This window comes from Medicago truncatula, chromosome 7 (genome assembly GCF_003473485.1).
Source record: "Medicago truncatula cultivar Jemalong A17 chromosome 7, MtrunA17r5.0-ANR, whole genome shotgun sequence".
Lineage (NCBI taxonomy): Eukaryota > Viridiplantae > Streptophyta > Magnoliopsida > Fabales > Fabaceae > Medicago > Medicago truncatula.
The window spans coordinates 24,796,413-24,868,501 of NC_053048.1; the positions used below are offsets into that span (position 1 = coordinate 24,796,413).

Consider the following 72,089-nt stretch of genomic DNA (forward strand, 5'->3'; position numbering starts at 1 on the left):
CGAAATTGTGTTAACTTATTTCTCAAAAGTTAAATATTTTATGTGAATTATTTTTTTTCAATAAATAGTTGCTATTATTTAAATCCTTAACATATGCCCTTAGGGCACAAGTTAATAAGACCCTTTAAATATTTGAAGAGAAAATAAAATAAATTGTTAGTTTTGGGACTAAAACTAAATTTTTTTGGTTAAATACCGAAATTGGAACTAAAATTTATTCAACATGTGAAAATAGGGATACAAAAATTAAATTTTAAAATGAGAAGACCAAAATCATGTTCAAGTAAAATAAGGAGATCAAAAGTGCATTTAAGGCATTAATCAAATTTCATATTGGAAATTTTTATAATGAAATAATAATAGTTATTGGTTTAAATTTATAATTGTTAAATTTAACCTAATCATTACTAGAGGGTTTGCGTTAAGGCGATCCTCTCTCTCTCCGTTTCTTTTTCTTTTGGCGGCAGAGGGATTAAATGTTTTAATGAATGCAACTGTGTTGATGCTGGTCTTTATACTGGTTTTGGTATAGGAAGTCAAGGAACAATTTCCATCTCTCATCTTCAATTCGCAGATGATACTTTACTCTTGGGCAAAAAAAGTTGGGCAAATGTCAGGAGTTTAAAAGCAATCCTTATGTTATTTGAAACATTATTTGGACTTAAAATAAATTATCATAAGAGTATGTTGGTGGGGGTTAATGTTAATGATTCTTGGCTCCATCACTACAAGAAACACTGCCTTTTGCCAGGGGCAAAATCCCTGTCAAAAGGACAAAATCCCTGGCAAACGGGACATTTGTGAGGGAAAAAACGAGGGGCAGTTGGCCTGGCAAAGGCGCTCATCGCAAACACTTTGCCAGGGGCTACACCCCTGGCAGAAAAACGAGGGGCTGAACCCCTGGGAAAAAGCCACGCTTTCCCCCTGGCAGAACCCCTGGCATGTTCCCTCACTTTCGTCCTGCACCTCTGACTACGACTGACCTCTGATTGCGGCGGCTCTGTCTGAAGAGACAACAGCAAAAAACGAGGGACATGCGAGGGGTTTAACCCCTGGCAAATGTCCTTATTTTTTTTAAAAAAATATTATTTTTATGAAAACGAATTTTTTTTATTAATTAATAAAATATATTTAAATTAATTTAAAAATCAATTTTTTTTAAAAAAATTGTTAAAAAATCAATTTAATTAAAAAATATATATTTAAAAAAATTAATTTTTTTTTTAAAACACAATTAAATGCATATAAATAAAGTTTAATCACACAAACACTATATAAGTCTAATTAAAATGCATGAAATAGAAAGTGTACTTAATAATATTACAAACCGTGCAGGAAAATAAATATTGTGCCGGGAAGCATGGAAAACCTCCCATAATCATACAAACCATAACATAATAGTAAAGAAAACACACAACAAGCATAATAAGCATCAATCATCCATCTCGAGTCGTCATCATCATCCTCTTCGCCCTCACCATACACTTCATAGGGGTCGTCCGCATCATCATCACACACTGGAGGAGCCCTCACACTCTCTCGGCTTCCACTCTGCTGCCCAACACCTTGCTCATTCATATTCCAGCCTTGATCTTGCCTAAATGTGTCCAACTGAGAGTCTAGGAATTCTCGTTGCTTCCTAACCACCTCATGGATCAGGTCCTGTTGGGTTTGCATATGGGCAGCAAGCTGTTCTTGAGTCAACCTAGTGATCAGATCCCGCATTTCTGGAGTGAGCTCAGGTTGCCGAGAAGAGCCCTCCCCAGCATTAAGGGTCAACTTTAGAGTGGTAGCAACACCCTTGCGGTAGTTTCCAGCTAAGTTTCCTGCACCGTACAATCGCCCCTTCTTCTTCTCACCAGCAACTTTCGTCCATGCACGAAGTGTGAGAGCTTCATCAACAGAGCATCCACGGGAGAGCGCCTCCGATAGCTGACGATCATACTCCTCCTAAAATAAATAAGAATAAAATAGTTAAAGATAAATAAACATTAACAAAAAATTATAACCACTAATAAAATTAATTAAAATACACTTATGTAACAATTACCTGGCATATCTTGGAGCGATCATCAACATACTGGCCTGATCGATATGTGTGGGTCTTCTTGTGGAGCTCATTTATGTATGGCTCCCTACCCAGCTTCTTTGCCTAATTGACAAGAAACACGATTATTAAGTAGTTAGTAAAACATTAAACTATTTTAACCACAAAATATTTAAAAACATACATTCTATAAAATTAATTAACAGAGTTATTATTTTTAATTACCAGTCGACGGGCATGCTCTGCTTTGCTTATGCAGCCTCCCGTGTGGATGCATCCCCCTTTCTCTGATGCTCTGTTCTTCTTTGCCTTCTCTGATTTCGTCTTAAACTCTGGACTCCCCCAATAGTCCACCAACTGCCTCATAAGTGGCTTCCCGATCCAGTAGGGCCTCTTTCCAGCAGTCTCGTGACGAAGTCGGACATGTCGCAACATGTCGGAGAGGCGGGCAGAAGCTCTAATGTGAAAGTTCCTCCTTATTTGAGCATAGTACCTAGGGTTCCAGGTACACTTCATCTGCATATTTGTTAACATATTTTAGGAAATTAGTAAATTATAACATATGTGCAGATAAGTTAAAATATATTATGATAAGTATTAATGTAACCTCAAAAAGACCAAACCATGCATCCTTTTCATCATCTGGGATATCACCATAAGTCTTCCAAAATCCATGAAACCTTCCCTGGATGATGTCTCTAATGGCACTGGCGGCTGGCTTGCAGGGCATGAAACTACAAACAATGAAAACTCATATAGTTAAACATTACATAAATTTATAACAATATACATATTGAACAAAAATACATAAAGACTTACGAGTTCCCGCTAGGCACAATGATGTAACACTCTTGTTCATCTTGCGGATAATCTGCCATCTCCTCATCATCATCATCAGCACCCTGTTGGGGTTGGGGTTGGGGTTGGGGCGGGGGTTGTTGATGTTGGGGTGGTGGGGGTTGTTGATGTTGAGGGATCATAAAGCCGGTCTGCCCATGAGGAAATGTTGGTGGAGGAGGCAACTGGTAACCTGTAGGGAGGATAAAACCAACAGGTGCAACAACACCAGACCCTCCACCGGGTGCAGCAGCACTAGCTTGGGATGACCCAGTCGATCCCTGGCTAGAAGAAGAGGGTGGTCTGGGAAAGGGAGTCAATGTGGCAAGTGTGGCTGGATCCGCAATGTGTGTTCTGAACCGCCTCCTGGGGTCCTTACTCTTGCCTTTCTCTTTTTCTTTCGGAGGCATTGTGAATCTGTTAAATAACAAAAAAAAACGATATTGTAAAGGACTCAAATATATATACATCATTAAACAAGCGATATCTTCATTCAAACTCAAATGTATTCAAGATTACAATAAATTCAAATTCAATCATTACAAGGGTGGATAACAATATACTTCAAGTGTTGTTATCAGACGCATAGTTATATTCATCTACATCACCATCATCAACTTGATTGTCTTGCTGGTCCCCTTCATTATTATCATCAACAACGTCTTCATTCTCATCTTCAACTTCATCACGCATCTCCAAAATAGAAGGATCAACCTGATCCCCTTCAACTTGAGAGTCTTGCCAACTTGTAACTTGATCTACTTCAATTATCTCATTTACATGTGTCATATCATCGGCTTGGTAAGCAACTTCTTCGTTTGTTTCTTCAGTCTCGATGCGGCCCCTCGGTTTTGTTTTGATTGCAACAGACCAACCTCGTTTGCGTGGTAGAGTTGGGGGATAAGGAACACAGTACACTTGCCTAACATTGTGTGCCATGATAAACGGGTCATATTCTTTATATTTTTTGTCGACTCGAATGTCAACAGTGTTGCATAATTTATTAATTTTAGTCCATCTAGGCGAGGGATCAAACCAGTCACAATAAAACAACATCACTTTATTGTCATTATATGAAAGCTCATAAATGTGTTTGATCACGCCATAGAAATCATCTTCACCTCCATCTGTAACTCCTTTTACATAAACACCACTATTAATAGTCTTTTTGCCTTCCGTCCAAGAGTGGGTATGAAATTTATATCCATTCACGAAGTAGGTGTGAAATTCATTGGCACATTGTAAAGGACCCTGAGATAATTGCCGTAAACGGATGACCTCATCAGTTGGCTCGGCATTATACACTCTTTGTTTAAACCAAGCTGGAAAATATTCATGTATCGAACCAACTGTCGATCCTTCACCAAACTCCGCATAAAAAGCAATAAATTCCCTAAAAAGCAATAAATTCAATACGAAGTTGTTAATCGCGTTAAAACTTATTGTTATATGGACTAGTAAAAATGGGTAGGAATATATTTACTTACTCAAGGTATGGTTTAACTTCCGCACAATTAATCAAAACATGAACATGAGCAGACCGCATCTCTTTCTGATCTACCATCCAATATTGAAGCACCTTGCCCGCGTGTCGACCATGAAGATTGAATACGGATAAGGTTGACGGATCCCGAAAATCGTTAACCTCAACTTCATTTCTTGTATTTGATGGAGTAAGTAGACGATCAACGAAATAATGGCCGATAAAGTATGTGGTTTCCTTGGCTGTGTAAATAGCAACAATTGATCCTTCCACTTTGGCCAGATTTTTAGCTGCTCGTTTTGAGTCACCCATGAATCTTTTAAAAGGGTACATCCACCTATATTGAACAGGTCCGCCAAGTATAGCTTCATATGCCAGATGCACAGGAAGATGTTCCATAGAGTCAAAGAAACCTGGTGGAAAAATTTGCTCCAACTGACAGATAATGATTGGCATATTCTTCTCCATTTTCTCAAGTTCATCAACTCTCAAGGTTGAAGCGCACAAATTTTTAAAAAATTGACTAATCTCAATAAGTGGATCTAGCACATGTTTGGGCAATGAACTAAATGCAATTGGGATAAAGTTCTCCAAGAAAATGTGAGAGTCATGACTTTTCATCCCATGCAACCTTCCCGTGTTGACATCGGCACACCTGCCTATGTTAGAAGAATATCCATCGGGCATTCTCAAATCCTTCAACCATTGACACACTAATTTCGCTTCTTGGGCAGATAGGCTGGAGTTGGCTTTCGGTTTCAATAACTTCCCATTCGGTTGAGGTTTCAACTCCAAATCCTTTCGTTTGCAATATATTTGTAAGTCTTTTCTAGCCTTCTCATTGTCTTTTGTTTTGCCTTTGACATCCATCACTGTGTTAAATATGTTGTCAAAGACATTCTTCTCAATGTGCATTACATCAAGATTATGTCTGAGCAAGTTATCTTTCCAATATGGGAGGTCCCAAAATATACTCCTTTTAGTCCAGTGGTGGTCTACTCCGTATCTTGGTATTGGGACAGCTCGACCATAATCAGTGACTTTTGGATAATCACAAACTCTTGTCCACACTTCTTCTGATGTAATCTTAGGTGGAGGACCAACAAAAACTCTCTCATCCTTCTTGAAACCATTCTTAAGTCTTCTAAACGGGTGATTATGAGGCAAGAACGGACGATGACAGTCAAACCACGAACTCTTCCCTCCACTTTCCAAAGTAAATGCCTTTGTATTTTCTATACAATGTGGACATGCAAATCTACCATGGGTACTCCAACCGGACAACATGCCATAAGCGGGAAAATCATTAATGGTCCACATCAAAGCTGCTCTCAACTTGAAATTTTGTTTTCTAGAAATATCATATGTCAATTCTCCAGCCCACAACCTCTTCAAATCATCAATTAACGGTTGTAGAAACACGTCTATGCCTGCTTTAGGGTTATCTGGTCCTGGTACAATACAACTCAAAAACAAGTATGGTTTTGTCATGCACATTTCAGGAGGGAGATTATACGGGGTTACAATGATTGGCCAACAAGAATATGGTTTTGCCGAGGATTGGACATATGGCTGAAAACCGTCAGAGCATAATCCAAGTCTCACATTCCGTGGATCTGCTGCAAAATCAGGATGTACTCGATCAAAGTGTTTCCACGCTTCACCGTCAGAAGGATGTCGCATCACTCCGGGAATTCCATTTGAATGATGCCACGTCATTTGACTAGCAGTTTTCATCGATGCAAACAGTCTTTGTAATCTTGGTATAATTGGCAAGTAAAACATTGACTTAACCGCAACTCGTTTCTGCTTGCTAATACCGTACCTCGGGCTTTGACAAAATTTACATTCCTCCAATGCTCCATCATTTATCCCAAACTCATTGTCATAAAACAACATGCATCCATTTCTACAACAATCAATCTTTTTAACTGATAATCCCAACTTCATCACCAACCTCTTCGCAGCATGATAATTCATTGGCAGATTATCTTTGAACGGAGTCACGGCCTTCAACATCTTCGTAATATCATCCATACCATCATCAGGATTAAGATAATTCGACTTATGAGATAAAAGCCACACACACATAGATAGCTTAGAGTGCGAAGACCCTTCATACAAAGGTGTATTACTTTCACTCAACAATCGGTAAAATCTTTGCGCCTTCTCATTCGGGGGTTGTTCCTCTTCATCATCTTCAACATCTTCACCATAAGACAATTCCACCCCTAAAGCGTCCGCAACCATATCATCCATCATGTTGAATTGTTCTGTGTTGACATCTTCATTGTATTCCACATTTGTTTCCACATTTGTTCCACCATGGCTAGTAGAAGCTTGTGCATTGACCCCTACCCCAAAATTCTGAAACATTTCACCATTATATGTCCAAACCCAATAATTAGGCATAAAACCAACTTTTTTTAGGTGTTTCTTCACATCCCCAGGATCGGTAATTATATGTCTGCACCTACATTTTAGACACGGACATCTAATTCCTCCCTCATCTCTACAGATTTCTTGCTCCCATGCCCATGAAATAAATCCGTCAACTCCTTCGACAAATTGCGGTTTTAGTCCAGTTCTTCCCGAAAACGTCCTATCGTACATCCAACGACGATAATATTCATAATACTCCATCTTCTACACGTTCCGCAACTTCATTGACATATTCCACGTCAAAAATAAATTTTTACTTAACGGAGATAAAATATAAGTTTACGCGCAACTTCATTGACATATTCCGTAACTAACATTACGCGCAAAAAAAAATCCCGCTCAAACAATAAAATATAAGTTTACGCGCAAACAAATTAAATTTTTAACTCGCAAACATATAATAATTAATTAGTAAATAATTGTAACATAGTTTTAATTTTGATCGATAAACAACTTTCTTGTACTATACTATTTTTTAGTCCCTCCTTTTTAAACAATATGCATTATTATATTATATTATTTTATTTTATAAAAATAATAATTATAAAATTTTAGACACGAAAATGAAACATATTTTAACTTATTAAAAAAAAACAGATGTTAACAAAGTTTTAATTTAAAAAAAAAAAACTGATTTTTAACACTATTTTAATAAATTGTTTTCCAACAATAGAACTTTTTAGTATAGTATTTTTTATTAAGCATTTTTATTTTCCTACGCTTTCATTAATTTTAATTTATAAAAATAATAATTATAACATAATTATAATTTAAATATAAAAACAGATTTTTAAATATAAAAACAGATTTTAATTTATTAAAAAACAGCATTAGGTTTAATAATCTATTTTTATATTTAAATTATAATTATGTTATAATTTAAAAACTGGTTTTAATATGGCATGAACTAAACTAAAATATCTTTATAAAAACTAGGTATTAAAAATTTAAAAAAAATAAATTTTTAATAACAGATTTAGTTTAACTAACAATTTAACTTTTAAAACAATATTCCCTAATTTTGTTATTTTAAAACAGTACCGAAATGTACACTTGCCTAAAATTAATTAAACTAGTCCTATTTTCTTTCCTATTTTTCTTTAAAACAATTAAAGTTTATTATTAAAAAAAACAGAATATATATAAGCAATTATTGTTTGACCATATTTCTTTTAACATTCTACTACAACATGCATATATTTCATTTTATCACAAAAAAAAAAAAAAAAAAAAAAACAGCATGCAAATATTTCATTTCATCACAATAAATTAAAACAACATACATATATATTTCATATGATCACAAAAAAAAAACATGCATATATATAATTCATTTTATCACAACAAAAACATGCATTTCATCATTTTATCACAAAAAAAACATGGATATATTTAGCAAATTCGAATAAAAAATTACTAACAATATTCATACATAATAATATGAGGAAAAAAATTATCATCATTACATTTAATTTATTTACATTTTCGGACAAAAAAAATTACCCAACAATCAACATATATTTTTATAACATATCAACATGCATGAATATCAGTTATAGTGTTATGAGGAAAGAAACAAAAAAACTAACTTGTTCAAGCTTTACAAAAAAATATCTGCAATTCAATCCAAAAACAACAAGAGCTGGGGCAATAGCTGACCACAGGAGGCGACAAATAACACAACTGCAAATAGTATAGAAAATAAATAACATTAGTAACCACTAAAAATTAATATCATGATAAAAACTGATAAGAAATGAAGATTTTTTTACCAAATAAATGAAGTTTGATGAAGGTTTTGTGTTTTAAGTGAAGAAATTTTGTGAAGAAAATTTTGGTTAAGAGTTGCTGGCTCAAATAACCGGTGCATCTCTTATATAGGGAGGGAACAGAAGCCACGGCCTTTGCGAGGGGCACCTCCCTGGCACAGTTGGTCAAATCCTACTATAGGGTAGGCACAGACGAGGCGCAGAACGGCAGGAAAAAGCGACGGAAATATGCCATTTCCGAGGGGTTTAGCCCCTGGCACGCCTGCAACAGACACGCTTTCCCAGCGCCTTGTCAACTCAACCGGAAAAAGCCTGCAATTTGCGCATCCGAGGGGCAAAGCCCTGGCATAAGTCGTCGGTTTTCTCTGACACAGCAGAGATTCCTTCAGCTTTTGGATTTTCAAACTCCCGCCTAAACAAAAGCCAGGGCATTTTACAAAAAACGAGGGGCAAAGTCCCTGTCTTTTTTGCCAGCGGTTGTCCCTGGCAAATTTGCCAGGGGTTTCAAACCTTGACAAAATCCCTGGCAAAAGGCTATTATTCTTGTAGTGCATGAGGCAGCTAGAGTGTTGAACTATAAACATGACCACCTTCCTTTTATGTACTTGGGATTACCTATTTGTGGTGATGCTCATAAGCTCCGTTTTTGGTATCCTCTTGTGGATCCTATCAAAAGTCAGTTGTCAGGTTGGAAAATTCGCAATTTATCTACGGGGGGTCGGCTTGTGCTTCTGAAATATGTCTTGTCCTCTATTCTGGTTTACTTTATTTCCTTCTTCAAGGCTCCCTCATGTATCATTTCTATCCTTGAATCTATATTTAATGTGTTCTTTTCGAGGGGGTGGGAAGTGAAGATAATGGAAAAATTTCATGGATTAAATGAGATGTTATTTGTTTGAAAAAAGAAGATGGTGGGGTGGGGGTGCGGAGGTTGAAGGAATTTAATTTAGCACTATTTGGTAAATGGTATTGGAGGTTGTTGGAGGACAGGAGGAGTCTTTGGCATCGGGTTTTATGTGCTAGATATGAGGAGTCTTTGGCATCGGGTTTTATGTGCTAGATATGGGCAAGATGGAAGGTTGCGGGTAGGGGTGGTGGAGGTTCGATTTGGTGGATGCAGTTGAATAAGGTTGTTGAGGGTGTTGGGTTGGTGGATGGAGGGTGGTTGGTTAACAACATTGTTAGGGTGGTGGGTCTTCTACTCTTTTTTGGAAGGACCTGTGGCTAGAAAGAGTCTCGTTGTCGATTAGGTTCCATAGATTGTTTGATTTGGCAGAGAATAAATTGGTTTCAGTTGCTGACATGTTCCACTTAGGTTAGGGGTGAATGGGGAAGCTTGGAAGTGGAGACGTAGGATGTTTGCATAGGAGGAGTTGGTGAGAGAGTGTGTCGAATTTTTATTTGTTGTTGCATTATAGATTGATGCGGAGGATAGGTTGAGTTGGAGATATCATTCATCTACTAGTTACTCTGTGAGTAGCGCCTATCAATTGCTGACTGAGGTTTTAGTTCATGATGCGGTGGACAATGGTTACAACGATTTCCATCATATCCTTTGGCTAAAGGAGGTATCGTTGTTTGCTTGGCGTTAGCTACAGAATTGTATTCCTACCAAATACAACTTAATGAGACGACATGTGCTTTCCAATAATGATCAATTTTGCACAGGCAGATGTGGGTGTAATGAGGATAGAGATCATTTGTTTGTCTCTTGTGTTTTTATGGTAATATATGGTATTTAATTTGTGGCTGACTAGGGATTTAGTCGGCATCCTCTCACAACATATTATCGCATCTTCATCATTTATGCGGTTTGGGAGGTTTTTCGAAAAACATATGTTTAGCTTTCATGATGATTTAGTTAGTAGTTGTTTATGTTATCTGGAAATAGAGAAACAAACCTATTTTCAACATAAGGAGGAGCTTGTTCATTCCATTTGCAAGCAAGTTAAACGTCTAGTTTTTTGGTGGTTTAAATCGAAGTTTGTTTCATTCGATTTTCACTATAATGTTTGGAGGCAAAACCCTTTGATGTGCCTCCATGCTGTAATTTAATTTTTCTTCTTCTCCTTGTTGGTCCTTGTTTTTTCTCTCACGAGAATTGTATTTTTTTTTGGATATTTTGATGTTTTCCTAAGCACTTATTGTGCTGGTTGACACTTTTGGTGGTAATATATTTCATTTTAGTCTCTTCAAAAAAGTTACTAGAATACTGGACAATTGATTTAATTTAATAAATTCGAATAAAAAATTAAATTAGATGAGTGCTAGCAACGTTTATATTTGTATAATTTTCAAATAACATTCTCTTCCTATATGTAAACTCTTTCATAAAATTTTATTTTCTCTTTTTATAATATCATTTCAAAGGAACATAATAACAAGCCGTCTTAGCTCAGCTGGTAGAGCGCATGGCTTTTAACCATGTGGTCGTGGGTTCGATTCCCACAGACGGCGAAGAAATCATTTTAGTAACAAAATAAATAGAGAACATGATAAATTCATGATTTTATCGGAAAATTACATATAACTTTTTTTAAGGGAATTACCTCTAATTAAATGTTAACTAGATCAAACCACCTAACTTGTTTGAGATTTGATTCAATCTTCACCAAAATTTTATCGCAACATATTATCGCATCTTCATCATTTATGCGGTTTGGGAGGTTTTTCGAAAAACATATCGCATCCTCTCGCAACATCTTATCGCATCTTCATCATTTATGCGGTTTGGGAGGTTTTTCGAAAAACATATGTTTAGCTTTTATGATGATTTGGTTAGCAGTTGTTTATGTTATCTGGAAATAGAGAAACAAACCTATTTTTCAACATAAGGAGGAGCCTGTTCATTCCATTTGCGAGCAAGTTAAACATCTAGTTTTTTGGTGGTTTAAATCGAAGTTTGTTTCATTCGATTTTCACTACAATGTTTGAAGGCAAAACCATTTGATGTGCCTCCATGCTGTAATTTAATTTTTCTTCTTCTCCTTGTTTGGTCCTTGTTTTTTCTCTCTTCAGAATTATTTTGATGTCTTCCTAAGCACTTTTTGTGCTGGTTGACACTTTTGGTGGTAATATATTTCATTTTAGTCTCTTTAAAAAAGTTACTAGAATACTGGACAATTGATTTAATTTAATAAATTCGAATAAAAAATTAAATTAGATGAGTGCTAGCAACGTTTATATTTGTATATTTTTCAAATAGCATTCTCTTCCTATATGTAAACTCTTTCATAAAATTTTATTTTCTCTTTTTATAATATCATTTCAAAGGAACTTAATAACAAGTCGTCTTAGCTCAGCTGGTAGAGCGCATGGCTTTTAACCATGTGGTCGTGGGTTCGATTGCCACAGACGGCGAATAAATCATTTTAGTAACAAAATAAATAGAGAACATGATACATTCATGATTTTATCAGAAAATTACACATAATTTTTTTTAAGGGAATTACCTTTAATTAAATGTTAACTAGATCAAACCACCTGTAATTTCATTTGGTTTGATGGAATATAATTTTCCGCCCTATGCATAAAGGCGGTTTAGGAATTAGAACAAATAGGGAATAACTTGTTTGAGATTTGATTCAATCTTTACCAAAATTTTGGGTAAATCTTCTCTCCATTAGGTAAGTTGTTGGTCCCAATATCCTCCATGCCAATTCACCGAGTTGGCCTTCCATTATGCATGTTAAAAATGCGTTCAAAGAGTGTTGTAGTATGACTCAAAATTTGATGGATGGAGAATATTGTTGCTAAAAATATAAAAGATTTGTTTCAAATATATTTTGTGCTAAAAATATATTTATTGACAATAAATATATTTTTGTACCGTATGAAGAACGATTTGATGCAAATATATTTTGAAATGGAATATTATATTTTTGATGCAAATATTCTTTCACTGAAGGAGAAAAAAAAAACGTATCTTCAGTGTGGTATTTGTTCCAAATTTATGAGTTATACTTTTACTATAAATATAGACCTTGTATCAGGCTGAACTTTGAGGGAGATAGAGGGGGTTGAAACAAGGGTTTAGAAAGGCAACAACAAAACTAGGGTTTGTATAGAGTTTGTCTCTTTGCAACAAATACTAGGTTTTGAGGGTTGATTCACCTTGGGAAACACTATTAGGATTGAGTCTCTTGGTTACGTGAAGAGGCTGAGACTTTGGGTAGAATTAGGCGGGAGACTTATTCTTGTAACCCATTGATTTCTCTTTTGTAACGATACTCATCATATAGTGGATCGGAGGGCTGTTCTCTCCCCCAGACTAGGTCAATTTGGACCGAGCTGGGTCAACAAATTCTTTTGTGTTCTTCTCTTCTTTGTGTTCTTCTCGCCGTTGTTTTCTACTTTTGGCTTGTATTTAATTGTTCCATACACTTTGTTTTGGTTGCTTGACTATCCCTTGCTCCACACATCAAGTTGTTGTTGGTGTGTTTTCACAACGAATTCACAACAAAGAGGGTTTATCTTGGTGAGTGGGATCAGGTAGTTCTTCTTTTTGGTCTTGTCCTTGGAGCTCCCTTTGATTCATTGGATCAATTGTCCCTTCATAGACATCCATGAGTTGCACTTGACAATCAAAGATATGCTATCCACCAGTAACGCTCATTCTCAAATCTTGTATTCTCATCTCCCTCTTACAACTTCTGAATTTATCAATGACATGCACATCAAGTTCAACCCCTCCATTGAAGATGTTTTCACTAGCACGTCGAACAAAAATGGTGCATATACTATTAAGAGTGGTTATACTTGGTTGTTGTCCCACACAAACACAGTTTCTCACGTTTCAACCCTCTTGGTCTTGGATTTCGAAATTAAAACTTCCAGAAAAGCATAAATTTCTTTTTTGTTTGGCTTACCACAATTTTGTCGCTATTTTCCTATTGCTAAACCATAGGAATATTGCTCTATCGTCTATTTGCTCTCATTGTGGTCTTGAAGATGAGACTTTCCTTCATTGTGTTTGTGACTGTAACTTCTCTTAAATTATTTGGCATCAAGTTAGCTTCCACATGCATTTTTTCCCACAAATATGCATGTGAGTGATTCGTTGAAGGTGGGTTACATGGGCACCAAATCTTTCATTTTTACGGCTAGTGGTTGGTGGGCTTTAGCATCACTGTAATCTTATGTGTTTAAGCAACAAGATTTTGTCTCTTAGTCGCCTTCTCTACAACATCCACATTTTGGTAGATTACTTTCAATGTTGAGCTTGTTGATAAATTTTAAGTGGAACAATGATAATCACTCTTGTGTCATTCTCAATGTTGATGGTGGTTGTGTGGGCAACCCCGTGAGACTAGATTTGGTGGAATCAATTGGAATAATATAGGCTTTTATTTATTGGGTTATTTTGGTTATATTCATGGCTCATCTGACATTTTGTATGATGAGGTTTACTCTATCTACCAGGGTCTAATTTTTGCAAAAAATTCGGATATAATTAAGCTCGTTTGCTACTCCGACTCCTTGCATATATGAACGTCCTCAAAGGTCCAACAATGAGGTATAATATTTATACGGTCTTGTTCCAAGATGTGAAGGATTTGATTAAGCAGAGTAATGTAATTGTTTGCCATGTTCTTAGAGAGGGTAATCATTGTGCGGATTTCATGACCAAGCTTGGAGCATCTTCCGATACCGAGCTTCTTTACCATGCCTACCCTCCAGAAGATTTCTTGTATCTCCTTAGGATGGACGCAACTGGAACTTACTATTCTAGAGAGTAGTTTTATTGTGTTCGTATTACCTTTATTTTTTTTCCTTTTATATGTTTACCTTTGCCTTGTAACAAAAAAAACTAGTATGGATACTTGTGTGAAGCACGAATTTTGTAATACTTAAAATATTAGGTGAAGATGTGGTATCATTTTCATTTGTATGGTTGTGGATTCATAGTAACAAGCCGTCTTAGCTCAGCTGGTAGAGCGCATGGCTTTTAACCATGTGGTCGTGGGTTCGATTCCCACAGATGGCGAAGAAATCATTTTTGTAACAAACATGATACATTAATCATTTTATCATAAAATTACCTATAATTATTTTTTTAAAGGAATTACCTCTAATTGTTAACTAGTAAATATACATTGAATTTTTCATTTGCGTGGTTCCTCTCGGTGGGTCGATCCTCAACCGGTTGATTTGGTTTCTAATGGTAGATGTTAATTTGAAGTAAAGTTCCACATTTTATGCAAAAGTAACTGGTGAAAAAAATATAAGTGAGATAAGCCATACACATAATACCATAAGATTTTGAGTGAAGATGTTGTGTGAATTTCACTTATCTGATTGATCTTAATCTAATATGATTATCCAACCAAATTTAGACACCCCTAGAAGTCATAACATTGTGATAACCACTTTTGTTAGTTTGGGATATAATTTATTTAATTTTTTTATCTTAAATTTTAGTTTTTAGATGTCATTCGCTTTGATGTTATTTTTTTATTTAACATGTATTATTTAAAATTACTTCACTTTTGGTATTTGGTGGGAGTTTACAATGAAAAATAGTACATGTGTTAAGATGAGTTGACAAAGTACATGTTTATTGTACATTTTAAGTGAATATGTGGTATCCATCTCACTTGTGTGATTACTCTTAGCCTAATATGATAATCCAACCAAGGTAGGCTCCTTTTTTCGTCCAACATGATGAGATCTAATTTGTTAGTTTTTGGATGTTGTTGGAACAAAATGAGTTTAACAAACTTCCATTTTGTTGTTGGATGTTTGTATCACTTTCTCACGAAAACTTTCAAACTTCCATTTTGTAAAATCTTGATTATATTTTCATATCCATAAAGGTTTTTGAGCATTAAGTTATATTCATTTGAAAAATGATATTGATTTGATTCAACCATACAAAAGTTCTTCAACATTTGTTTGTAACATTTCATCAAGTGTTTGGTGAAAATTCTTGTTAAAGATAGTGAAGTGTGATCTTGCTTGTGACAAAGATTTTATCATACTGAAATTCCTTCACGAGGTGTGGAGGGAGTGAATGCACCCTTGGATTAGAAGAGAAAGCACTATAATTTCTTGTGTCCCTTTCTCTCTTTCCTACTCTCTTTATTTTTCCCGCATTTGTTTCACACCTTTATCAGCATTTTCATGAAAAAAAACATCGTGTCAAATTTACTCTAAACAAAAAAAAAACCATACATTAACGATTTTAACACAAAATCACCTCTAATCAAATTTCAATAACTATTTTACTTTCATCCATCTATAAATAAAGATCAGCCATCATCGTGTATGACATAAGACTATCTCTTAATACCCAAAGAATTAATTGTTTGGATTAACCCAAATGATTATAGTAGTATTATTATTGTCAATTAAACTATAACCAACCAGTCAACTTTTGACCCTTATTTTTATCATTTTTTTTTTTATTTCTACATTATTATTAATACAATATTAATGATTTCCTTTTTTTTTTTTATTGAGGGGTAAAATCATTTCCTTTTTATTTTGTCAACTTTATTGTTCTTAATATTATTATATTATTAGAAGAACCTTCATTTCACTTTTTCCCTCTTGTTTTTCTTCACTCTCTTCTGTGTCCTTTTGGTTCTCTCTCTCTCTCTCTCTCTCTCTCTCTTCAAGATGGCTGGTGTTCCCGAAGGAGACTCTGTAACCATTGGCAAGCTGAAGCAGATACAGGCTCAGTTTGCAAAAGAAAGAGATTGGGATCAATATCACTCCCCAAGGAACCTTCTCTTAGCTATGGTATATTTCTTCTCTAAAAAATTTCATAATTTATTTATTTTCTTCTTTTTGTTCTTGTTCTTTTAGGTATACCCATTTGATTATTATTTTGTGGCTATTCTTTTGATCAGAGTTTTGTAGTGTTCTCTTATAATGGGTTAGGAGAAGAAGAATCATTTTATTATTATTTTAGTTTAATCCATTTTTTTGTAATGGGTTTTGAAGATTTATCTGACCCATCACTGATTTGTTCAGATTCTGTTTGGTGTTTTTATAAAGCTTATTCTTTTACAAGTTGTGTCTTTTTTTAATGTTTTAGAGAAAAGGTTAATCAATTTTAATGTCTTATTTTTTAAGGTTTTGTCTTTGTTAATCCCAAGTCAAATTCAACTTGTTGCAATACAAACATATTCCATTTTATTGTTACGACAAAGCATGCATTTTTATGCGTTTTTTATAGGTGTAAAATTGATTTTGATATGTTTGGATGTTTTTTAGTATAATAGGATTTTGACTCCATAATTGATTTTAATTTGAAGTTAGGGTTTGTAGCTTTTGACTTCAAACGTGATTTTTACACTCAAATTTATTGTTCAACTCAATTTTGCATATCATGTTACTTCAAACATAAACCATTTTTCAGTCAAGTTACTTTTAAATGAAATCAATTCATTCAAAATTAATTTTTTCCGACAGAACCAAACACACCTAAACGTCCTTTGCAATATTTCTTCAACGTCTCAATCGATACTACTTGGCTACACTCTTGAGGACACTTATGCAATTCGTTTCTTTGCCTTATGTTTGTTAACATATAACTTACAAAATGCATAACTGGGTCAATTATTTTGTAAAGTTGAATTTGCTCAAAAGTGAGTTGAATGTAAAATGATTTATGTTTACATACATTCACGAAAAAGTGATGTTTAATCTATTCATGTTTGGATCAAAATTCCTTTTGAGTGTGTATATGCATGCATTTGCTACTTGTAATAAACTTGAGAATTGATCATATGCCACTGTGAAAGCTAAACATCTAAGCTTTTGTATGTAATTGTGTTTGGTGCTGGAATCAATTTTTGACAGAAGCCAAATATAACAAACTTGTAGTCAAACCATGATTGACCGGTTTGACTAACCCAGACCTGATTGTGGAGTGTCCTGCCGTCGAACCAAACATAGGCTAAAACTATTTGATGCCTTATATTACATGTTTTGTCCTTGTTAATCCAGATCCAATTCAACTTGTTGCGATGCAAACATATCTCATTTTATTGTTCCCAGTTACCACACATCATATGCAATAAGTTTAACATGCATTATGTTCTTTAACTTTGCATATAGAATGCATAACTGAGTCAAAATAGTTTAAAATGAATGCTCATGCTAACATTGGTTTGTTTGAGCTTATTTACTGGTATAAGTATAACCATTTATGCAGTTATGAAACTGTTTTGGAGAACTTATGAAAATAGCTTAAAACATGTTCATAAGCTCTCCATGATAGCTTATGAAAACAGCTTATAACTTATACGAAAACAATTTAGCTTAATTTCGTCTTTTGCTATAATCTGTAAATTAAGTTGTTTATCCAAATAGGGTCTATATAAGATTTGGGGCATCTTAATATTTTTTTGATGTGATTTTGAAGATTGGTGAAGTGGGAGAATTATCTGAGATATTTCAGTGGAAAGGTGAAGTTCAAAGGGGACTACCAGATTTTAAAGAGGAAGAAAAAGTTCATCTTGGAGAAGAGCTTTCCGATGTATTGCTTTACCTTGTGAGGCTCTCTGACATCTGTGGTGTTGATCTTGGCAAAGCTGCTTTGAGAAAAGTTGAACTCAATGCTATCAAATATCCGGCAAAAGCTAGCAAAGAGGTCGCAAACAAGGAAGATGGAATTGAAAACTCTACCTCTGCCGATAATGGTACTGATTGAAAGGGTTTGATAATATGTAGTTAAACTTAAAGGGTGTAGCTGAATTAAATGTTGGTATAATGGTTTGTATGCCATTGCATTGAAACTGGTATTAGGTACTTTTATTTTTGCCACAAATTTTGTTACTGTTACCCCTTTTACAAATGTGAGATGTGGTGACTCTCTTTATTCCATTTTAATGATATTTAAATTTTCAGGAAATGGTAGATGAATAATTAGAAATGAGGATTTTCTTTCATTCATATATATATGTTACAGGTGGACATGGGTCTCAGTCAGTTGATCTGTGAAACCGATCAACTCGAACCAAACCAAATATTTAGATTGGTTTGGGTAGTTGGTTTAGTGTTCTAGTCTACTCGATGTGATAGATTTGCATATATTGAGTTGTAGAAGTTAGAACTTAGTCAACTTGAATGAATTTTATAAGAAACAGTTGCAGAAGGCGATGAAATGAATAGCAACTGTGATTGCCGAGAAGGAGAAGGGGGAGAAGAAGTGTGTCCAATGGGATTAACTGCAGAACATGGTTCGATGCTACAATATTTAACATCGTTGTCCATTTGTTTTTTATGTCAATTTTGCTGGTCATGAAACTCCATTTCAACTCCGGCCCTTCCCTTCCCATTATTTGTTGATTTGAGTGTTCTCTAGATTTATGGCTAATCAACTTAGGTGGATTTACCATTTTACTCTCACCACTGGAGGACTTGGGCAGCATGTTTGGCATTGATAGCAGAAAAGGTTGTCTGCCAAAGACCCTTCCTTTCCTTTGGAATTGGATGAGATACTAGTGAGTAGAACTTCAATTTGGTCATTTTCTAAAATGTGTTTTTTTTAATGACATTTTCTAAAAACTATTGAATTTACAAACAATTTATTAAATCAGAATGCCTGAATCAATCCAAATGTGTGATAAGTTGGTTCACTCAAAAGTTATACACTATACGATGGGTCCGTTTGTAATTCAAATATACATATACATATACATATATATATATATATATATATATATATATATATATATATATATATATATATATATATATATATATATATATATATATATAGGTTTGCTAGGATACACCCACTAGTTTTTATTAAGGTGTGTTTTAGTGAAGATATAACTAAAAAGTTGTTAAATACACCTTAAGATGAATGTTGCTAAAACACACCTTCTTAAAAAATAAGTGGGTGTATGTTAGCAACTCCTATAGGCATTTGCTAGAATACACCCACTTATTTTTTAGAATGTGTGTTTTAGCAAGTTATAACTAAAAAGTAGTTAAATGCACCTTAAGGTGTAGCTTGTTAAAACACTCCCACATAAAAACTAGTGGGTGTTCTAGCAAATCCCATATATATGTATATGTTCAATTAGTTAGCCAAATAGGTTTTATTTGGTTTACTAAAATGAAAACATTGTTAGCAACATGTGTTTGGGAGAGTTGACTATATAACTCTCTTATAAAAAGAAAAGAAAAAAAAACTTTGATTTGATTTCATAAGTCGTTTATCTGAGAGATAGTCCAATCCCAATAAAGAAAAATATATATGTGTTCGTTGACTAAGATATTAGTCTAATAATTTATTAACATAGATATCTTAGTGTATCTATTGCCGAAATGTGAAGGATCCTAATTATGGTGGTTAGAAAGAACTATGAACATTTTGTTCATACTATTTTGGAAAATAAACCTTTTGTATATTTGTGCATGTGTAATCTTACGAGTAATGCCAGTTAATGACACTCATTTTAATATAATTTAGGTTAAATGCATCTAAAAGTCCTTTAAATTTTTTGTTTTTTCCAAAGTGGTCATTTAAGTTTCGAAAGTCTCAAACAAGTCCTTTAAGTTTCAAAAGTCCCAAACAAGTTCTTTTAGTTTTTGAATCGTTTCAAACAAGTCCTTTTAGAGGATGATGGTGATGATTCAGATGATAGCAACAAAGAACATTATCCACCATTTATCATGTCTAAAAAGATGACTAATTTTAATTAGGTGTTAGGAGTCAGATTTGGTATCAAAGATGAGTTCAAGAAAACAATTACCAACTATGCTATCTACCTTAGGACTTGTTTGAAACGATTCAAAAACTAAAAGGACTTGTTTGGGACTCATTTGAAACTTAAAGACCACTTTAGAAAAAACGAAAAACTTAAAGAACTTTTAGATGCATTTGACTTATAATCTAACACTCACTCTCTTATAGTCTTATTACGTAAAATACATAGAAATCCCACCACTTTAAAAATGGATCCTACATCGAAAATAACATGAGATTAACATAACATATTAACAATTACCTCCATTGGTTACTAAAAACTAACATTAGTCTATTAAAAAAAATATCAACCCCCATAATCAAAGGGCAGCAAAGAGGAGGAGCCTCACAAAAAAGTAATTACTTTAACTCTAACTCAAAAGCTCATTTATATGATATACTAACTAGCAAGCCTACTTCCCTTAATGATGACAGCCACAACCCTAAACTAATAAAAAAATTACAAAGGAATTTCTTTCGGCCATTATTAATTTGCACACTAGGATTATTCCTAAAGCATTAAGATTGTAATAATTGTTGCCATGATGATAACTATGATGATGATGAATAACATACCTTTTCCACATGCTATTTAAGAGTTTAGTATCATGTTATGTTACACAACATTATAGAAAACTACAGTGCCTTCTAAAATGCTCAAGAGAGGTTCTATACACATATCAATGTTCTCAAATTCTAACCTATTGGTTGGATTGTACCGTCCGAGGAGACGACTCCGGCGACGGAGAGGAAGCAGCGTTCGGCTAGGGAACAAGCAGCGACGATGTTTCTGCCTTGGATCGCGTCGTGTTGTACAATGGGGTGTTATAGTTCCTTTTAGGATGTTGAAGAAAATCATCATGGAAATTGTACCAAAGGGAAATTGGATTGAGGCTTATTGTTGGTCTCTACCACTTCTACGTCCTCAACTGTTTCCTCTTTGTTAATCACAAATAATGGATTTCATTCCCCATGCACTATCTATCAAAATTGTGAAACCATAAAAAATATAGAACCACATGAATGAGTGTGTAAGTTCTTAAGTTGTAATTCAGAACTTCCCATGTTTTATCGATCTGCTTGGAGAAATAACCCTATATACATTTTCTTTTGTAATCCATCATGTATAATTTACAAGAAAATCAAATTTCTCTATACATTTGTGACTATGTTTTATTTCTTTCGTTTTCCTAACTTATAGTGTGTTCGGATGCACCTCGGACTTACATAGTAATATCACCGGTTTTCATATCTTGCATCTCCATTAAACACAAAGTAAAAACCTCTTAAAAACATTTACATTGATCATAGAAGGTTCTACCTTCTTTTTTTGGTAGATAAAAGAAATGACAATAGCCACTGAAAACTCACATACACAAGTGGAGGACCTTGGTCACAAATCACAACGTCTAGCCTAACAATATCGGCATTTTTTGTCAGTTGAGTAAGAACTTGTGGATGAAGGTTCTGCCTTTAAAGACCAATTTAGCTCCTAATGGTCGGACAAATTTTTAAACACAAATAAAATCATTACTATAAATAGTTTTATTTTGTCGGGAATAACTATTAACTGTGGTTACTGATTTTTTTTATTTACATAGTACATTCACAGTGCTGGTCCTCTTTTTATTTCACATCTCTATGTCCTTTCTATTCCTCTTTGTTGTACACCACTCCCACACTAACAAGTATTGTTCTTTAGTTTAGACCCACCTATAATTTATGTTTATATTTATTTCATTCTAATGAATTAATTCAGACTTGAATTTAATTTGAGAAAATTGAATTACCATAAACATGAATTTGACATCAGTAAATTGAGATGACAATTTGAAACAAGAAAAACCATACAATACCACTAACAAAAAACATTGACATATTAAGTTGTTCATGAACATTGGATACAGAGGGAGACCTTCCTAGCTACAAGACTAGACAATGTAACTGCAGGATATGAATCTGGTCTATATGGGTCATGCAAGAGCTACAACAAAATGGTTCTACATAATTTACACAAAATACTGAAATACAGAACGTTTTAAATTAGCAACTCTAAGTTCATGCAGACCAAAATCTAGTCAGCGATTACCTTTTTCCAAAGTAGGAAAATAAGGTTGGTTGTTTATCATCAGCAGTCTTGGCCTTTTCCTTTTTCTTTGCCGGGTTTGCACTCACCTGATCATTATTTGCTAAAGATGGCTTGGAATCAGATGAAATAGCATCATATTCGCGCTTGATGGCGAACCTATTAACATTTTGAGAAGGGGAAATGCCACTGGATTTTAAGTCGGTGTCGCCCTCCTCTGTCTTAGCTTCTTCACTGACGTCTTTCGTTTGTTCAGTCTTGACAGGTTCGTGACTTAGTATTTTATGCTCTGGCTTTGTGTCTTCAACTTCAGCTTCCTTTTTTGAAAAGAACTTAGAGATTGGAATGTACCCTTCTGTCTTTATTTGAATCTGTCAAACATGAGATGATGCCAAGTAAAGGTTTTCAATATTAAGGGCAAAGTTCGGCATGATTCATTCATAAACATGTAAACATGTTGAGCAACTGCAAAGATAGATTTGATCTTCTCGATACCAACATTTAATTTAATGGCTATATGGTGAATTTAGTGTATAAGGTGAGTTATTGAACAGAGTAAATCTGTGAAGAGTTATTCATCGAGTAACTTGATCCCTCCAGACCATAAAATGTGACACTATCCCATCCGTATTTTTATGGCATGGGGTCAAATGCAACCTAACTAGCTTGGACTTGGTTGGACTGGGTCTTAAGACTTCCCTAGTCAAAAATCTTATTTAAGATTGGAAGGGGGCGTGGGTGAAAGAACGTAGCACAAACTATCATAATATGAATAGTAAGATCCTACCAAAACAGCAAAATTATGTTTAAACATAAACGTGCATGCAAGTGCACACATGCACATACAACTAGGAATTAGGTTGTCAGTCAAAATAATATCCTGTATAAGATCAGGGGAGGTGAAAAAATCATAACACGTAGAAACGTAGCACGGATCAGAAGATAATACAAAAATGCTAAGGGATGGGCAGCAACTATCATACCTCCTTTATACACTCAGGTCCGTCGAATGACGGCTTGCCCATAGCAGGTGTTACAGGGTACCACACCTGAGATTAAAATATTGGCAAAAACTATGAACACAGAATCATACTAGTAAAGTTTTAATTTCAAAGCATTTAAAAAAACAAGGAAGTTCCACCCTAATGAAGAAAATAGAAATTCAGTCTTAAGTTATTATTACTACAAAGCTTATACCAAATCAGATTCTTCGTATGGCTTCATCACACTCTTAAAACTGGAAGCACTGCTTAACCAGGTATCAGTTGTATCCTTGTCTCCCAAAATAACCGGCATCCTGTCTAAAGACACACATTTGAAGTACAAATTTAGATACTTTAACACATGGTCATTCTTAATTGGCAAAAGCCAAAGAGGGCTACACAACTCCCCTAGGTAGGTAGGTTTATATTCCAACAGATCACGAGAATCTCATGCATGTAAACATCAAACTCATTAACCAAAGAAAAAAAACTTGATTCCACTTTCCACAGAGGTCATTATTTAGTTATATATCAATGTACATATTCAGGACAGTTTAATGTTAAAATTCAAACAAGTAAACTTCAATATTGTTTTCAGAGTTAATAATATCAACCTGAAAATTAGTTGACATGTCAACATTTAGGAATGCATGACTCACCATGAAGCCACTTAAATGCTGAAGAGGACGAGGTTGTAACAATAGTAAATGTGTAGAGAATTTCACCTGCAGTTAAGAATATTTTTCATTAAAATTAAGAATTGTATAGATTAGCATGACCTTTCATTCTGAATAAAATCCATTCTCAAAATCTTTCTGTAGAAATTCTTACCTTCAGAATTTTGCCACGAGTCATAAAGAGCAGCAAAGACAAGAGGTCTTCCATCTTTGAAGTGAATATAGTAAGGCTGTTTCTTTGAACCGTCTTTTTTCCACTCATAAAATCTTAAACACATACTTAAAATAATTAATTCAAAAAACAGAACTTAAAGCCACTAATAAGAATACAACGGACGTATATAGGCAAAACATTAGGAAGCTTAGACACCCTAGAAAAGGAAAAAATCTTGCTAAAAGGAATATGTTAAACCATAATTGACAGAAATATTGTCATAATATTGATAAGAATAACAAACTGAATATGAAAAGGTTTACTCCCAGAATAATGGTTGTCATGTTAGCATGGAATTTTCCTATTCTCAATGAAGAATCCACCCTAACTCAGACAAACGACTATGTACATAACAGAAAAATGACACACAAATTGCATTGTTAAAAGCGATCAGAACTAATTTTGAAGATGAATGACAAAAACAGCTCTAACATAGACCCAGCCAAATCTTCAACCGCGCATGCAAGCATTTTCATGTATATAAATTCAGCACGAATATCCAAACATAAGTGGAATGCACTCCTATACCATAATTAGTGAAGTCTAATTAATCATTTGGAAATAGAAATGCATTGCAATACCATAATAATGGAGAAAACATTAGTGGATTAGAGACAAACTCAATCAACAAGAAGACATTTTCAATGCTAAAGCAAAACCATGAGAGAAGAAGAAGAGTGAAAATATTAAAATTAATGCAATACATACCCTTCTACTGCAACAAGACACCGGTTTTTAGGAAGCAGGCGACGAAATGAAGCCTTTTCATCTATGGATTCAGATCGAGCATTAAACTGCAGAACATAACTGACATCATATCAGACTAAATATTTCATAAGAAAGGGCTAAATTTAAATACAGTAGAAACATTGCAGACAAAATATGTAATCTGGTTTAAATACGTTTTTAGTCCACAATTTTCTACTTGGTCCTCCATTTTCAATTGTTTCCACATAACCGTACCTCCATTCGTGCTCCACCAAATTTCATGGTTAAGTGGAGATGTGACATACAATCCGAGATACAATTTGCCAACAAAAACATAATCAAGGGGCCTTGGGCTGTTGGTCAATGTAAAAATGCATCTAGTTAACTTCTTATTTCAGCTTCTTACTAAGATAAAAAAATTAACCATAAAGTAATTACGTATTACCAAGATTACCTATTCGAACACTATCATATACTGTATTCATGTATCTAATCAGAAATTTTAGTTAAGTTATGCCACTGGTTTTCATTCTTCAAGCTCACCATCACCAAAGGAAAATGATGGTAACAACAAAATCTATCACTAAGACCTGTTTTCACTAGGTGAGTGAGGTTATATAGATAAACGGATGCAATAGTATTATACGAAAATTGCACATGCACGGTCAGTAAAAACTAGTTTTACACAATTAAAAAGTGCACTTATGCGTGTAATGTAATTAGTTCTCATTGAATGTCGATGTAAAACTAATAATTTACACCGACAATACATCCCTGTTAAACTCTAGAGAAAATGGGATAGGTATTGTTGATGTAAACTAGTTTTACCCTGATGTCTAATGATAATACAATATGAGTGTAATTAGTATGTTTTGTCAATGTACCATTATTTTGCACATGCATCAAATGATGTGTTGTCATGTCAATTAATGAATATGACAAGTCATGTGTTTTCATGTTCATTAATTAATGTGGTAACACATCATTGGATGCATGTGTAATGTGTAAAATAATTATACACTGACAGAGTATACTAATTAAATTCATACAATATTTTACGGTTATTTTAAAATGTGGTCACATCACACAGTGAATTTATGTGGTAAAATAATTAGTTCTTGCTAAAAAAAACATAATTAGTTCTTATTGGTTTCCTAACATGTATCAAATCATAAGTTATAGTTAAGTTCTGTTGCTGGTCTTCATTCTTTAAGCTATCATCACCAAAGAAAAAGGACAGTAACAACAAAAGCTATCGCTAACTCTTTTTTTTTCAACAACAGGTGAGTAAGGGCTTCATGAATAAAAGGATGCGATAATATTATAAAAAAAATGCAACTTGCTGCGATTTCGGCGTAAACCAGTTTTACACAGACGTCCAATGAGAATCCAATATTTTGCAAATACTTTTAAATTGTGGTTACATAGTGAACTTCTCAGGATAATATGATGAGTTCTCATTGAATGTCGGTGTAAAACTAATTTAAACTGATAATACATCTCCATTAAACTCTCAAGAAAATGGGATGTGTTGTTGATGTAAACTAGTTTTACATTAACGTCTAATGACAATCCAATATTATACAGTTATTTTTAAAAGGAAGTTATAAAGTGAACTTATATGGTCATATAAGTTCTCTTGAATGTTAGTATAAAACTAAACTAAATCGATAGTGCATCTAATTAAACTCTAATATTTTTTTGAAGAAACCAAACTATCCCACATAAATTGAAACCGCGGGAATTGAACGTGAGACCTTGACAGGAGTACACCCTAAGGTCCCAAACCATAACCATCCATCAGGTCAAAACCAAATGGGTTATTATAAAACTAAAGTATAGTGCATCTAATTAAACTCTAATATTTTTGTGAAGAAACCAAACTAGCCCACATAGATTGATACCGTGGAAATCGAACGTGAGACTTGACAGGAGTACACTCTAAGGTCCCAAACCAATGCCATCAGGTGAAAACCAAATGGGTTATTAAACTTTAATATTATATCATGAATCATGTCTATTGAGTATTGACACCAAAGAAGAGAGAAAAGGAAAAAGAATGGAATGAATCAAGTTTACCATCTTGTAGTGATCAGGTTTGTCTGTTTTTTTAGTGAAACTAGGGATTAAACCCCATTTCATACAATGAACAACATGGCCATCACTCTCAGCAGATGCATTATCTTCTCTACGAACAACAGGAATATTGAATCCCGGCGACACATTATTCGACGGTCTATACCTTTACACAAAATCAAATTCACACATTCTATCAGTTTCCACATTCAACAATGAAGATAAAATTGAAGATTGAAGAATATAGTAATTTACCGGTCGATATGGAGAAGACGAGAAGGGGCGGTGGTGCGGTGGCAGGCCCTTGGGACGTCGTCGGCTCTAAGACTGCAACGAGTTCTACCACACATTTCTTCTTCCTCTCTCTCTCTCCGATTTTGATGGGTTTTTTAGTTTCCCGAGGCGGGAAGGGAAAATATTTCACAGAAAAGGAAAGAAAGGAAACTAGTACAAAAAAGGACTTCAAGACCCAAAATAGTCACTTAAAAAAATAAAAACACTAATAACATTTCTCTAAGAAAAGCAAAGCCAACGTGATGAGGGGTGTATCCAAAAAAAATGGTTGTTTTCATTGAGGATGAGAGGTGTATCCAAATTAAAACCATAAACCGTAAAAAAAATCGAAAAATTGCACAAAATCGAATAATATTGAATGACATTTTATAAAAATTGTTAGGATTGGATCAAATTTTGGATTAAATTTTCAAAATCAAACCGCATACATATATTTTAATATATATTTCCATTTTTATAAGTATAATACTACATATATTATAATACCTTTATTTTCTTTTTAATTCTTTTAATACTACATATAAGTTTAATTTAATCAATTTTATTTCTATTTCATATGTTTCAAAGATAATCAATCATTTTTATTTTATACTATTAATTTTTTTTATAAATCATATGTTATATTCCGTATCAAACCTATTATTTTATCCATCTTTTTTTTTTCTTTTTATTTCTCTCTTTTATTTATTTTTTAGTCTTTTTGTTGATGACAAAAGGGGAGTAAGATATAGTACATTTAGGCTCTAAGTCCACTAAATTAAAATTAAAACTAATTTAGGGAGAACTTTCTTCTCATCTCTTAGTCTCTGGATTTCATGTGAAGTATTTCTGAGTGACGTTTTTAATGATTAAAATGAATTTAATTAACTTGGATAGAACTCAGGGGGAACTTACAAACCTCACCTTAAGAACTATCAAACTCAGGGGGAGCTTACAAACCTCAGACCCTAAAGTCAACTTGTTAATTAGATTAACAACAATTGACTATTAATACTAGTGTTTGTCATCATAAAAAAGGAGGAGATTGTTGGAACAAAATGTGTTTAACATTGCCACCTTAAGTTTTGATGATAACAAGGTATTAAAAAAGTCAATTGGATATGCTAATATTTGTTCAAGTGTTCAGGACCATAGACTAAAATTTATAAGTCTTGAAACAAAGTATTGGTTCTAAAAGAACAAAAGAGAGCAATGGAAATATAGAAATGAAGCTTATGTTGCAACTCTGAAGACCATCAGAGTCTGACGTCATCCAGAGTCTGAAGTTCATCAGAGTCTGAAGTCAAGAAGCTGGAGTTAGTTACAGTTGGTTATCTTGAAGACACATGATTGTAGAAGGAATAGAAGCTTGAAGCAACAACTATTTCAGAGGAATTAGAAGGCATTAGATGCTTATCCACTAAAAAGCGCAGGAAAGGACAATAGTACAATTGTACAACCACTATTCCACTATCATGGTTGCACGTAGTACTACTACATTTGTGTCTACGCTGGTCAATTCTCCAAACAAGGAATGGATTTCAAATTATTCCCTCCTAGGACATTAACCAAATCAAGCAACAGATCACTAGTGATTTGATCAAGCTTCAGTAACGACTCTTTTATATGCTGGCATCCTCTCAACGTCTCTTTCATACTTCTATATAAAGGAGTAAAGACTTATAGAATCTAAGAGACTCAACAACGTTTTGATAGTGCCAAAACCCTGCTGAAATTGTTGTGCATCATAAACTTAGAATTTCTTATAAACTTTCATATCTTAGAAATTCTAGAGTCTTAAGTGTTTTATCTGATTTGTATTGTGAACACCACTGATTGTATATCAAGTGTTCAAATCAAACATCTTTCTGTGTAATTTTGTTTGTTTAGAAGCCTCTAGATTTTGTGGTTGAGCATCGAAAATATCTTGCTTGTGTGCTTGAGTAATTTAAGTCTTTTACTTGTGTGCTTGAGAATTTGTAATCAGATATTAATTTTAGTGAACTCTCCTTGGAAGGGCAAGGGGGACAGGACCACTTCCGAATTGGGAAAGGAACATGTATAATTGCTTTCTCTCTCTCTCTCTCTCTCTCTCTCTCTCTCTCTCTCTCTCTCTCTCTCTCTCTCTATTATCCGCTACATTAGACTCAGAACGTTGTTCTAGAATCTAAACTCTATCAGACTCTGGATTTGGACCTAGTTTGAAAAGAAGAAAAAGTTAACACAATTCAACCCATCTCCTTGTGTTTTTCTCACCTTCAGTGCATGCATAATTTTATTCATTTTTCTGGGTTTAGCCCAAACTCAATTATAAATCTCCACTATAAATACTAGCATTCCTCATTCAAAATTTCTCGTTCAGAACTGTGGCAGTTCAAGAGAAAGGCTACTTTGGACCTTCGGGAGAGAATTTATCTTCTATTTGATTTTATAGGGTATGTTTTTATCTTTAGTAATTTGTTTTTAGTTACCATGTGTAACTAATTATTTTTAGGTTAGAGTTCTAAGATAAACCTCTGTTTATATTTGTTGGATATTTATTTAATTTAATGTCGTTTATATTTTATTTATTCTTTTGTTCGCTATTAAGTTTTATTAGGAAGTAGTTTATTTCTGTGATAGGTGCAACCCTAAATTATGTACTTAGGTTGTGACATGGCCTATTATTGCTATCATTAACTAGATGCTTATATCTTGACAATTATACCCTTTTACTGATAACTATCTGTCTAGGAAATAAGTGATTATTAACTACCCAAAGATACTATAGGAATTGTTGACCCGACGTAGGTGCTTAGTGGCTAAAAGCTATTAAGACTGGGTGGTGTAACAACCCGATTTTTGCTATATTTATTTTATTTTTTTATTATATATGTTTATATGTGCTTGTATGTGATTATTTGCCTATGTGTGTATTTTGGTTGGGATTGGTAGATTTTGGCGTTAGAAGGGTATTTTAGTCATTTTGTGAGCAAGGGTAAATTAGTAATTTTACTGTGAGGATTAATTGTAGTGTTTTAGTGGCCGGAATTATTTTTAGGCTTAATTGCACTTTTGGACCCCTATGTTTCCAAAAGTTGCGATTATGGACCCCTAACTAATTTAAATACAAAACAGTCCCATATGTTTTGATTCTTTGGCAGTTTTGGACCCTCAGTCCATTGTTGACTCGGTCAACGCTGATGTGGCACCCTAAGTAAGGTGCCACGTGTCAATTTTTTTTTTTTTTTTGCCTTGGGGGTCTAAAACTGGCAAAGAATCAAAACATAGGGGGCTGTTTTGTATTTAAATTAGTTAGGGATCCATAACCGCAACTTTTGCAAAGATAGGGGTCCAAAAGTGCAATTAAGCCTTATTTTTACTAAGTTACCAATGAGTGAGGTAATTAATTAAGAGCCAGTAACTATTCGTTATTTTTATCCTTTAAGTGAGTAGAAAATAACCCACTTGGGTTGGCCTAGTGGTATAGGCTTGAGATTTGGGAGTGTGCTCCTCCTCAAGGTCTCAGGTTTGATTCTCTCTAGTACCAATTTGAGGGGTTAGTTTAGCTTCTTCAAAAAAAAAGTGAGTAGAAAACTTGGTGAATTAGTTATTGTGTGCTTTGAGCCCATTAAGACAATTGAGGGTTGAGCCCATTTATTGAGAGCCTCTATAAACTCTAGACTTTAGAGAAATTAGGTCATTCACACATTTCACAAACTTTTGTGGGAGGTAGAGAGAGAAAGAGCAAGAACAAGGGTTAGAGAGTAGAAGCTTGAGAGAAGAAGAAAAGGGTAGAGATTCAAGAGGTTGGAGCAAAAGTGAAGCCAAGGCTAGGATTATGCTCAATTGAGGTAAAGGGGATAGTGTACGTTCATAACTTAAGCTAAAAACCTTTTTTCTACTTAATTCTATAAATGCTTATTTCATTAATTGTGTTTTTTGTGAATTTAAGTGGTGAATTTCGTGTTCCTACTTTGACACTACTTTTGGGTATGTGAAATTGATGCTAAACATGTTGTTGTTGATTTTACATCTTTGAATTGTGATTATATGAAACTTTGTTGATTTTTGCTCAAATTGGTGTAAAATGGTGTTGTTGTGTTAATTGTTGATGAATCTATGCTTAAATGATGTTGTGGTGTTATTTTGAATTATCAATGGGCGTTCTAATTTGGGAAGTTGTGGGTTGAATTGTGGAGTTGTGTTAAGTTTGTGTGTGATGGGCTAAAATGAACTTTTGATTAATGAATTTCTGTTTTTATACTAAGGTTATGTTAGTCGATTCGTTTGGGAGAAAACGGGAATTTCGTGTGACTAATCGACGTTTAAGCGTTTTTGAAATTAAGTGATTATGTTAGGTTTTGGAAATATGTTTTGGGATGGTTGAAACTTGAATTTCTCTGTAGAATATGATAAAGCTAAGTGAGCGCGTAGGCGAAAACGGATTAACGATTTGAATTTTACGCGCGAAATGGCGAACGTCGAAAAATCGGATTTTATGTCTACATAACGAGCACAACCGTGCGTGCTAGGGGCACAGACTGTGCGTATGGCTCGACATTGAGCCGCACGATCGTGCCTGCTGTACAGGTGTCCGAAAACTCGATTTTTAGCGTTTTGACGACTTTTAAATCATGCCTATGAGTTCGTAACACCTGACCCTATTCAATCAAAGTACAATTAAGCTTATAAGAATGTTATAGCGTGGTTCTATCTTGATTTACATTTGGTTTTCTTTTATAAGTGAATTAACTTTGTTTTTGGGCCGAAAATTGTCCAGTTGGCGTTTTAAATCACAATTGGCCGATAAGACGAACATGTATATGCAACTGCACATTAAAGTGATTATTGTATATGCATAGTTGAGGCAAATGAGTTGGTCTTCCTTGTTTCTTTAGAGTTAACCGAAAAATTGGGATTTTTACCGAAATATACACACCTTGTCGGAAATGATTTTTAAGACCGAATAACTTGCAAGTCTCTTTGCGAATACGTTAATATGACTTTATGAGGATGAATGAATGATTGATAGTTTTTGAACATGATGTTTACCATGGTGTGTTATATAATTCTTTTACTTGAATTATGAGAAAATAGGCGAAGTCGTTGTTTTATGATGATGATTGTTAAATAATGATTTGATAATGATAATGTTGATGTTGATTAATGAATATGCCAAATGTTGATTGTTGATGGTGATTTTATACATTCTAATTTTGATGTGATTGGTGATTGATGCATGTATACATGTATATAGCCGTTGACTTGTTGTGAATGTACATATGCATGGTTGATTGAGTCATATGTTCATTCATCATATGTCGTGTCAGATGTTTACATCCATATTGCCGTTGACCGGATACATGTATCCATATAGCCGTTGATTATAGCCGTTGATTGTGATGTGATGTTTGCATCATGAGGTGACGACCTTGGAGGAAAATCGTACGACATGCATATAGGAGTCGTGTCTAGGCGCATTGTATGATTGACATGAGTCTTAATTGCTTATGTGCTTGGTGATTGATGAATTGTATACTTGTGATAACATGATTTTATATGTGATGATGAATGATGTGGATGTTGAACTATTATTTTTTTTATTCATTTGGAAGTTTAAAATGATGAAAACATTTTCAATTGATTATGTTTATTTATGAAATGTGAACTAACTCCCCTAGTGGTCGTTTGGTTGACCGCCTTACTATATTTAAATATGGTGTAGACGGCGTGTATGATTAACTTATCTTTGCTTGGTGAATTGATGGAGGCTAAATTTGGAGCTACCTCGTTTATCTGCTTTGGAGTCTTAGATTAGGGCTCTGATTAGGATGTCGGTTTCCTTTTATTTTGATGTTGACTCTGTGGTTGAGATTTATATGACGATGTATTTATGATGCTTATGACATGGCTATTTGGAGATGTATGCTATTTATCCCTACGACGTTTTTGAGAAATATTTCATGCATGTTGTTTGAGTTTTATTGAAGACGTGACGTCTATTTCTTGAATATTTGTATTATTCGCGTGTTTTATCGCTTTGATAGAAGTAGGGCGTTACAGGTGGTACCCTACCGAACCTAGGAATTAACTGGTTAGTAATTAGGGAAACAAGTGCCTAACTGAAGGAAATATGTTGTAACCTAATAGAACCATACTCTTGAAACCCTTAGTAAGGTGGACGTAGAATAGAGCTGTCCGTTTGTAGAACTATATACTAAGTGTAACGCCCCGAATTTTGATCCAAGACATTACGCCTAAATCATTCTCATTTTCGAAAATTACTACTATTTTCTTTTATCATTAATAATAAATTCTTAGCAAAATCTATACAAAATTCTTAACATAATTTAATTAAACTTCTCAAACTAAATATCCTTCAAAGTTATTTCTAAAATTACAATTCAATTAAAATCAATTTCTTCCCTGCACGCGCTTCAAGCAAAACCAAAGTGTACACATGTCTTCTTTGGTACCTAAAATGTTAGTGTAAGGGTCAATTTCCTTATCCAAATTGGTTCATACCCAAAGCACAAGAAACAATGTCATAAAATAGATAGTATCAAAACTTCTCAATTAAAAAGAAATAAGGAAAATACATTCAAGTTATATGCTTTAAATAAGCTTCACACAATTTCTTTTGCTTTATAATAGTTTAATCACTTATCCACACACAAATGTATAACAGACCCAATGCAATGCAATTATGTGTAAAATGCATGCTCTTAGATTCTACATGATCCGGATATAACCCGCCACACATGCACCACACAGAAATAACCCACCACCCATGCACCACACAAATACATATGCTAATGCGTGATCATGAACAATGAAGATTAAATCCAGCCACTTAGGGACAACAATGCAATATGATATTATCCTGCCACTAAGGCACCACACAGAAATCTATTATTAACCCGCCCCTAAGACAAATGCATAGTCAATTAAAATACCCGCCACTAAGGCAACCTCATAACCAAACACAATCAGGTATTAACACATCATCATCCATATGAACCAAAATGAAATATTTTTATAAATCTCATATTTCTATATTTTCATTTCTTTAGTTTATCAACAAAATCCAACACTTCTTTCCCAATACCACAAAAAAACATATATGCATATCAAAATAAAATAAATGTCATTCTACGTAACATTTTAATATAATTAAAATATAATTAAACTAATAACTTTTATAAAAGGTTAAATTTTACCATATAAATTCATATTTTAATTTGGTTTTCTTTCTTTTCAACAAACAAGAATCTCTACCTTTAATTCATAACATCGTCCTAGTTCTTATTATGGACGTATAGGGAAAAAGCCCTTACCTCTAAGACTTATTTTTCGAACACGGAAACTCAACAGCCTCACGGACAATTTGCAAGAGAAAGAGTTCAAAGCTTCAAAAGCATAAATCCTAAAATTAGAGACAAAATAGAAATAGGAAGAATATATAGGAATGGTTGGAAAGGGGTTACCTTTGCATCACACGAAACATGGAACAGAAGCAACTATACGTGAAAAAACTATTTGATGAATGATAGTTACAAGAATAAGCATGAGAGAAATTAATGGCCATGGATCTTGTTTGGAGCCGTAAGGTAAATCAAGAGGATGGTGTGGGATATATCAAAAGAGGGTCATGTAATTAAAGAGAAAAGTGAGAGAGATTGAATTACATGGCCAAAGAAGAAAACGTGAGGTACATCATGTACCAACATAATTTAGGATGAATAATTAGGATGAAGAGGCATGAAAATGAGTTATAATATTTTGATGATGTGAGACTGGCAAGTAGCACGATTATGAGAGTTAGAGAAACATATAAGGGATTTTGCAATATGAATTGAGATAGACTAAAATAACTACTTAAGAGAATGATACTCCACTCAATCAATCCTAAACGTGGGTTATGGTTATGGAGGAACCGTAAATGCCACTAACTACCCTAATTACTAATTAGTCAAAGTTATGAACTATTCATAGCATAACTATAGGAAGTATTTGATACGTGGAGTGTGAATTCCTAATATTTAGCAAGACATGCTCTTAAGCTAATTAACAAGAGTGAATAATGAGGGAAACATATCCTTTGACTCAGCAAACAAAAGAGAAGCTCATGGTCAAATGATTAGTAGTATAAATTGAGTAAAAATATTATATTCCACCAATAAAATAAATAGGCTCCAAAGTCATAAGAGTTTCCTTACCCTCCTAACGCATCATTAGTAAATTATAAATCTATAAAAAAATATTTTGAAGGCCATAAATAATATTAAAAATATCGGGATGTTACACTAAGCAAGTGTAGAGAGAGTGTGCTATGAGTGTCATAAGATTCATAGATGGGAAGACCTAAGGGAACCTTAACCTTCATTGCCTTGGGAAATACTGGAAAGCCAAATTAGGTTTACGTTTCAATTACCTTTGAATTAGCAAGACCCTGCACGTAAGGATCACCATGCGATCAGGAGGTGAAGTTAACCATCGGAGGGATATACCAAAGTAGGTTAGTAACATACCAACGACCTCATCACTTGTATAGTCTATCTAAGAAAAATAAACGCGACATTATTGTTATTTAATATATCCAACAATATAGACAGGGGGATTCAAGGAATCCTAACCGTTTCTTACTTTTCTACAACCAAAAGCAGGTAACTTGCTTTGTTGCAAACAGATAAAAATTGCACGACTTTCTAACCCTTTATCTTTTATATTTGTCAACTTATAAAAATAAGTAACTAGAATTGTTTGGACGAAACGACAATCCCTATGGATACAATACTCTACTTATCACTTTATTACTTGGTAAACTATTTAGTACACTTGCCAGAACCGAAACTGTGCATCAATAATCACTTGCAGCACACATAAGTTCAAATGAAATGTCCGAATTGGGTGCAATGATTTCCGGTGCAGTGAACAACTTGGTAAGTCCTTTCTATAACCATAAAGTGACATTTTTCCAGTTTAAAACAAGATTAGTTTTGTTGCATCTCTTGAGAACATCATCTAGGTGATATAAACAATGATCAAAGGACTTACCCAAAATAGAAAAGTCCTCCATAAATACCTATATGTTCTTCTCAAGCATGTCAGAGAAGATGACAAGCATGCACCTTTTGAAAGTAGCAGGCGCATTACACAAACTGAAAGGCATCCTCCGAAATGCGAACACACCAAATGGGAAAATGAAAGTTGTCTTCTCTTGATCCTCTATAAACACCGCAATTTGGTTGTACCCAAAATACCCATCCAAAAAGCAATAAAAGGCTTGTCTCGCTAACCTCTCAAGCATCTGGTCCATGAAGGGCAAGGGAAAATAATCCATCCTTCTGGTCTGATCAACCTTCTATAGTCAATACACATCCTTTAGCTAGTGACTGTTTGGGTTAGGATCAACTCATTTTTGTCATTTTCTTCCACAGTCATTCCACCATTCTTGGGAACCACATGCACCAGACTTACGTACAAACTATCTAAAATGGGATAAATCATACCTACGTCCAACAACTTAAGAACCTCTTTCTTTACAACTTCCTTCATTGTGGGGTTAAGTCGTCTCTAGGGTTGGACCACCGTCTTGTATTCTACTTTCAAATGAATTTTATGCATACAGTAACCTGGACTTATTCCTTTTAAATCTAAGATGTTCCACCCAAGAGCACCCAGGTTGTCTTTCAAGACCCGCATGAGTTTTTCTTCCTCAAGACTGGATAAAAAGCTACTAATGATGGATGGTTTGATGACCTCTTCACTCAAAAAACATATTTCAAATGGACTGGAGTTTTTTCAATTCAGGTGGAGCTGGTTTTTCAGTTTTTATTACTTCATCACCCTTCGAATTTTCGACCCCCTTTGCTACAACTACGTCCAAAGCTTCAACTTTTCTGGTTACCAACTCAACTTTTGACACATTGAGTTGTTGTACACATTCATCAACCTCATCATTCTTGTCTTTGTCACAACACTAAATTGAATTAGCCATCACTTTTTCCAATGGTTGTGCTGTAATTTCTTCTTGAGTAGTTTCCTCGACCAGTCCAAGCTATCAATTACATCAACCCAGTAACATTGAGGGTTCTCATTCCTATGTTTCCTAGCTTCAAAGATATTAAATACCACTTGCTCATTCTGAAACCTCATAATCAATCTCCCATCTCAACATCTATCAATGCTCTCCCAATTCCTAGGAAAGGTCTCCCTAACAACACTGGAGTCTCGTCATCTTCTTTCATGTCTAAAATCACAAAGTTAGTAGGGAACAACGAATCATTAATCTTCACTAGTACATCTTTTAATACACCATAAGGCTAAGAAACATTGATTTGCTAATATGAGATTGATTTTTGTTAGCTTAGGTTCCCCACATCCTAACTTTTTCATCATGGATAAGGGCATCAGATTTATGTTAGCCCTTAAGTCACTCAATGCTCTTCAAACACTCACCTTCCCAATAGTACAAGGGATAGTAAATGCACCATGATCCTTTAACTTAGGAGGAAGTTTCTTTAATTAGAAGAATGACACTACAATTTTCTGATAATGCAATGTTTTCATCATCTCTGGGCTTCCTTCTTCCAGTTAACAGATCCGTCATAAATTTGCATACACCAACATTTGATCAAGAGCTTTGCTGAATGGAATGTTCACTTGTAACTGAGTAAACAACTCCATAAACTTCTTGAACTGACCTTCTTGCTTTTCCTTCTTTTTTGACAAATGAGGGTATGGCAGTTTGACATATGATGACACTTCATGCTTCTTATCTCGTCCCTCCAAAATTTGATTCTTTATTCTCCGCAGAATAGTGTCTACAACAATCAATTTCTTCTTTTTTCTCCCTAATCTTTCTTTTTTTTCATTTTTTTCTCTCTCTGAATTTTTCTCTTCCTTTTCATTTTCAACTCCACCATTTCTATTTTCAACTTCACCATTTTTATTTTCAACTACTAATTCATCCTCCCCAACATTTTCAACCTCCCTTCTTTTGATAACCTTAGGAACTACCGATGTCAAAACCTTCTTACTCCTCAACTCAATGTCCTTGCAACTTTCATTCCTGGGATTATCTTGTGTATTTCCAGAAAATATGCCATTTGATTGGTTGGCGATTTGTTTTGCTATCCGCCCAATGTGATTTTCACGATTCTTCATCGAAGCTTTATTGTTTTGGCTAAAGTGCACTTTTCCCCTCCTAACTTTCAAAAACTTGCAATTTTGGCCCCTTAAGTACAAAAACTACAATTTTGGCCCCCTAAGATTTAGCACATTTGCATCTTTGATCCTTTTGGTCAATTTTGACTTATTCAACGCCTACGTGGCAGGCCACGTGTATAATTAATTAATTTAAAAAAAATTAAAAAACCATATAATATTTTTAAATTAAATAAATGAAATTATAAAAATAAAAAAATTCATAAAATTGAAAAAGAAAAGGAAGAGGCGTGATCTTGATGAACCCATCACAACACCTTCATCTTCTTCTCCTTCTCCTTCATCCTTTTCACCCAACACTCATTCAGAAATCACAACACTCAAAAATTAAACCCAAAATAGTTTCATCATCATCATCATCCAACATTAACACAAATTTAAACCCAAAAATTCATCATTTACAAAAGTTCATTATTTACATTTAAACCCATAAACTACCCCATTAATGAAACCCAGAAATTAAAAATTAATCACAATGAACATAAATTAAAACAGTTTTATCATTAATCATTACAATCCACAACTAGAGAAGACCTTGAGGACTAGAATCTCTCGGAGCAGGAGTATCAATCCGATGTGGAATGAGGATTTGATGTTTGTGGCTGCAAAACCATTTGAAGAGCCGCTAATTTTGAAGAGCCGTTAATTTTGAGTGTGGAAGATAGGGTTGTGCCGAACAAAGAGGAACTGCTAGGGAAATGTGTAATTCCCTTACAGATGATTGAAAAACATGTTGTTATTATGGAAGGGGACAAGAAGAAAGAAATCAAGTTTGCAAGCAATGAGGGTATGTCTAGAAGGTGGTTATCATGTTTTGGATGAATCACGTCCCTTCACTTTTTATTTTTAATTTTTTCTGATTTTTTAATTTATTTAATTAAAAAAATGGTTTTTTTTTTGTTTTTTTATTTTTTTAATTAATTAATTACACACGTGGCAGGCCACATAGACGTTGAATAAGTCAAAATTGACCAAAAGGACCAAAGATACAAAGGGGCTAAATCTTAGGGGGCCAAAATTGTAGTTTTTGTACTTAGGGGGCCAAAATTGCAAGTTTTTGAAAATTAGGGGGGAAAACCTGCCTTGATCTCCTGTGGATTAGCTTGGGTCATCATAACAAAGCTTGTCACGACCTCTTCAAAGTCTGATGGCTTTCTTTGTTGTTGATGTTGAGGGTTAGGTAGCAATGGGTTCAAGGTACTGTTATTTGATGTTAGGATGTTGTGCCCATGAAGGATTGTACGTGTGTGAGTAAGGGTTATTTTTTTCAGCATAGATAATAACTGTATCTACGTTTTGTCCATTAATTTTCAAGACCTTTTTTTTCTTTTTTTTGTTAAAAAGATTTGTTCTGTTTATATTCCCATGAAAAAAGATCTGTTCGGTTTATATAAAAAAAATATCTTTTCTCTTTATCCATTAAGTAACAGCTATAAATAAATATAAAAAATATTTATTCTATTCCTCATAAACAAAACCCTTACGTCTCTTGTACCCACGAAGTTTGATTTTTGCATCTCTCTCTGAACTCTTCTCATCGATCAACAATGTCAACCCAAGTGAACTGCTCTCACTCCAACAACCTTTCCAACAACGCTTCTCTTCTGTAAGTTGATTTATCTTTTTGTTTTGTTTCTCATACCTGATCAAAGATTAACAATATGATAAATATAGAACTAGGGTTTCTTTTTACATTGTGTGCAATTTTATGAAAGTAGTCAATACACTTGTATCATGTACAATTTTCTGGTTAACAAGAGATTCATCATTATTTATATCAATAGAATTGGGTTTTTTCTTTTTGTCAAGGGTTGTTTCTTTATGAAAACTTGACAATTCAAGAGGCATAAATTGTTATTTAATTGAAACTTTGGTAACATTCATGTGTTCGAATTTGATTTTAGACTGGAATCTTTGAAACCAATTTGTGGCTTGTGGGGAAGGTTAACTAAAATCATCATAGTAACATGTTTTACTTAACTTTCTTAAAGAGATATGGATTAACTAAAAAGTGAATAATCTCCTCCAAAAGCAATAATGTTATCGTTCGAGTGGAATCGATCGAGACTGCCAAGTCCGATGGTCGTCTGAAATAATCATTGTTCAATACCCAAAATATAATGCTATTGTTAGGTCCCTTCGCAATTAAGTGTGTTACTGGTATATTGCTACCCGGATATATACTATTGGTCTCTTTTGATTATACGAAGTTGGAACAGATAATTTAGATTTATTCTCTTTTGTGTATCATTCTTTTAATTAGCTATCATTAGTTAAATAGGCCATGTTTTTTTCTGCAATTTTCAAATTTTCCACTAACTATGTATGTCACTCATATTATTTCCAGAACTAGCAAAAAGAAGAACATATCAATTGAAAGAGGAGAACAATTGTTGAAATCATTGATCATAAAGAAGACTCAAAGTCATGAAAATGTTACAGAAAGCAAAGTATTTCAAGATTCCAAGAAGAAAGCTTCAATTTCTGCTGAAAATCAAGATGGAAAGGAAAACAAATGCAAACCAGTTACAAATTCTAAGAAATGTTCGTGTTCACCAACAACTCATGAAGGTTCATTCAGGTGCAGGCTTCACCGCATTAGTGCAACAAAGAAATCAGCAACTGAGAAATCAAGCAATGCAATATGTTCCAAATTTGCTTCTGCTGAATTTAAGCCTCAGTTGTCAAGGTTTGGTAGAGTTGCTTCTGCTGAATTTGGATCACATGCATGATAGCTCAACTAAATGTCTAAGCTGGAATCTTCTTAAGAAATTTGTATATTTGGATTTTCAAGTTGTGGAGACTTTATTTTTGGATCAACAACAAATATGTAAATAGTTAATGCTGGTAGCTTTTTAGAGTCTCCTTATAATTTTAACTCTTGCTGTTTCTGTGAATAGGTTTGGTTTGAAGTGAAGTTGTGCTAAAGTATAGTATATATGGATTTCGATGATTTATATTTACATCTATTTCTGATTTGTTCTTTCTTTTAGTATTTCCTTGGTCTTCATTCTCCTTTTCCTTTTACTGTAATCCGAAATTTGACCTAGAGAGTTAAATATAACATGGTTAAAGATTGTTTCCTTTTTGTATTCAAATTTTGGTTCTTCCACATTCTTGAAAAAACTCATTAGCCACAATATAATGAAGAAGTTCTAAACTACAGAAGTTTACTCTTAAATCCAATGAATGTTTGTTGATTTCAAATTTCTACACCATAATAGTACAAGGCGTAATAATATATTGATAGGATCTACTCCAAGCACAAGAGTGCAAAATATAGTGTTAGTTTTACTTTCTAACAAATAGATAATAAACTCTTAAAGTGAATAGTTGTCTACATTTTTCGTAAACAATGATTTAGAAGATATACTAACAATATTAAATTTCAATATTTTTGTACACTATCTCAATTTTATAAGGGTAAATTGAAAACTATATGTAATATCCCATTGAATGTCAACACTAAAATGTATGTCGATTAAACTCAGCTATTTTCTTGTCTAACATGAAATTCCTACAACCAATAACAAAGAATCATGTTTGAAATAAAGAGGGGCTATCAAATAAATTCTTTTGTATCAAATCACAAGTTCAAACCCTTTTGGGATATCTTATTTCCACAATTAGGTTTGCATCCACACCATGATCAAGGCAATCAATCTAAAAAAATAAAAATTGATAACGGTGTTAGTCAAAAATTGAATTTGACGAGTATTGGACATGAAACACAGTAGTTGTGATTTAATACAGGTGGAATTATAATTATTTACTCAAAGTAGATCTCTAACTTTACGTCTTCAGTGACAAGAAAGAAAAACAACCACGAAACTAAAATATTGCTGCCACTTTTACTGCATGGAATCTCAGAACCCTCGACATAATTTTCACAAGAACACGTTTTAGTATTTCCACAGCCTCCTTTGTAATGGCATCCAAGACCCAGATAACGATGTGTGGTTCAATGACTTGATGATATATTACATGGAGCGGGAGATATTCAAATCACTAGATAATGTTGATATTATTCGAACATTCATGCGAAAGGTCTCGAAAAGGGCATTTACTTCCTAATTCGATTTAGCACACTTTTGGTAGATTATGTTTCATTTCTCTTATTTCAAATTGTACTTTTATGGATAAAATGACGAGCCACTTTCTTTCGATTTATGACTATTTATATATTATGTCACATGTGATTTGCTGTCAAAATTTTACCCATACTCTACAAAATTCCTGGCTCCGCCACTAATGTCAACAATCATGAACCACCATTCTTCTTTCTAATTCCTTTTGTTGAAGCAAGCATGATCCATCTACACCAAAAAAAAACTGTCATTTATACAAATAAAGAAACAAAACACACCATCAAGTATACTCGTTAACTTGCACCAAACTCATGTTTTGAATGTAAATTCCTTTTGTTGAGTATGATCTATCTACATTATATTTGAAGTTAGAGGGTAATGTTTGAATGGAAGAAAGGTTGCACCAAACTCATGTTTTGAATGTAAAGAAGCTTGTTGTAAGAAGCAAAGAAATACATGCATAAAAAGAAGGGGATGTGGAGGATGAAAGCAAACCTTATAATTTATGTCAAAGTATAGTATTATTAAAAACCTAGTCCCAGTAACAGAGGAAGGATAACCTTAAACGTTGTCTATTTTTCTTTGTATAGCATTGGTATGGTATGCGCTTGTTTTTTGTTTAAATACTCCTATTTGATTTTGTTTAAATAACAATTTTTTATCCAAATTTCCTTTTTGCTGATTCAGTAGGCCAAATATGCTCACTTGTCTCTTGCTGAGAAGCTTTGTTTGGCATGGGACACGTATCAATTTATTTTAGTGCTTATCCTTTTTAATTAGATTTTTTTGACCACTTTTTTCTTTAAAAAAAAATAGATTTTTCTTCCCCTTAAAAATAAATTAGTTTTTTCGTTTAGCTCTATGCATTAATTTTCAAGATTTTTCAGTTACGTAAAAAAAGATTTGATTTTTCGGTTCCGTAAAAAAAGGTTTGTTCAGTTTATATAAAATATTGTTTTCTCTATAAAAGTAAAGAGATATATTTGTTATGTTTCTCATATACGAAACCCTTATTGTAACCAAAAAAAACCTTACTATCAACTAAGAGAGAACAATTATCCTATCAACTAAAGAAACATTTGTAGAAATCATTAGTCAACAATGGTTTCATCTTAAGGAGGAATCGAAGTCAAGAAATGTACAGAAACTACAATTAGGAGATGCTAAAGGGAATCGTGCTCTGAAGAATAGTTTTGATGTTAACAATTTTCAAAACTATTCATCAGAGCAAGATTTCCTTGCACCTCCTCTCGTCTTGAGTCATCGGAAATCAAAGACGGCGTGTATTCATCATTGATGCTTTCTTTCCTCTCATTCTCTCTATTATTTTTGTTACCTGAAGTTACATCTTCATAACTGACGTTTTGAAATCTTGGAAACCAAGTTGTGGGCCTTGTGGCTTGTTGGTAGTATTAGTATATATTGCTACCTCAATTCAATTATTATTCCCACGTTTTGTCTCTTATTTTTTTTGTCCCTTCCATAACTTTTAATCAATAGAGTTAAGCTTCTCTTAGCATCCTTTTCACATAGGATCATTACCCAAAATATAATGTGCTATCCTTGTTTTGTTTCCTTAATTTATAGTTTCCTTGTTTTGTTTTTCTGCAATTTTTCTAATTTTCCACTAACTATGTATGTCACTCATATTATGTCCAGAACTAGCAAAATGCAGAATGTATCAATTGAAAGAGACCAATCGTTGAAATCATTGATCATAAAGACGACTCCAAGTCACGAACAACTCATGAGTGCAACAAAGAAATCAGCAACTGAGAATTAAGCAATGTGAGATGTTCCAAGTTTGCTAGAGTTGCTTCAGGTGCAGACTCATGAAGGTTAATTCAGGTGAAGACTTCACCGCATTAGTACAACAAAGAAATCAGCAACTGAAAAATCAAGCATAGTGAGATGTTCAAAGTTTGCTTTCGCTGATTTTAAGCCTCAGTTGTCAAAGTTTTGTAGAGTTGCTTCTGCTAAATTTGGAATCTTCTTAAGAAATTTGTATATTTGGATTTTCAAGTTGCGGAGACTTTATTTTTGGATCTACAACAAATATGTAAATAGTTAATGCACGTAGTTTTTTAGAGTGTGCCTATAATTTTAACTTTTTCTGTTTCTGTGAATAGGTTTGGTTTGAAGTGAACTTGTGCTAAATTATAGTATATATGGATTTGGATGATTTAAATTTACATCTATTTGTTCTGTCTTTAAATATTTCCTCGGTCTTCATTCTCCTTTTCCTTTTACTGTAATCCGAAATTTGACCTAGAGAGATAAATGTAACATGGTTAAAGATTATTTCCTTTTAGTATGAACTAATTAACAGTTACTTCCAATCCACCAAAAAAAAAAAACAGTTACTTCCAATTATTAGCTACAATTTCTAATTTCAAATAGAATCAATTATTATGGAGATAAAATCAATTCTACGCTAGAGGAATCAAGCCTACACTAATATGACATAACTGATTGTGTAGGACTCTGCTAAATTTAGATTGTGATGTGGAATGTTTTTTTGGGAGGGAATGACATAAATGGGGTGGTTTCTGGATTGATGTACCCTTTTAATTGCAATTTTGCGCAATATGTACGTACCAAGAGAGAATCCCCCAAGTGCCTAAGGAAAAGCAAGATTAAATAAATTCTAAATTGCAGAAGTTTACTCCAAGCACAAGGAGTGCAAAAAATAGTCCTCGTGAGCTTAGCTCAGTTGGTTGGGACAATGCATAAAATATGCAAAAGTCTGGGGTTCAAACCCCGGCCACTACCAAAAATGGAGTGCAAAGAATAGATAAAAAATAATACAAGCATTAAGGCACATACACTCCTACTTGATGTAGAAAAATACTTAACATTACAAGATTGTAGATAAAAAAGACTTGTCACAGAGGACAACAAATCGAAACTCCAATTCAGCATGCTCACCGTAAACAATTTGGTCAGCTGAAACTGCTGATGCCAGAGCAATAAATCTTTTTAAAATGGAGTTCCTGCTCCTGCTTGATATTAGATGTATTGGGTTAATGTAACCATAGTCATAGGTGAGTTTCTGTTAAATTAACAATTAACAATTGTTCATTAAATTTTCCCTACCAAGGAAGTTATCATCAAGATAGGCATGCACCCAAAATGTAAGAAAAACGGGTCACAATTCACATACGCACAAAACTTACACGCTCAAACTATCCGCACTATAGGAGAAACGAGTAAACAAGTTGCAAATGTATGAATCTTTGTACCACTTTACATTCATTTATATAATTTAAGTTTATCCTTTAAATTCCTTGCAATTTACCACTTTACGTGAGTGCCCATCTTTTTGCTAGTTATCAATTTAAGACTCAATAACTTTTCCATGTCATACCATTTAAATTTATGTGAGATATAGTTGAGTGATTTCCTGTTAAAAAAATGTAGTTGAGTAATTTAGAATAATCGTTGCAATCAGAAGATATTGTATAATTATTTTAATACATATCCTACTTTCTAAAAAAAAATAAAAAATTGAAAGACTATTTTCTCAAATTTTAATTTGTTTTTTATTCTCGTAAACAAATAAAGTATTTTCTTTTAACTTTATCCATTAATTTTCAAAAATTTGTTCGGTTTATTCATTAATTTTAGGCTTTTCTTGTTAGGTTTACCCATTATTTTTCTCTATAAAACTAAAATATCTTTGTTCAATTCCTCATAAGTGAAACCCTTACTTCTCTCTGATTTTCGCATCTCTCAGATTTTGTTTCATCCAAGTGAACTGCTCTCACATCAACACTGTTTCCAACAATCGCTTCTCTTTTGTACGTTTTCTCTTTTCTCTGTTCTTAAATTTTCAATGTTTTTTTTATCTTCTTTTTCTTTTTTTAATGCAACATCAAAGATTAACAGTTTTCGATATAGGATACAAACTTATTTTGTTACATAGCAAACAATTTTTCATATTTTCTTTTTGAAGGTTTTACAACCTTAACGAGATATAGGTTGCAAGAAACTATAATTTTTGTTTTAATTCATAACTTTGGCTACTTAAATGTGTTAGATGTTGAGTTTTGATTAGTATCTGGAAAACATAGTCACATGGATTAATTAGCTTTCTTAAAGATATATAGGTTACTATCTTATTTTCTTTATTGGAACAGTGAATATGCACTCTTTTATTTTCTTTTGTGTATCTTACTTTGACTGCTATTATTTCAGAACTTGCAAAATGCAGAGTGCATCAACTGAAGTAGAAGAACGATTTTCCAACCAACTAAAGAAACATTTGTCGAAATCATTAGTCAACAATGGTTTCAACTTAAGGAGGACTCGAAGTCATGAATTTGATACAGAAAGCAACCTATTTCAAGATTCCAAGAAGAAAGCTTTGATTCATGCTCAAAATCAAGGTGGAAAGGCAAACAAATGCAAACAAAGTACAAATTCCAAGATGTGTTACTGTTTCAACGATTGTTACAGCAACTCATAAAGTTTGGGAGAGTTGCTTCTGCTGAATTTGGATCACATGATACATGATAGCATAATTCAACTATCTAAGCTGGAATCTTAAGAAATTAGTATATTTGTATTTCCAAGTTGTGGAGAGTTTATTGTTGGATTTATATCAAATATGGAAATAGTTAATGCTTTTAGCTTTATTAGGATCAATTTCTAATTTTAACTTTGTACTATTTCTGTGTATTGGTCATGTGTCATAAACTTTACATAACATGATCCTGAACCATGGCGGTCAAGGGAACCTAAGACCGCTACATCAAGATACGATAAACGCATCAAGACCTTATCATAAACTTTACATAACATGATCCTGAACTGTACTAAGATCGTCGACAGTGCATTTCATAATCTTATCCTGTTACATAAGCATATACATATTCGTATTGTATCATATTCATAGCCATTCATTATGTTAGCAGTTAGTGTGTAACAAACAACATTATCTTGGTTCGTTTTACAGAATATCACCCCGGAAAATATCCCCATGACATGACCAATGAAAAACCTATTTGAGAATTAACACTGGACTCCTCTGAATGTCGTGTGGGCCTACCTTGCGGAGCGTGTCCCGTCCCCTTCCCTTCCCTTTATATTACCAAAAAAATAAAATGCTATGAAGTACATAAGGAAATCCAACATATCAAGTTCAAAATCAGTCTTTTTATGTATCTTTTTCTTCTAGAGTATAGGACCAGCTGGTCAACCTGTGAGCTCCTCCATTATGCCCTATAGAGAGAAAATAAATCTATTAGTAGCACAATAGTTTATTATTAGCATTATAAATCTACAAGACTGTTGCCCTTGAGATATATTTCTCAGCATCATTTCGTTTTAGAAACTGTATCGAATGTCGGGCGAAATTTGGATTCTTATCATCACTTAGCACAATGCCTTCTCTTATGTCTTCAAGGACCCTTACTTGAAAGTATGAATCTTTTGGCGGTACTATATCCTATAAAAAGCAGATTTCGTGAATGAGAATACAATAGTTTATTATTAGCTTACAAATTCATTCTACAATCAGAAGCTGCAAAAAATCAGTGAACTCAAAGCAGCGTAAAAAATCACAATCAATACGATGTTTTGTTCAATAGTTAATTCTGACTTCGCGTGTTAAGCAACTTATTACTGCACTATAGTAAACGAGTTTGATCAACAATTGACATGTCTCCTCCATAGATGTGTTGCTTGTAAGAAATTGACATGTTCCCTCAGCTAAACGCGATCATATGAAAAGTATATCGATATATTAATATAGATGATGCAATGGGTCGAGAACTATAATGATGCAACTTGTACCAGTACTTGTGTTTGAATTGATTTATGAATAAAATGATTTGGTTTGCTTATTTAAAAAGAGACTGATTGTGAGTTCAATCTGTCTAGCATCAGCACAAAAATCCACATGTTGTTCCTGTTTTTATAACTAGATTCTTAAAGTTCCGACACATATGCTTAATATTCATGGCAACAACATCAATTGAATTATGCAAATATCTACCTTTAAAAATAATGAGCATCCAAAGCTAAGTCTACTAAACAAGGTTTGATTATAGATAAAAGATCATGAAGACATAAATTGATAGACATGTGACAGAAAAGGGAAGGAGATGAAGGAGGGAGAGGTTACCACAGTCAGATCAACTAGCACTTTTGACTTATAAGATTTCAATCATGCAGAATGCTTCTTAAAATAATCTTCCTCCCAATGATTAAGCTTCTCTTCTATTTCTTTAGGAAGCAAGGGTCCTATCTTCCATAACAAGTTTCGTGTAGTTTCTGCTTTGTTATACCTGTGTGGAAATAGGGTTATTCAAAGAACAAAAAAATAGGAACAAAAACATGATTGTAAATAGCGTATAAAATCCATACTTACACATAGGGTGTTAGACAACCTTTATTTCGAACTATAGAAAATCAAGTTCCGGCATTTCTAGCCGTTTGGACATCCAATCCTTCTTCCTGCATCTTCATGTTTACAAAACACAAAACACATGCCCATATGGGAAAATATACAACAAACAAAAGGGTCACAAATTCAAAAAAAATCATGCTCATGTGAGATATCATACTTAAATGGGCATAAAAGGGACATACGAAGAGAAAGAAAATTACGACATATTTTAACCATTACTTTATCAAGGATTGAAGTTCAAGGTGATGTTGGCTGCATTCTGCAACTACTTGGCCAAACAAGTCATTCTAAAAGATCATTGTAAATAGTATCAAGCCGAAGGAAGAACATAATTACATGAATATAAAGATTAGTTAATGAGTTTGTTTATGTAAGTATGGGGAAACAGTCTGTTGATAAATATTACGAGTAAAGTGATGGCATAGTGTGGTAACATCTTAAATGTATTTTATGCAAGAGTGCCGAGTTTTCCTAAAACTTCAAACATAAAATTCATTAAAAGTTGCGTACCAAAATAGGGTTTACGATCAAATCAATCATGCAATTATTTTCTGCAACACAAGCAGGTTCCAAGATACACCACCAATTAAAAAATAATAATTAGTGTCCAGCTGAAAAATGAAGAGTATTACCTTAAATGGTGTCTGAGCTGGCCCTTTTTTCCAGTTGCAAATTCTTTCACAAGTTCGCAAGCTTTTCTCACATATTACAACTATGAATGCAAAACAACACAGAGCAATAGCTCAAAAAACCACAATGGAAAATTTTATGTGCTAGCTTAAAGAGGAAATTGAGGGAAATACAATAAAGGTTTAACAATCAACTAAGGAAAGCTTCAAATTGGTAGGCTCTTGCTCAGAAATTCATACCAAACCTTCAAAATGAAATTCAATAAACATTTAGGCTTTATAAATCTTCAACTATGAGAGACTCAATGAAACTCCTCGATAATGTGTACGATTTATAAATCAAATAGAGGCCAACCCACGGGTTAGGGCTGTCACCATGTTAAATTTTAATAAATTATCATGTATACCTTATCAGGATTATTTTCTTTATAATACTAGAGTAAGTAGTAACATATGTGGAAAATCTCCTCAAATCGATACCAAGAATCTCATCAATAAATATTCATCAAAATCAAATTATGCTTGACACTACAAGAAAATAGGATCGGAAAAACTATCAAGTTTGGACATAATATTCATAAAGCAGAAAAAACATGCCTCAATATCAGCTAATTAATGACATAGATAACAGAGGAAGACATAAAACAAAACCAATATTTATCTTCTTATTTTCTCCCAATTTTGTTGATGCTTCCTTTTCCATGTGGGAATGAGAAAATCGTTCAGAAATATCTAAAAAGGGTAAGCATCCCAAGTTTAAGTGTGTAAACCTCGACTATATTTCAATGGCCTAAACATAAAAAAAGGGAGCAGAATGATACTTTGAGGACTTGTTGATAAAACAGAAGCATCCTTATCCTATTATTTGTAGTCGTAGAACACAGACAAAATCCCTTTATCATAAATTTACTAGGTTTTTTGGTTTGGACAATGCCTCATTTTTTAGAAGTTAACAAACATTTTATCGCTATTGACACTTAGAAAATTAGAGCATAGAGATGATGAGAGTCAAAGAGATATAAACTGGACCGCGCAACCCCTGGACCCTTTGACGCCGCCATTCCGAGTCCTTCATAGTTCTTTTTATAACATTTCATATATTTTGACTCAGTTTTATCATTCAAACCTTTATAATTGAAATTTTCAGTAACAATAAGTTTTTCTTAATGAGTTACATTAGTTTTGAACAACAGAAATGTTCTTCATATTGGTGGTTGTGGTGAACAGAACTAATCAATTGACACCAGAGTTGAGCAACATAAAAACCAAAAGCAAAATTTGACAGCAAAGCAAAACCCCAACCATGATTTCTCTATTGACATCAGATAAATTTGTCGAAGAATTATAAGTTGTTTAGTTTTTCGTGTTTAAAGAATAAAAGAGTTGGTTTTTACAATACAACTACTATTCATATTACAATGAATCTTCTTTCTTACAAATAAAATTACTATCCATGATAATTCATTACAATGAAAATTCATTACAGGAGCTCTTTACAATCTAATTTGTATTCCCCACTTCATCCTGATGAAAATTAGTAATCTGCCTTGCTTGCAGTTTCTTTTCATATGTGATCCTACAATTCGGTAAAAGTCATCATTGATCAATCTTTTTCATCAGCAGTATAATAGCACTACTCACCGCTCCAACATCGGAAACCTGTCACAGCATCGACCTAGAAACCTTACTGTCATACATATGCAAAAGACCCAGAAACCTCGACGCTAGAAACGCATGCACATTCTTTCATATCAAATACATCACGCGAACTAGAAATGCCACACACAATAGAAGAATATACAATAATTCACAATCAACGACAAGAAAAGCCATGCTTCACAATACAAACGAGAAAAAATATAAATCATGGGAAAGGTGAACTCTAAACCCTGTCCTCATTTGATACCAATGAATCAAACATTCATTAATGTATCCCTAACATAAGTAAAGCAACGAAAGGCACGTGAAGGGGAATCAAGAAACCAATTAAAGCAATAGTCGCGATCAAACAATTATCAAATAAAACCATATATGACCAAAATTAAAAAACAAAAAATCGAAAATCAGGATCCATCATATATGTGTAAAAACAATCAGATCGAATCAACAACAACTACATACACAATCTGAACAAAAAACTGATTGATTGAAAAATATTTGATAATCCAACGAGTTTCTTTAATCAAGGAAATACACTCAAAATTGTTGAAGAGGAGAGAGGATCCCCTTGTACTCGATTACTCGAGTGTAATTTCCTTGATTAAAAAAATTCAATGGATCAAGCTGCATCAGAGACTGGTTCTTTTGGTAGTTGAACATATACCAAAAAGGGAGAAGAGAAGAAAAAAATTTGAAGTTTCAAAAAAAAATTTCAATGTGTGTAATGAAATATGTGAACTCTCTCTATTTATAGAGAAAGTTCACAATTGATACGTGAGAAACTTTTGGAACAAGTAATTCAAATATTATTTGGGAATAAGTAAATTCATGTATTAATATTACCAAAATATATCATATTGATTACAAAAATATATTATATTCAATACAAAATATATTTGATTATATACCAAAATATTTCAAATTGTGAACCAAAATATTTCAGATTGTTTTCCAAAATAGTTTAGAAATATATGAAATATTTTGCTCTCTAGTAATAGGAATATATGAAATATTTTGCTGCACCATATTTTGAAACACAATCTAAAATATTTAGTATATTTAATATATTTTGGTACTTGACATAATTTATTTTTGAATATATTTTGGTACTCGATATAATTTATTTTTGATAATCAATATGATATGTTTTGATACTCATTAATGTATTTAATCTTTTAATTTACTTTCCATACTTGTTCTAACAATTGTTGTAACACTGTGGAAATTGAGAATTAAAATACTAAACACAATGCCCCACATTAGATAGAACTAATGTAGTGTGAGTGAGGGTGTACCTCTAAAGTGGTACATAATTTTGTGAGTGGAGTAAGTATTAGCAAATCTATATAATTTGGAAATGATAAATTAAATAATTAAGTTTAATCATTATTAAAGAGTGTTTTCTTAGTCCCTAAATTTTTCTAAAATATTTAGTAATGCAATCTAAAATATTTTCATAAGCAATCTAATATATTTTGGTACTCATTATAATATATTTTTGTACACCATATGATATTTTTGGTACTCAGTTTAAAGTATTTTTGTACATGATTTAATATCCAAATGATTTGTTCTCAAAATTTCTCACATATAAACAAAGAGATTTTGGAACAAGTTTGACCTACTTACAAGAATGAAAAAAAATTAAAAAAAATTAAATTTTCAAAGATAATATTAGAAGCATTGAAAATTCGTTCCTTTAATAATTGAATGTGGATTTTTGGAATGTATGAATATTTCTTCCCTGTTTGTTTAACTAGGTCCTTAATTATAATGTAGATGTCACAGGAAGTTATGAGAAGTTTGGATGAAAAGAGAGGGTCTTATAACTATTTATTGAGAGAAGACCTATTTTGGTCTCTGAAAAATATGCAGATTATTCGGAGGACAAATTAGTCATCAACAAAAAAAAGACTTTATTCGGTCCATTACAAATTTAAACCGAGACAATGCAGTCAATATTCAGTCCATTATAATGAGTGTCGAGTTTTCCTAAGGGTGAGTTTGGTTTGCAAAACAGCAAGTATTGGACAAAACGGTACAAAATAGAACAATACAACACAAGGCAGAACAACACATGACAAATTTTTTATGACATTGAGTAATTTTTTGTTTTATACGATTTTTGAGGGACAAAATGCTATTTTGGTATTTTAGACAACTTGTACGTGGGACAAAAAGTTGTGCTGTGGTTTGGTGAGGGACAAAAATATGAGTTTTGTCCTGTCCCTTGCCTCCAGTTTGTCATGTACCTGAAACAGTTTTACAAATCAAACACTGGACAACTAGAATTGTTCTGTCCTGTCCTTCATTTTTTAGCAAATCAAACACACCCTAAAAGTTCAAATATAAAATTCATTAAAAGTTGCGTACCAAAATAGGGTTTACAATCATGCAATTATTTAAATGTTACTACTTAAATGGTGTGAGCTGGCCATTTTTTCCACTTGCAAATTCTTCCACAACTTGGTAAGCTTTTCTCCCATACATGAGGAGTATTTTCACAGGACTACCCTCGGGATTAAGAATTTCCCTTCATATTACAACTATGAATGCAAAACTACACAGATTAATTGCTCAAAAAACTAAAATGGAAAATTTTATGTGCTAGCTTAAAGAGGAAAATGAGGGAAATACAATAAAGGTTTAACAATCAACTAAGGAAAGTTTCAAATTGGTAGGCTCTTGCTCAGAAATTAATACCAAACCTTCAAAATGAAATTCAATAACCATTTAAGCTTTATAAAACTTCAACTGTGAGACTCAATGAAACTCGTCAATAAAGTGTACGATTTATTAATTTAGAGTCTCCAATAGGACCATGAGAGAATCAATTAGAGGCCAACCCACGGGTTAGGGCCGTCACCACGTTAAATTTTAATAAATTATAATGTATATGATCAGGATTATTGTCTTTATAATACTAGAGTAAGTAGTAACATATGTGGAAAATATCCTCAAATCGATACCAAGAATCTCATCAATAAATATTCATCAAAATCAAATTATGCTTGACACTACAAGAAAATAGGATCGGAAAAACTATCAAGTTTGGACATAATATTCATAAAGCAGAAAAAGCATGCCTCAATTTCAGCTAATTAATGACATAGATAACAGAGAAGACATAAAACAAAACCAATATTTATCTTCTTATTTTCTCCCAATTTTGTTGATGCTTCCTTTTCCACGTGGGAATTAGAAAAGCGTTCAGAAATATATAAAAAGGGTAAGCATCCCAAGTTTAAAAGTGTAAACCTCAACTATATTTAGTAGGTTTTTTGGTTTGGACAATGCATTTTATCGCTATTGACACTTTGGTTAATGTTGAATAAAGCCTTGCAAGGCATTAACCACTTGTATTAAGTTTGTAATTCCCTCGTTTTTTTTTTTCTTACTTTGTGTTTTTATTATTTTCTGTGCGCTTTTCTCCTCTTGTCCCATACTCAATTCTCAAGTTTATTGCTCGTAGTGGTTGCTCCCCGCCTCCCCTGGACCTGTCGCCGCCACTCATGAGTCCATCATTGTGTACGGTTTCTTGCATATGTTGGGTTTATTCGTGAGAATATAACAACATAGTTCCTTTTATAACATTTCATATATTTTTCTTTCAATTTTATCACTCAAACCTTTATAATTGAAATTTTCAATTACAATCAGATTTTCTTAATGTGTTACTTTGGTTTTGAACAACAAATGTTCTTGAATCTTGAAATGCATGCGCATCGCACACAAAAGACCTAGAAACCTCGACATTTGAAACGCATGCGCATTCTTTCATAGCCAATACATCACGTGAACTAGAAATACAATGCCACACACAATACCAGAACATACAATAATTCAAAATCACGACAAGAAAAGCCATTTGATTTTGTCTATTTTTGGTTACTGATGAATCATCCTTGTTAAGATGAGATATCATGATAAATAGAATTTAGAATGAAAGTGAAATGGGTTTGGGGTTTTGGCTTAATCATTTTATTAAATTGGTTATATTCTTTCAATTTTGCTTGTGAATTCCAATTATAACCCTTGATAAACTATTGTTACTGATGTTGTTTTGCTTGAGCTTAAGACATGTTTGCTGAATCACTTGGTTATAGATTACATGAATATTGAATTTGGATCCTGTTGTGAATCCCCGAACCTCCAAGGCCGGATCGAACCACACCAATACAAAGAATAATGATGTGTGGAGCGACGGAGAGTGGTAACCACCGAACAAAGTTTATTGTGCAAGCAAGAAACAACAAAACACCACCTAGATCTAATCTAGGAAACAAGTGTGAAACACAAAGCAACAATCACAAGATACAAAGAGAGGGAAGAAGAAAACAATAAACACAAAGAGATTGTTCACCCAGTTCGGTCCAAACTTGACCTACTCTGGAGGAGAGATTGTACTCTCCAATCCACTATCAAATGAGTTCTTTACAAAAGGGATACAAGAGGTTACAAGAAATTAGCTTGACAAGTTCACTATGAACAAACCCTAATTTCTACCCCTTTCCCAATCTCACCAAGACACTCAATGATTCTCTCTACAAGGTGTTTCCCATGTTTTCAACCCAAGAGATACTCTAATCAAAGAACCCTAAACCCTAGAGCTTCCCCTTTGATTTCCCAAGTCTCTCTCTTCCAACTCCTTTACTCTCCAAATCTGCACAAGAACACTTAAGTACTAGTCTTCCTCTGTTCCAATCGTGTCACGATTTTCCCAATCGTGTCACGATTTGCGTCCGTCCCAAGGAACGACCAGTCCTTATCAAGGATACTTAACGAGCAAGTTTCACGATCGTGTCACGATTTTCCCAAATCGTGTCACGAATTTGCACCCTGCTGATGAGTCATTTATATACTATTTTAATATGCTTTTTAGTTTAGTTTTATTTAGATTTTATATAATTTTATATTAGTATTATTTCCTTTTTAGGATAGTTTACTTTAAATTGCAATTTATTATATTTCAGGGAAGAATATTGGATGGATTGAGTCTTGGAGCAAAAGAAAGGGATTTGGAGCAAATTGGACACGAAAATACGAAGATTGGGAAACAAAATATATCTCCCACAAGTCAGAAGCCTGGCACGGCCCGTGCTAGCCTTGGCACGGCCGTGCCACCCTCCAGAAGATCTTTTGCTGCTTTTGCTTGGACTCCAAGCTATTCTATTTTGGCGCACAATCTACCGAGGAATATTCTTGGAATATACTTGCTTAGATTTTAAGTCAATCACTATAAATAGAGTAGCTAGCCATCACAAATATTCATCTTTTCTTGGAATGCAATATGTGACAATTGTTTTCTAATAAAAGTTCATTTACTTTATTGTTATTTACTTTTATGCTTTCTCTCTTCTTCTCCTTGTCTACGATGAACGTCAGTGAGTAGACTTCTCTTGTCTTGGGATTGTTGGATAAGTCTAATGACATAATCCTAATCAAACCAAGCTTTAAACCTTAATCTTATGTAACCCTAATTTCTTATCTGAATTCACCGTCTTAACATGGATCAACCATTATCAAACTGTGGAAACGAAAGTGGAGGGTTTGATAATTTTTTATCCATCATCTCAAATATCAATTCATAAAACGAAAGTGGAGCTTTGATATTCGAACAAGTGAATTTAGACAAGGATTGCAAAGGCAGCGAAATAGTCTTTGCAATCTTTGAGACATATAGTTTCGATCTTCAAGGGAACTAATAATGATCAAGTCAGCGAAATAGGCTTGGTTGTTAGAGGAACCAAAATCTAATAGTAATCAAGTCAACGAAATAGGCTTGGTTGCTAGAGGAACAAAAGAGAAACTGTCTTGAGAAATTAGGTCTAACATAAAGTTATAAGTTTAATAGTTTGGTTTGAGAAGGACTTGTCGTTAGGATGAACCAATAATCCCAAGGCTTTTATCTTTTATTATTATTTTCTTTTAAATATATAAAAATACAACTTTCTACTTTCTATACTTTAATTCTAATCATTGTTAAAAGATAATTGAATTCATAACTCCCTGTCGGAACGATACTCTTATTTTACTACTTCGATAAGACCGTGCACTTGCGGTTTTATCTCATCACCTGCAACCCTAGCTCACGGCACCTCCAATCGTGGCACGATTTCCCTGTTCTTCTAAACCACAAATTTGAAGACAATCTCAACATTTCTCCACCTTGACTTCTAATTTGGTGATGATGCCACTTTAACCATCAACCACCCCTTTCTTTTCCCTTGCATCCAACTCTACACCAAGTTGCTCCACAAGTCTTCACCAAACCATCTTCAACTACGGAACGTCTCCCGCCTCCTTGAAGATCACCTTGCATCCGATCACCTTTGGTCTTTTAGGTAATCACACAAGCCACCCCATACATTCTTCAAACCCCGGAATACCATCCGTCCTCATGAAGAATTCACATGCATGCTCACAACTAGAGCATAAACTCCCAAAGCCTCCATAGCCGTACCATTCCCGGAGTCACCAACTCCACCTCAAGTTGAGCTTTCTCTACCTCAACTTCCAAATGCGTACATCCACTATGCTTCCGCCTTGCCACTCCACCTCAAAGGTTGATCATGAGTATTGTTCACACCGCCTCTCCAGACTAACCATGAGTATTCTCACCACCGCCTCTCCAGGCTGACGTTGAGTGTTTAACGTCTCTCCAGACGAACCATACTGTCTACAAGGAATCAATACCAAGGTGAGACCCCTCACCTTCACCTTCCTCCCAACAACTCATCATCAAAGCACCCGCATCTCCATACTCCTCGGACACAACTTGCGCGGAGCTATCATCTTCCTCCGGACAATCCCTCTTGAAGTGTCCCAACTTGTGACACTTAAAGCACTTATACTTATCCTTGTTTCCGCTCTTTGAGCTTCCTCGGCTGCCCCTACCTCCACCATTTCCTTTTGACACACTAAGGCCTTCACTGTTTTCATCCGCTCTCAAGTCCTTGGACTTGGTCAACTCCTTGGTTCTTAAAGCCGCTTGAACTTCTTCCAAGGTGACAGTGCCTTCTTTGCCATAGAGCATGGTATCCTTAAAGGATTCAAATGACCTCGGTAGTGCGCACAACAAGAGTATAGCCTTGTCTTCGTCCTCAAGTTGCACCTCAATGTTCTCCAAATCGTCGAGGATCTTGTTGAACTCCGCCAATTGCTCCATCACGGTCTTTGACTCCACCATCTTGAATGAGTAGAGTTGTTGCTTAAGGAATTGCCTATGAGCCAACGACTTGGTCATATACAACGATTCCAACTTAGACCATATCGATGCCGCGGTTGGTTCCTTCGCGACATCCCTCAAAACTTTATCCCCGAGGCACAAGACAATGGCGCTCCTCGCCTTGTCCACCATCTCGGTCTTCTCCTCTTGTGACATGGTGTCCGGCAAACCACCTTCACCCTTCAAAGCTTTCTCACACTTTTGTTGAATCAACACCGCTTGCATCTTCACCTTCCACAACCCAAAATCGTTGAGCCCGGTGAACTTCTCAATATTCCACTTTGAACCCATGGTACACACTAAACCAAATCACTACCGTTGCCCCACGGTGGGCGCCAATTGTTGTGAATCCCCGAACCTCCAAGGCCGGATCGAACCACACCAATACAAAGAATAATGATGTGTGGAGCGACAGAGAGTGGTAACCACCGAACAAAGTTTATTGTGCAAGCAAGAAACAACAAAACACCACCTAGATCTAATCTAGGAAACAAGTGTGAAACACAAAGCAACAATCACAAGATACAAGGAGAGGGAAGAAGAAAACAATAAACACAAAGAGATTGTTCACCCAGTTCGGTCCAAACTTGACCTACTCTGGAGGAGAGATTGTACTCTCCAATCCACTATCAAATGAGTTCTTTACAAAAGGGATACAAGAGGTTACAAGAAATTAGCTTGACAAGTTCACTATGAACAAACCCTAATTTCTACCCCTTTCCCAATCTCACCAAGACACTCAATGATTCTCTCTACAAGGTGTTTCCCATGTTTTCAACCCAAGAGATACTCTAATCAAAGAACCCTAAACCCTAGAGCTTCCCCTTTGATTTCCCAAGTCTCTCTCTTCCAACTCCTTTACTCTCCAAATCTGCACAAGAACACTTAAGTACTAGTCTTCCTCTGTTCCAATCGTGTCACGATTTTCCCAATCGTGTCACGATTTGCGTCCGTCCCAAGGAACGACCAGTCCTTATCAAGGATACTTAACGAGCAAGTTTCACGATCGTGTCACGATTTTCCCAAATCGTGTCACGAATTTGCACCCTGCAACCCTAGCTCACGGCACCTCCAATCGTGTCACGATTCCAAAATCGTGGCACGATTTCCCTGTTCTTCCAAACCACAAATTTGAAGACAATCTCAACAGATCCCTTGTTCTGCATCAGAAAATATATACAGACCGTGTTTGGCTTGTTTATCAAAGTATCTACATCTTATGCTTCTTTGTTGATTTAGATCGATCTTAATTGCTTTAAATCTTAGGATTCTATAAACCAACTAGTTCTTCCCTTGTAGTTCCTTTATGGGAATTTTCTGTACTAAAAATCACTATTATGTTGCTTGTGAATTGTGATGGACTTTTGGTGCCTTACATTGGTATTGTTTTTGTGCATTACATGTGCATTCTTTACTCATGGCTGACAGCTTAAAAATCCAACCTCATAAAAACCCAAAATCTCATCAGGTTGGTTTTTCAATATTACCTTTGAAAGACAAAAATTGAAAGTTTAAATATTGATTTTTTATGATAGAATTTTTGCTTATTAAATCTAGAATTCAATGCTATTGTAGTTTAGCACTCTTTCAATTTGAGTATCATTACCATATTATCTTTGAAGTTGGTCGCCAGAGATAGAAGTAATGTACGGTCTCAAAAAGTCCCATATAGATTTGGTAAAGAATAATGGTATTCAACCTAAAACATCTCGCGAATCTCTTTCCCCAAATCCACTAATATTAGCTTCAACGTAAAAATCTCCAACACCACCTACGACGTCGTTTCGTCTACTACTTCAAGTAAAGAATCTTCCAGAACCTCGAAACGACATCACTCTAGAAAGACTATCAACATAATCCTTCAACCAGTTACCTTCACCGACCAAACTCACCTGAGAAACCACTGGAGCCACCACCTCCACCGCAAGCACTGCCACATTGTCTTTAACACTGTAAAATATTCACCGATTAGTGTTTCCAACCGGAATCTCAGTTTCTTCATTGATGAAATACTCAAACATGCCGACTGAGTAAGTCTTCAATTTCTATGGCGACATTGTTGCTGTCAGTTGCGGTGGCTCGCAGCGGTTGCTGATGTTTCCTATCTCCAAACGAAAGCTGTTGTTGCTAGAAAAAGTGGAGGTGGGATGGAAAATCGTCATAATCTTTGATTTCAATGCGAATACTGATAATCGACATAACAGACAGGTTTGCATCGAGGCTTGGTTAGCATCGAATCTAACATGTATGTTATGTCGATCAACAGTATTTGCATCGGAATCAAAGATTATGAAGATTTTTTGTTCCTCATCCACTTCTTATGGTAACAACAGTTTTCGTTTGGAGATAGGAAACATCAACAACCGCCGCGAAGCTACTGCAATTGACCGGGGGACTTACTCAACGAGGAAGTTTAGGTTCCGGTAGGAAACACTAATCGGAGAATTTTCTGGTGAAAAAGATGATGCGTCGGTGCTTGCGGTGGACGAGGAGGCTTCAGAGGTTTCTCAGGCGAGTTTGGTCGGTGAAGATAACTTGTTAAAGGATTAGTTGATAGTCTTTCTAGAATGATTTCGTTTCGAGGTTCTGGTATATTCTTTACTGGAAGTAGTAGACGAAAAGCATCGTAGCTGGTGTTGGAGATTTTGACGTTCAAGCTATACTACAGGATTTGGGGGAAGAGATTAACGAGATGTTTAGGTGGATTTCAGGGCTTCCAGAAATTGGCCATTTTCGTAAAATGCAAGGAAATTCACTATTAAATGAAAGTGGCATATTTTCTGAAGGTCATGCAGCTTTAAAAGTGCAACCACTAGGCTGTCGTAAAATAAGTAATCTTCACCTAGGGGTTCTGGTTTCCATGCATTAAGGTTGCAGCGAAGCAAATCATGTATGAGATAATCCTTGTTGTAGTCATGGTTTGACCTTCAAAGATTGTGTATTATAAAAACAAACTGCACATTAAGAGTGCAAAAAGTGACTTGTGAAAAATTCAATTCTATTCAAATAAATCCAACAACAAGAAAGAGCGTCAAATTTGTCTTAATTCTTTAAAACTTTTAGTTGGAATTGAAGTTATGTTGATGAACATCCCTGTCTCCTCTGAAAAAGTTCCAGAGTATAAAACTAAAAAACTAAAGGTGAAGTCAATGCTTACTTATTGTAAAGGGCGGGTCAACCATATACAAATCGTGTGGATTGTGCACCAATTGATTCAGATTCACCTGATAAAAAGCATAAACCTCTTAAAATCATACCCACATCCAACAATCAACTGAAGAAACTTAAAGATGAAATAGTGAATAATTACGAATCAGAAGGTCAACAACCGTTTTCTTGACATTACGCTTGGCCGGTTCTTCGAATTTGATCATAAAATTAATGTTTGAGAAGGTCAAAGGAGGCAAAAAATTGAAAACTACTAGTTGACTATTGAGTTTATATTTGTGTCATTATATCATGTTCAAGTTTCTTCAGTTGATTGTTGGTTGTGGAGGTTAAGGCTTTTTGATAGAGAATTATGGAGGATAATATAGAACATTATGGAACTTTCAAGATGTCGAAGAACTTTCAAGAATATTACAAAATAAAGTCATAGTGATTAGGATCATCTTAGCATCTCTAGAACTTTCTAGGCACATGAACTAGATATTAGAATCTCTTGATAGTTCTTGTAATTAAGTAGTAGCATTAAATGTTTCTAGATAATGTAGAGCCTTCCTAGAGTAGTATAAATAAGGCTCACCACTAAGTGTTTAGACACATTAAAAGAGTCAAGCATTGAATCATTCAAGTAATATAACTTTTCTTTGAGAATATTAGAGTGTTTCTCTATTTTCTCTACCTTTCCTTTTGTCCCTAAGCCACTTTTACCTGGTGAATTTGAATCTATTGGTATTTGATCCACAAGATTCATATACGATCGACCCCTACCTTTACCACAAGTTTGCATCGATATCAGCTTTAGTCTTCTTTATTTTATTTTCTAGAACTATTTTTACGGTTGACAAGGATGTTCATCAGCACATGTTCAAATCCAACTAGACGTTTTGACGAATCAAAAACTTTTTAGCGTGTAATTTAATGCATTCATGAGACTTGCAGTCATTTTGCTCATAAACTAAAATAAATTCTAAAAACTAGTTTTTATATGTCATTCTTGGAATGTCTTTCTAATATTTACTAATATTTAATGCATTTATAGCATTATATTTCATGTATTCACTAAGAACGCTACCCTTTATACTACTGTGATTATGCTATTGGGTTGATCAATCTCGATGGCCATAATCAAGGAAAACAAATGTTGAAATTTGTCTAAAAAATCGACAAAAATTGGGCCGCGATTTGCAAAAATCGTGACGAGATTTTGGTTAAGGTTTTGGAGGTTTTGATTCGAAAAATTGTGGCACGAAAGAGGAAAATCGTGGAACGATTTTAAGTAACTTGAAATCGTGGCACAATTAGTGAAAATTGTGATACGATTTTCTCGGAACTTGTGCATTATATAAGACTTCATTCTTCATGTTTTAAGTAGAGCTTCAAGAGAGAGAAACTTTGGATATCAAGGAGGTAACTTTAGGTTGAATGTCTTTGGTGATGTGTTCTATTGAGTGGTTCTTTTGAGTTATGAAACATTTGTAAACACCTTGGGTGAGTGAAATTGTTGAGTCCATTGTTCTTGAGAAGAGATTGGAAAAAAAAAAGTAGAAATTAGGTTTTGTTCTTGGAGAGTTTGTTGAACCTATTTTTTTGTAACATTTTGTATCTCTTTATAAAGAATTCATTGATAGAGGATTGGAGAGATCAATCTCTCCTCAAGAGTAGGTCAATGGTGGACCGAACTGGGTAAACATTGTTTGTTTCTCTTCTCTCTTTACCTTCTACTTGTGATTTTGAGTTTTACCCTTGGTTCCTAGATTAAATCTAGGTTTGATATTGGTAACTATTTCCATTTTACTCCACAAATAAATTTTATTAGTGTATTTTTGAGTCCGAATTCACAACAAATATTAGAGCAATCATAAAGGTTAAGCAATTAGAGCAGCTGAGAGGCAAAATGCAGCTCTATTAGCATTATAAGCAGCATACTCAGCCTATGACTACTCAAATACACTTCCAATTTTTTTTTTCATGCCTATTTGTTTCCAATTCAAATCTGGCGATCAAGATGAACCGACCTGCTCATAAAAGCAGGAGATTTTATATGCGTGTTAAAGTAACTTGTTCCATAGGATGGGTAATATAAGCTTTCAAACTTTACTTCTGATCAAATTCATCAACTAAGTTAGCCTTCTTAAAATTGACCAAAGAACAATTGGTATGAGCAAACAACATAATCATCCTTCTTCAAAGATTTCTAACTTAATAACTTTAATAATTTAAAGCACCTTATAAAAGTCCAACGCAAACATAAGTTAGAATGCTCTGCAACAAGGTTTTGAAGTGGAAGAAGGAAAGGAAGGAAAAGTCTATAAGATGCACAAAGCCCTTTATGGTTTAAAACAGCGACGAATATAACGGAAGAGATATTATCCCGAAGCACAGTGAACCAATTAAAACTGTTCATGAGCGGAAAACAAGGAGGTGGTAGGGCATGCTTTATATCAAAGGAATAGGATTCGTGAATTTGTCGCTGTGATGTTTTTCGGGAAGTTATAGCATTTTCCCTTGAATAATGGATGGATTTGTTAAAAGTCCATATGAACCATTTCTTTATGTGAAGAGAAATGGTGCTAAATTCTTGATGATTTGTCTCTACGTCGATGATAGCAGGAGCAAATCCTAATATGGTGCAATCATTAAAGGAAGCAGTCATGAAAGAATATGAGATGATAGATCTTGGATTGATGAAGTACTTTCTCGGAATTCAAGTGAAACAAACGAAAGGAGATATTTTTATCACGCAAGAAAAATACATTCATGATTTGCTTAAAAAATTCAAATTGGAGAATTGCAAACTAGTCTCAAAAGCCTTGTTGGTTGTTGGTTCCTTGATTTATCTCATTACAACAAGGCCAATTATAGTGCATTCAGTAATTGGTTTCCAGATTCATGAATGAACCGAGCAATTAATGAGGATTTTGCGCTATCTCGAAGGCACCAAGAATCCTGGGATTGAGTATGTGAAGGATGGAAATTCCAACAAGTTGATTGGCTATACTTCTAGAAATTGGACATGTAGTTTCGACAACAGAATGAGTACATTAGCTTATGGTTTTTGTCTAGGTTCCAAAGCTATTTCTTGGAGTTCTGATGCTAGAAAAATAGTTACCTATTTATCAATGCATACAAATTACAGGTATACACTATCACAACAATTAATAAAGAGTAAGCACAGTATAGATCCCACGAGGATTGTTGTGGATAAGTTCTAAGTATTTCCAAATGATAGGTTTAATATTTAAGATCCAAAAAGACAAATAACAAATACAAGGTTTTAAATATGGCAAAATAATAAAATGAAGAAGTAAATAAAACATATAAAAAGGAATTAGAGTTTCTCAAGATGGAAATTGTGGTTTAAAACTAGGTTCAGTTATAAAAAAATATTACTGCGGTTTACAGAGCTATAGCTTTGTATAGCTCCTGTGACTCACAGAGCTATACTGTTTATAGCTTCTTATAGCTACTGTGATTCACATAGCTATATCTCTCTCCCTTGACAACTAATTGGTCTTATGGAGTGTTACCTCATCAATCGTGTTATGGCCGTAACGACACACTAAACTCAACATGCAGTAGTTTCTAGGTTAGGTGCTTACCTTTTCCACACGAAGAGTATTCAGAAATTAAGCTCCTTTGCCTATGACAAGAGTCCTACCAAAAACTTAGCGCTCAACTTTAGCTTCATGTAGCTTCCAGGTTCTTCTATGATCAAGTTAAATTTCAAACAGTCTCTCTTGATCCTTTCACCTTTCGATGCTTAAGGGCAAATTCATATCTAACAAACATGTTACACTCCCATACCGGATAAAGATAAGGGAGGTATAAGATTAGAAATAAAAAGTGACCAAATTTTCCTTGTAAAGTTTGAGTTAAATTAGTTTGTTATAGAAAGAAGCTCGACGCTACCACTTTATATATATATCATAAGTAAATAAAAGTCATAACTTCGCCATGTCTAAACCATAAGAAGAGGTTTAGCTCATGGTGAGCTGAATCGTAGAAATGGAGAAGATAAGGGATAAAAACATAATTGCATAAATCATTAGATAAGATTAGAGTTTACAAAAGAGAAATTACAATTCTTTGAGGATGAAGGTGAGTTCTTTGCATATTACCCTTAACAATTTACTCTAATGAACCTAAAACTCTAAGATTATAACTACCATGCTTTCAGTATGGAATATATTAAGGTATGAGATGAAGAAGAATGATTTGAATCTTTAATGATGACTAGGGTTGATTAGAGTCTGCTGCTTCCAATCTCCATTCTATTCAGCACAACATACCACTAGCACACCCTTTCAAATTAGGTCTTTTTGTTCTTTTATAGTACAAGTCTTTTCTTATCCTTTAGTGCCATTTTGGTCTTTTCCCATGTGATGGTCCTTTCCTTAACCGTTAAGCATAGGAATATACTTATCCCTTTTGTGTACTATTTGAGACTCCATTATCTTCCTTTCCAAGCACATGACCTTATGGGCCCACTTTAATGCATATCCAACAAAACCAAGTCTGGTACGTCACAACGTTATAGCTTCCTACATCGCCATGATGTGTCGTTCAGTACTATCTCCTATGAGCTGGCAGCCTTATCTCTTGGAATCAACATATTCCTTCTTCCTTGTACTACATTCCCTGGAGCCAACTCATGTAAACTTAGTCCTTAAGGCTTGCAAATAATGGACCCAAGGTCGTATACTTGTACGATCCGTACTGAAAGATCTTCAACACTATAGCTTCATCATTTCCAGCGTTATGGCTTCTTATACATTGTTAGCATGCTTCCCAGCGTTGTAGCTTTGAACATCTTCTCATGACCTGTTATTCAAACCAACGCTGAAAAGCATAAATGGCCTAAAACTCAAATAAACATCAAAAACTATAAAAGGCTAATTAATCTAAATAAAGGATAAATAAGTTTTGCATGCACTCGAGGATCACATGTAATGGGAGATAAATGCAAGGTAATAATCGGACATATTTACCGGTTATCAAGTTCTAAAAACCAAAATTCAGTTGCACTCTCTTCAACAAAGATGGAATACATCTCATGTTGGTGTAAGCCCTAGAGGCCAATAGTTTATGTTAAACCTATCTTATGTATCATGACTTTTATTATTGAATAATATATGGCACTCTTTATTATATTTAGATAATGTTAATAAAGTCCTTAGAATAGATAGTTCGTGTAATAATATATTAAGTGTGACTTAATCATGAGATTACATTATCTTATAGAACGCTATTCTTAAATGTATCCGTAGTCAAAGCTTTAATATGAATAAAGGATAATAATAAAGCGTCGAGACTATTATGTATGTAGACTGATGACCGCATCTCATGGGTCATAGATATGAGATATCAAGTCTATACATAGATATAAATATTAGGAGTAATATTTATATTGGATTGACCCACTGTGAGAATACTACATAGTAAGTTATGAAATTGTCATAAGATATTCTCACAATGATAATAATGTATATCGCTCTTGGACCTGAAACCACTATGATCTCTAGATGTGGACTCAAGTGCTTTGTTGCCATTCTAACGTTGTCTGTAAAAGGATAACAATAACGTTGGTTGATGGGCACTTGATGAATCATGCTGAGGGTCATGAGTGTCCTAGATGGGATTTGTCCCTCCTCATAAACAGGAGATATATCTTTAGGCCTCTTGATGAAATATGACTATAAATATGCATGGCCATGCCGAACTAAGTCAATATAAGATATTGGACTTATTCGTTAAATAGTATATTTCGGAATCAAGATAAATGAACATTGATCTATACAAGGGTGACACTATCTATGCCTTGGGATCAATGAAGATATTGAGACAAAGGGGTAATTATACACATATGTATTATCATGAAAGGTTTCGTCAGATCACTTGACATTCTTGTCACTTGGGTAGCCATGATGTGTTGCTAGATACCGCTCATTGTTTATAATATTAAATATTAGATTTAATATTATTGCCAACGTGACTAGAACCTAAAGGGTCACACACAAAGAACAGTCAAAAGAGATATGTATAAGTACGACTTATATAAAGGGTGCGCTTAGTAAATAATGCTAATGATTTAGCAAAGTTTACTAAACTCGTATTGGGCTTAATGAAGTCAAAAACGAGTTTGACTTGCAAAGCACATAAGGAGTTCTATAAATAGAACCCTAGTGCAACAGTTTGCGGTGACGTTCTTTTGCAGAAACCCAAGCTCTCTGACTTCCGTCTTCTTGGCTAGCACCGAGGTTTTGGAGGAGCACTGTTCGTGTGGACTTGATAGAGGCTCTGCTATTTGCTTGGCTGTGATCGTGATTCCGATTCGCAGATTTCACCGTTCGTTTTCAGACCAACCGTTCTAAGGTAACAATCATATCACTGGTTCAAGTTCCAATTCGTAATGATCCAAGGAAGTTAAATCGAAATTTTCCGCTGCTTATTCTGATTATGGCGATTTACCTTCAGTGGTATCAGAGCCGATTACGAAACCTTGAATCGGATTGCTTTGTTACTGCTTTATGTTTTAATTTTGATTAAACATATTGAACGAACATAAATAATAAAGAAAATTAAAATTGGCATCGCATCATATTATGTTTTCTGTGCATGTGTTTTCGATTTGATTCAATGTTTCAGAAACCGTTTCTGGTGAAACATCGACGTTTCGATTATACATATCGACAGAAACATGATTGATCGATCATAAAACGCAGTTAATGTTAATATCAATCACGTGAATGTGCATGGCTTTTCGAACCGTTTTGATGTTTCAGAAACCGTTTCTGGTGAAACATCAAACCTTTCGATCATACATATTGACAGAAGCATGATTGGTAAATTCTGTATAACAACGGTATATATGATATACTGGATTTGATCATAGTTTAAATAAGTCATATGATATTTTCATGTTGATTGATCTGATGTATGGAGCTTCGTAACCGATTCTGTGAACTCTGGTGAAGCATCCTAGACTCGGTCATGATACGTGAATAAAATCAGAGTACTTGTTTAATAAAGATCAGGGCAGCGGAACCCCCGGCTAATCTGCGTAGGGTGATCATATGTCGAATTTTAATTTAATTTATTTAATTATAAGGAATAATTAATAATAATAAAAGTGTGTTTGTTATTATTATTGTCATGTGAATGATTATGGCCTTAGTCCTTTTATTTTATTTCTTTTGGATTTTAAAATACGGCCTGCGTGCCGTGCCTTTCTCTTATATCTCTATTGTACATTCTCTTCTCATCCACTCCCTCGTATGTAAAACGAGTTTTCTTCATATGTAATGTAAATAGAATACAAAGGAGGTAATAGGACTCAAGACGTAGAGATGGTCCTGGAAGTCAAGCTTGGAGAAGCAGGGTCGTTTCTAGGATTAGTTCAGATTCTCTCATTGGCTTGAGAGAGTCATAGCGTTAGGATGGCCATAATCATGTCACTTTTATTTTGTATAAATGTTATGCATGTTTTGATTGGAGTGCGAATATATATGATATATAAGCCGTGGTGAGGTGAGATCAAATTTAATAAAAATCCTTCAATTTAAATATTAAGTTTAAAGCTTTCCAAAAGTTTAACACCCTTCAAGACTAATATCGAATATGTGGGTTTTGCCTCCGTAAAGCGCATATTCTATACTAGTAAGTTGCGGTGCGGTAATCCAATTTATCCAAGTGTTATTCTTTTGGGTCAAACTTAACTAAATTAATTTTAATAAGATTAGAATAAATTTAGAAGCTATAATTGGACGACTTCTATATGATAGAAATTGAATAAAGAGTTATTCCGCCAATTGATTTGAAAGTTGTATAAGATACAATTGGAAATGTTCCTACCTAAATAGCTAAGTTTTAAGTACAGCCCCCGTTGACTTAAAACAAGGTGAAATAAGGATTTCAATCCACTAGAAAATCTTCCAACGGGATTTTCCGAGTCAAATGTTTGAAGGTCATTTGATTTGAGTAAAATAGTGGGAGCGTATTTAATTAAAGACCAAATTAAATATTTTTCATGATACTTATTTTGCACATTTTAAATTGTAGATGGCCAATAACGCTTCCACAAACATTTTGCGATCCCTCATCAAAAAGGAAAAATTGACTGAAACAAATTTTATAGACTGGTCCCGTAACATGAGGATTGTCCTCACCCACGAAAAAAAGCTGTATGTGTTGGATGGACCCATTCCTGAGACACCTCCTGCTGGAGCTTCTGCGGCTCTGAGAAATGCTCATGCCAAGCATCTCAATGATTCCGTAGAAGTTTCATGCATCATGCTGGCTTCAATGACTCCCGAGCTGCAAAAACAGCATGAAGGGATGACAGCGTTCGATATGATCGAACATCTTAAGACTCTTTATGAAGAGCAAGCCAGGCATGAGAGGTTTGATGTCTCTAAAGCCCTGTTTTCCACCAAGCTGTCAGAGGGAGGTCCCGTAGGACCTCATGTGCTCAAAATGATTGGGTACTCTGAAAACCTAGCTCGTTTGGGATTTGTCCTTGAACAAGAGCTAGTCGTTGATCTTGTGCTGCAATCGTTGCCTGAAAGCTTCAACGGTTTTGTCCAGAACTTTCTAATGAATGATATGGACAAGACACTTCCACAGCTTGCAGCTATGTTGAGAACTGCTGAGAAAAACATGAAGGGAAAAGGAAAGGCTGCTGCCATTTTAATGGTTAATAATGGCAAGTTCAAAAAGCACCATAAGAAGCCTAATAAGTCTAAGGGAAATGGCAAAGGCAAAGCTGTTGCCAAGCCATCAACCAAAGCTTTGAAGCCTACTGGAGGCGTGGCTAAGGATGGTAAGTGCTTCTATTGCAACAACGCTGGGCATTGGAAGCGAAACTGTCCAAAGTATCTGGAAGATAAGAAGAATGGAAATGTTCCTACTACTTCTGCAGGTATTTTTGTTATAGAAATTAATATGTCTACTTCTACATCATGGGTATTAGATACTGGATGTGGTTCTCATATTTGTACTGATGTGCAGGGTCTGAGAAAGAGTAGAGCATTGGCAAAAGGCGAGGTCGATCTTAGAGTTGGCAATGGAGCAAAGGTTGCTGCTTTAGCTGTTGGAACTTATGTATTGACCTTACCTAGTGGTCTTTTACTTAATTTAGAAAACTGCTATTATGTACCTGCCATTAGCAGGAATATCATTTCAATTTCTTGTTTGGACAAGGCTGGTTTTTATTTTACAATAAAGAACAAATGTTGTTCCGTTTATTTCGATGATATTCTTTATGCTAACGCAAATTTGAGTAATGGACTTTATGTCCTAGATCTCGATATGCCTATCTATAACATTAATACTAAAAGGTTGAAACCTAATGAGTTGAATCCAACTTACCTTTGGCATTGTCGTTTAGGACATATAAATGAGAATCGCATTTCCAAACTCCATAAAGATGGATTTTTGGATTCTTTTGATTTCGAATCATATGAAACATGTCGATCTTGTTTATTGGGAAAAATGACAAAAGCTCCATTTACCGGTCAAGGTGAAAGGGCTAGTGATCTTTTAGGTCTCATACATACTGATGTATGTGGACCCCTAAACATAACTGCTAGAGGAGGCTTTCACTACTTCATTACATTCACTGATGACTTTAGTAGATTTGGATATGTGTATCTAATGAAACATAAATCTGAATCATTTACTTTCTTCAAAGAATTTCAAAATGAAGTAGAAAACCAACTAGGCAAGAAAATCAAAATGCTTCGATCTGATCGAGGTGGAGAATATTTGAGCTTAGAGTTTGACAATCATCTTAAAGAATGTGGGATACTGTCCCAACTCACACCTCCTGGAACACCGCAATGGAACGGTGTGTCTGAAAGGAGAAATCGAACCTTGTTAGACATGGTCCGATCTATGATGAGTCATGCTGAACTTCCAAACTTCTTATGGGGGTACACCTTATTAACTGCAGCTTACACACTTAACCGAGTTCCATCTAAAGCGGTAGAAAAGACACCATATGAGATATGGAATGGTCGAAAACCCAATGTGGGACATTTTAAGATTTGGGGTTGTGAAGCTTATATAAAACGACTTATGTCTACTAAGCTTGAACAAAAATCTGAAAAATGTTTCTTTGTGGGATATCCTAAAGAAACTAGAGGATACTACTTTTACAAACCACCTGAAGGCACAATTGTTGTTGCCAGAACTGGAGTCTTCCTTGAGAAGGATTTTGTCTCCAGGAGAATCAGTGGGAGCAAAGTAAATCTTGAAGAAATTCAAGACTCACAGAGTACTGAAATACCGGTAGAGGAACAAGGACAGGATACCCAAACTGTTATGACAGAAAATCCTATCCCAGTAACACAAGAACCACGTAGGTCTAGCAGGATACGTCAAGAACCCGAAAGATAT

The 72,089-nt window shown here is 34.4% G+C and overlaps 5 protein-coding genes, 3 non-coding genes and 1 pseudogene across 9 annotated transcripts; 6 read left to right on the forward strand and 3 right to left on the reverse strand.

The window, feature by feature from the left end:
- Positions 1-3,448: 3,448 nt before the first annotated feature.
- LOC112416625 (uncharacterized) lies at positions 3,449-7,010 on the reverse strand. Its single transcript, XM_024770884.1, has 2 exons — positions 4,372-7,010; positions 3,449-4,277 (listed from the first exon to the last, which is right to left on the reverse strand). Exons 1-2 carry the CDS (start codon positions 7,008-7,010, stop codon positions 3,449-3,451), a joined length of 3,468 nt encoding a protein of 1,155 aa, XP_024626652.1.
- A 3,952-nt stretch (positions 7,011-10,962) lies between these two features.
- On the forward strand, positions 10,963-11,035 carry TRNAK-UUU (transfer RNA lysine (anticodon UUU)). The gene has a single exon. It is a non-coding gene; the product is annotated as a tRNA-Lys (tRNA).
- An 830-nt stretch (positions 11,036-11,865) lies between these two features.
- Positions 11,866-11,938, forward strand: TRNAK-UUU (transfer RNA lysine (anticodon UUU)). Its single transcript has one exon. It is a non-coding gene; the product is annotated as a tRNA-Lys (tRNA).
- Positions 11,939-14,491: 2,553 nt separating this feature from the next.
- TRNAK-UUU (transfer RNA lysine (anticodon UUU)) lies at positions 14,492-14,564 on the forward strand. The gene has a single exon. It is a non-coding gene; the product is annotated as a tRNA-Lys (tRNA).
- A 1,561-nt stretch (positions 14,565-16,125) lies between these two features.
- On the forward strand, positions 16,126-18,440 carry LOC11431912 (dCTP pyrophosphatase 1). The gene is made up of 2 exons (XM_003622733.4): positions 16,126-16,321; positions 17,952-18,440. The coding sequence occupies exons 1-2, from the start codon at positions 16,199-16,201 to the stop codon at positions 18,237-18,239; spliced, it is 411 nt and encodes a 136-aa protein (XP_003622781.1). The 5' UTR covers positions 16,126-16,198; the 3' UTR covers positions 18,240-18,440.
- Positions 18,441-20,922: 2,482 nt separating this feature from the next.
- LOC11436500 (uncharacterized) lies at positions 20,923-21,454 on the forward strand. Its single transcript, XM_003622734.4, has one exon. The coding sequence runs from the start codon at positions 20,939-20,941 to the stop codon at positions 21,230-21,232; it is 294 nt and encodes a 97-aa protein (XP_003622782.1). The 5' UTR covers positions 20,923-20,938; the 3' UTR covers positions 21,233-21,454.
- A 660-nt stretch (positions 21,455-22,114) lies between these two features.
- On the reverse strand, positions 22,115-27,493 carry LOC11436955 (abasic site processing protein YoqW). Of its 2 annotated transcripts, none has more exons than XM_024769962.2 (8): positions 27,285-27,493; positions 27,033-27,189; positions 24,954-25,039; positions 24,186-24,298; positions 24,014-24,079; positions 23,569-23,672; positions 23,355-23,420; positions 22,115-22,742 (listed from the first exon to the last, which is right to left on the reverse strand). In XM_024769962.2, the coding sequence occupies exons 1-8, from the start codon at positions 27,377-27,379 to the stop codon at positions 22,371-22,373; spliced, it is 1,059 nt and encodes a 352-aa protein (XP_024625730.1). In that variant the 5' UTR covers positions 27,380-27,493; the 3' UTR covers positions 22,115-22,370. The 2 variants fall into 2 exon arrangements, with proteins under 2 accessions (XP_024625730.1, XP_003622783.1); XM_003622735.4 differs by having other exon boundaries at positions 27,033-27,195; positions 27,285-27,492.
- Positions 27,494-39,947: 12,454 nt separating this feature from the next.
- LOC11431689 (uncharacterized) lies at positions 39,948-41,491 on the forward strand. The gene is made up of 2 exons (XM_003622738.3): positions 39,948-40,119; positions 40,861-41,491. Exons 1-2 carry the CDS (start codon positions 40,061-40,063, stop codon positions 41,243-41,245), a joined length of 444 nt encoding a protein of 147 aa, XP_003622786.2. The 5' UTR covers positions 39,948-40,060; the 3' UTR covers positions 41,246-41,491.
- Positions 41,492-47,797: 6,306 nt separating this feature from the next.
- Positions 47,798-53,791, reverse strand: LOC11435617 (probable DNA replication complex GINS protein PSF1; annotated as a pseudogene).
- Positions 53,792-72,089: the final 18,298 nt, after the last annotated feature.

What these genes read in the sequence shown, in the direction of transcription:
- LOC112416625 (XM_024770884.1), bottom strand. Translation starts at nt 7,010, where the DNA reads ATGGAGTATTATGAATATTATCGTCGTTGGATGTACGATAGGACGTTT. An exon ending in GAAGTTAAACCATACCTTGA is followed by an intron (nt 4,278 to 4,371) that starts GTAAGTAAATAT and finishes ATTGCTTTTTAG; the next exon opens with GGAATTTATTGCTTTTTATG.
- LOC11431912 (XM_003622733.4), top strand. Translation starts at nt 16,199, where the DNA reads ATGGCTGGTGTTCCCGAAGGAGACTCTGTAACCATTGGCAAGCTGAAG. An exon ending in GGAACCTTCTCTTAGCTATG is followed by an intron (nt 16,322 to 17,951) that starts GTATATTTCTTC and finishes GTGATTTTGAAG; the next exon opens with ATTGGTGAAGTGGGAGAATT.
- LOC11436500 (XM_003622734.4), top strand. Translation starts at nt 20,939, where the DNA reads ATGCTCAAGAGAGGTTCTATACACATATCAATGTTCTCAAATTCTAAC.
- LOC11436955 (XM_003622735.4), bottom strand. Translation starts at nt 27,379, where the DNA reads ATGTGTGGTAGAACTCGTTGCAGTCTTAGAGCCGACGACGTCCCAAGG. An exon ending in CGTCTTCTCCATATCGACCG is followed by an intron (nt 27,196 to 27,284) that starts GTAAATTACTAT and finishes TTTTGTGTAAAG; the next exon opens with GTATAGACCGTCGAATAATG. An exon ending in TGTCTTGTTGCAGTAGAAGG is followed by an intron (nt 24,299 to 24,953) that starts GTATGTATTGCA and finishes TATGTGTTTAAG; the next exon opens with ATTTTATGAGTGGAAAAAAG.
- LOC11431689 (XM_003622738.3), top strand. Translation starts at nt 40,061, where the DNA reads ATGTCAACCCAAGTGAACTGCTCTCACTCCAACAACCTTTCCAACAAC. An exon ending in TCCAACAACGCTTCTCTTCT is followed by an intron (nt 40,120 to 40,860) that starts GTAAGTTGATTT and finishes TATTATTTCCAG; the next exon opens with AACTAGCAAAAAGAAGAACA.